The 62,778-nt window shown below is 47.6% G+C and overlaps 1 protein-coding gene, 1 long non-coding RNA gene and 1 pseudogene across 9 annotated transcripts; 1 reads left to right on the top strand and 2 right to left on the bottom strand.

Annotated features, from left to right (window-relative positions):
• Positions 1-13,964: 13,964 nt before the first annotated feature.
• Positions 13,965-22,662, bottom strand: LOC125556041 (subtilisin-like protease SBT1.7; annotated as a pseudogene).
• Positions 22,663-24,491: 1,829 nt separating this feature from the next.
• LOC125509151 (uncharacterized) lies at positions 24,492-31,968 on the top strand. Of its 7 annotated transcripts, none has more exons than XR_007283978.2 (5): positions 24,492-24,706; positions 25,021-25,064; positions 29,968-30,374; positions 30,455-30,526; positions 31,182-31,968. It is a non-coding gene; the product is annotated as an uncharacterized LOC125509151 (long non-coding RNA). The 7 variants fall into 7 exon arrangements; XR_007283979.2 differs by having other exon boundaries at positions 30,742-31,968; XR_015604705.1 differs by having other exon boundaries at positions 25,024-25,064; positions 29,968-30,526.
• Positions 25,044-38,168, bottom strand: LOC125509150 (senescence-induced receptor-like serine/threonine-protein kinase). 2 transcript variants are annotated; one of them, XM_048674054.2, is made up of 13 exons: positions 37,996-38,168; positions 31,174-31,738; positions 30,019-30,518; positions 28,661-28,796; positions 28,416-28,487; positions 28,257-28,328; positions 28,101-28,172; positions 27,719-27,864; positions 27,347-27,609; positions 26,891-27,017; positions 26,588-26,656; positions 26,312-26,501; positions 25,044-25,774 (listed from the first exon to the last, which is right to left on the bottom strand). In XM_048674054.2, exons 1-13 carry the CDS (start codon positions 38,156-38,158, stop codon positions 25,384-25,386), a joined length of 2,766 nt encoding a protein of 921 aa, XP_048530011.2. In that variant the 5' UTR covers positions 38,159-38,168; the 3' UTR covers positions 25,044-25,383. The 2 variants fall into 2 exon arrangements, with proteins under 2 accessions (XP_048530011.2, XP_048530010.2); XM_048674053.2 differs by having other exon boundaries at positions 27,347-27,615; positions 37,996-38,166.
• Positions 38,169-62,778: the final 24,610 nt, after the last annotated feature.

Raw genomic sequence — 62,778 nt, 5'->3', positions numbered from 1 at the left:
TGGCAACTTAATCAAACATCTGGGTGGACTGAGGCACCTAGAGTACCCAGTGTTGCCTGTATTTTTTGGAAATCCCGGAGTACCCGTGTGATCTTCCTATGGACCGCCACCCAGGCTCAAAGGGAACTGAGATGATTCATGCTAGAAACTTCTGTGTGCATCCACAAGCTATTATGGGCTCTAGCATAGTTGAGTAAGTTACGTGAAGCTCTTGAAGAGGCAGATCAGCAGGTAGTGGGATGTAGGTTTGGTATGGTCTGTCCGGAGTAGAGAGTTAATGTTTCTGAAAGACTGTGTCTCGGTCATCCGTATCTCAAACACCATGTAGTGCAAAAAATCCAACGGAGGTGATCAAGTCTTGTGGGGAAAAGTGTGCAAACCTCTGCATAGTGTATAATCTAATCATGGTTAGCCGTGTCCCCGGTTATGGACAATTCTTGAGTATCTAGTATTTGGGTTATCACATGTATCTCATCATTCTTAATTAATATCGTTGGGTTGTTAATCACTTTAATTGGGATTGAGTTGGAGGAACCTTCTCAATGATGTTTCAACTACCATGATAGTTAAATAAAATCTATTCCTTTGTTGTAGGAAAAAATTGGCTTTTCGCAAAACTGTAACCATAGAGCTTTCCACCAGCCAAATATGCATGTAGTGATAGCATTATTCTGTTCTTGCTCTACTGTGTTACATTGCCAGCATATTCCATGTGCTGACCCGTTTTCGGGCTGCAACGTATTATGTTGCAGACTTTTCAGACGAGGAGTAAGGTTCGTTAGGTCGTTGCCGTGCAGCTCAGCTATGCTGTTGTAGTTGATGGACTCACTTTATCTTCCAAGCCTTCCACTGTTATCGTATTAGATGGCCTTAAGCCATATTATTATAATAAGTTCTCTCTTGAGACATTCGATGTAATAAGAGTGTGATTGCTACTCTATTATAAATCCTTCGAGTACTGTGTGTGTCAGCATTACCGATCCAGGGATGACACGGAAGCACAGAGACTTGACCATCTGAGGTCGGGTCGCTACAAGATGGTATCAGAGCGCACGCTGAGTGTAGGACACGACCACTAAGATAAACCCTAGGTCACACTTCTCTTCTCATTTCTGACTTCTCTCCATTTTCTACTCTTTAGGATGGCGGAGATGAAGAACAAGTTTGCACAACCGGATGAAGACACCCCTTTTGGACGTCACTTGAAGGAAGTCACTAGGTACCTGAACATTGGAATACCAAGTTTCACCGGGACGTACAACGCCACTTTACCTGTAGAGGAGCGCTGGAGGATACAAGTACAAGTTCCAGGAAGGACGTTCTCGCCAACTTCTAAACCCATAGAGTTTTCTTTCGAAGCACCCACCTGGAGTCTAGGCAAGAGCATGGCAGCCCATATTACCATTGGACACATTGGAGAAGTTTACAACAGGGAAATTAAGGACACTATTTACCAAATATGTGGGCACCGAACGAGCAATGGGAAGTAATCAGCAGCAGGAAGGATAGATCCATTGCAGCTTTCATCCAAGAGTTAAACCAGCACATCCGACGTCAGGGAAACCAGATGTGCGCGGACATGATGGACTTAAGGAAGGCAAAGACTAGAATCATCGAACTTGAGAAAGAACTCAAGTTTACACGTGATGGATATGAGGAGGAAATCAAGACACTACTGGAGAAGAATGACGACCTAGTCAAGAAGATCGAAGTATTCATGGGAGGACCAGCACCAATAGAAGAAGAAGAAGAAGAAGAAGAACCCAAGGAGATACGCCCCGAGGACTACATCATCATCGACGACACCGATTCCGAACCTAATGATGATAACTTTGAAGACGAAGCTAGAGCAGACGTCATGGAGTCTTCCACCGATCAAAATTTCTAGATGACTACCATATATCACTAGTATTTCCCCATGTATTTAGTAGTAGTTGAGCACTTGTGCGATAGTTCTAGATCGTTTGTATGCCCTTGCTTGATTGATTGAGTGAAATGATTGTGTTTGTCTCATGTGCATATGGGTAGTGTTTTCTCATTAGACCCCCTTCTCTATTCTAATATCTTTCATCTAAACCCTCAGATGCCTCCGAGATGTGACACCAGTTTTGCCTTCCCACCGGAGCTCACCCAGTTGATCCAACAGCAGAATACCTTGATGCAATTGCTAGTTCAGAATCAGGGCAACAACAACAACAACCCGCCTCCCGTGGACAACCTAGCCCGTTTTCTAAGGTTACAGCCGCCAGTGTTTTCCAGTAGCACCGAGCCCATAGTTGCGGATGATTGGCTGCGCCGTATTGGAAGGGAGTTGACCACCGCAGGTTGCACAGATGCTGAGAGAGTGCGCTTTGCCGCACATCAATTGGATGGACCAGCAGCCTCATGGTGGGAGAATTACATAGCCACTTTTCCTATAGCTAATGTCACTTGGGACCAGTTTCAGCAAGCTTTCCGCACAGCCCATGTCTCCACTGGAGCTATGAAAATGAAGAAGCGGGAGTTCCGCAACTTACGCCAGGGGAACCGTACTGTGGCTCAGTACGTGGATGAGTTTAGCAAGTTATCTCGCTACGCCCCTGATGATGTGGCCACAGATGCAGCGAAACAGGAGAAGTTTATGGAAGGGCTGAATGATGAGATGAGTATGCAGTTGATGGTAGCAACCTTCAACAACTACCAGGAGTTGGTAGATAAGGCTCTTATGATTGAAGGGAAGCAGCAGCTGATTGAGAGCCGCAAGAGAAAGTATGGACAAGGGAAGTATAACTCTGGAGCTCAGCAGAAGCCTCGCCTAACCCCGAACTCGGGAGGACTTGTTCATAACCATGGAGGTCACAACCACACTGGAGGAGGATCGCATAACCACAATGGATCTAAGAATGGGAATGGGAACGGAACCAACAATAATCATAACCGCCCCAACCCAGCCACACCCGCCAAAAGGGACTTAAGTCCTCTTACTTGTTTCAAGTGTGGGAAGACTGGACACTATGCCACGGAGTGCCCTGAAGGAAAGAATGGAAATGGAAATGGGAGCGCTGGGAAGAAGCCAAATCCATTCAACAAAGGACTAGTGAAACAGGTTAACGTGGAGGAGGTTGAAGAGCAGTCGGACGCGGTAATAGGTAAGTTTATGGTTAAGTCATTTACCGCTCTTGTTCTTTTCGATACTGGTGCATCGCATTCATACATATCAAGGGGATTCGTGGATAAGTTTAAGCTACCAACCCAAACCCTTAGGACCCCTCTTTTAGTGAGTTCACCCGGAGCAGAGTTTATGGCTAGCCGATGGTGTGACCAGATACCCTTAACCATTGGTACACATGTTTTTCCGTCCGACCTAATTATCTTGGAGTCACAAGGATTGGATATGATATTGGGTATGGACTGGATGTCAAAGTTTGGAGGAAGCATTGACTGTGCTAGTAAGTCGATTTATCTCACCACTCCGGAAGGAAAAAGGATTAAGTATGTATCTAGGCATGTGCCTAGGAGGAGTCAGGTGAATGCCCTTACGGGAGTTGTTCAGGAGGAAGTGCCTGTAGTGAAGGATTACCCGGATGTTTTTCCAGAGGAGTTACCAAGCATGCCACCAGATAGAGACATTGAGTTTTTGAGAGAACTGTTGCCAGGTACCGGACCAATATCCAAGAGACCCTATCGGATGCCCGCTAATGATCTGGAAGAAATTAAGAAAGAGATCAAGGAGTTATTGGAGAAAGGATACATCCGAAGAAGTTCATCACCTTGGGGAGCCCCAGTACTTTTGGTTGAGAAGAAGGATAAATCCCTGAGGATGGTTGTTGATTATCGAGCATTAAATGAAGTGATGATTAAGAACAAGTACCCACTACCGATGATCAACGATCTGTTTGATCAGTTGCAGGGAGCTAAAGTGTTTTTGAAGATCGATTTGCGATCGGGGTATCATCAGTTGAAGATATGAGAGAAGGACATACCGAAGACAACATTCACAACACGATATGGATTATACGAGTACACGGTCATGTCATTTGGACTGACTAACGCCCCTGCCTATTTCATGAGAATGATGAACAAGGTGTTCATGGAGTATTTGGACAAGTTTGTTGTGATGTTTATTGATGATATTATGGTATACTCGAAGAACGAGGAGGAGCACAAGGAGCATTTGCGCTTAGTTCTCGAGAAACTCAGGGAACACCAGTTGTATGCTAAGTTCAGCAAATGCGAATTTTGGTTGAAGGAAGTTGGGTTCCTTGGACATGTTATATCGGGAGAAGGTATAGCAGTAGACCCCAGCAAAATTCAGTCAGTCACTGAATGGTTGGCACCCACTTCAGTTAACGAGATCCGCAGTTTTCTTGGACTCGCAGGATACTACCGGAGATTCATCGAGAATTTTTCCAAGATTGCAAAGCCAATGACTGAACTATTGAAGAAGGATACTAAGTTTAAATGTACAGAAGATTGCGAGGCAAGTTTCCAGGAATTGAAGAAACGCTTGACTATAGCGCCAGTGCTAACACTGCCAGATATACATAAGGAGTTCCAAGTGTACTGCGATGCCTCACGCTTAGGACTTGGATGTGTGCTTATGCAGGACGGGAGAGTTGTTTCGTATGCCTCACGACAACTGAAACCTCATGAGTTAAACTATGCCACGCATGATTTGGAGCTAGCAGCCGTAGTATATGCATTGAAGACCTGGAGACAATACCTTATTGGAAACCGTTGTGATGTGTACACGGACCATAAGAGTTTGAAGTACATTTTCACCCAGAAGGAGCTGAACCTTCGACAGAGGAGATGGTTGGAACTTATAAAGGATTATGACATGAAGCTACACTATCATCCAGGAAAGGCCAATGTCGTAGCAGACGCTTTGAGCCGGAAGAGTTATGCTAATATCCTTGAAAGCAAGGGACTGACGAAGGAATTAGCAGAGGACATCATGGAACTTCGATTGGAGATTGTTCCTAGAGGATTTATTACAACAATGGAGGTCCAGTCGACATTGCTGGACAAAATTCGGGAAGCCCAGAAGGATGACAAAGAGATTGCCGAGATAAAGGAGAAGATGGGCAAAGGAAAGGCCAAAGGTTTTCATGAGGATGAGCACGATACCCTATGGTTTGAGGACCGAGTTTATGTGCCCAATAACCAAGAGATCAGGAAGTTAATACTTCACGAGGCCCATGACTCACCCTACTCAATACACCCCGGAAACATCAAAATGTATCTGGATTTGAAGGAACGTTCCTGGTGGACCGTATGAAGAAGGATATTGCCGAGTATGTCGCCGTATGTGATGTATGTCAGCGTGTGAAGGCAGAACATCAGAAGCCAGCAGGACTGTTACAGCCTATGCCGATACCCGAATGGAAGTGGGATAAACTGGGCATGGACTTTATCACCGGATTGCCCAGGACCAAAGCAGGATATGATTCCATATGGGTAGTAGTTGATCGCTTGACCAAAGTAGCTCACTTCATCCCAGTGAAAACCACCTATACAAGTGCAAAGTTGGCCAAGATATATATGTCCAGGATAGTATGTCTGCATGGAGTTCCGAGGACCGTCGTATCAGATCGAGGAACACAGTTTAGCTCAAAGTTTTGGCACCAGTTGCACCAGACTTTGGGAACGAGATTGGAGTTTAGTACAACATTTCACCCGCAGACGGATGGACAAACAGAGAGAGTCAACCAAATTTTGGACGACATGTTGAGAGCCTATGCGCTAGATTATGGATCTAGTTGGGATGAAAATTTGCCATACGCAGAGTTTTCATACAACAATAGCTATCAAGCCAGTTTGAAGATGGCCCCATTTGAAGCCCTGTATGGACAAAGGTGCAGAACACCGTTGATGTGGGACGAGGTAGGAGACCGACAGTTGTTTGGACCATACTTGATCAAGGAGTCTGAGGAGAAGGTTAAATTGATTCGTGACAGACTGAAGATTGCTCAGTCCAGGCAGAAGAGTTATGCAGACTCAAAACGCAAGGAGGTAACCTATGAAATTGGAGATCGAGCATATCTGCGAGTATCACCCTTGCGAGGAGTGAAACGTTTTGGAGTTAATGGAAAGTTAGCCCCGAGATTTGTAGGACTGTATCGTATTTTGGAACGGATGGAAGAAGTTGCCTACAAGTTGGAGTTACCCGAGGGATTGTCAGGAGTTCATGACATGTTTCACGTTTCACAGCTGAAGAAGTGTCATGCTGAGATGGCAGATGTACCGCTAAGAGATACAGTACCCCTAGAGGCGATTTAGTTGGATAGTGATTTGACTTATGAGGAGAAACCAGTTAAGATTCTTGAGTTTTCCAGCAGAGTCACCCGCAGTAAGGTTATCAAGTTTTGTAAAGTTCAGTGGAGCAACCATACCGAGGATGAAGCCACCTGGGAACGGGAGGATGATCTTCGCAAAGACCACCCACACCTATTTTCTAGCCAACCCGAATCTTGAGGGCGAGATTCATCTTAAGGGGGTAGGTTTGTAACATCCCAAATTTTCAATTTGAAATGTTATACATAGTTATCCATGCATATCATATTTTATTCGCATTTCGTCTCGCGATCCTCGAAATCCTAAGCAACTCAAGGACCCTCGGAGAGAGTTGGGGATTTCCCGGTTTTCAAATTTGATCTTTATCAAGTCTTGAAAATGAGGATTTTTTGTTTTAATTATTTTCTCTCCAAAAATATTTCACACTAAAATATATGAGAGGAGATAATATGACTTCTCCAAGATAATTGAAATATTGGAGGAAAAATATTAAAACCAAATAATTGTTTTATTTGGATTTTATTGCAATTTTGTTTGCATTAGAAAAATTGCACGTTTTCCAAAATTGCATTTTAGGGCCAAGAAAATGTTCATCTCATTCTAAATATTTTATTTAGACGGTGAAAATTTATTTTGGGATTTTTAGACTTTTTTTTAGGATTTATTTCGGTCGGCGAAATTATTATTTTTTTTAAAAAAAAGAGGTTCCCGCGCCGACTAGGCCTAAGGCCCAACCGCGCCAGGCCGCCGCCGCCGCCTTCACCACGAGCGCCGCCTCCGCCGCTGCCTCGGACTAGGAGTCCGAGCCGGACTCCTCTCCGCCGCCGCGTCTTGCCCCCTCCTCCAAGCCGCCCCGCCCCGCCCTTATATACGCCGCCACCCCCGCCCCCAACACCCCACCACACCACCGCCGCCCACGCCGCGCCAAGCCGCCGCCGCCTGCCGCCTGGTGTCGCCGCCGCCGAGCAGCGCCGCCCCCTAAGCCGCCACCCCGCTAGACCTCTCGTCGGAGGTAGCCGCCGCGCCCCACCGCCGGTTTTTTTATAAAGACCGACCGGTTTTTTTAGAACCCTAGATCCATTTTTTTTAGATTCGCCGGTTTTTCTCGGTTCTTCTATTTGGCGGACGTTTGTCCGAACGATCGTTTTAACGAACGGTTCTTCGCCCGTTAGAAACAGTGAACGAACGCTCGTTCCTTAGTCTGTTCGTCAGTTTTGTTTTATCGGATTTATTCTGCAATTTTCTCTGATCGCGATTTCTGATCCGATCTTAGTTTCTATTTTTCTTTTTGCTCGTTAGTCGGAATCAGGCGATTCAATTGCCTGGAGTTTCGTCTCGAAACCCTCTTTCCGCTTAACCAACTCAAACAAGTTTTCTCTACTGCAAAATTTGACCTAGTTTCAGATTAGTAAACGAAGCTTCTTTCTTTCGCCGTTTGAGTTTCATTGCTCCATTTGATTTGATTCTTTTTGCGAACCGGAGTTCTTAAGTTGAAATTTCTGGTCAACCTATTTTGTTGGAGTTTTGCTTGTGCATCGTTGCTTGTTACTTATGTATGCTATTGTTTGCTTGCGATAGAACATCCGGAGTGCGAAGCGTGCTACTACGAGTCCCTTGGTTTCGCAGATCGTCAGTAAGGCAAGTAACACTTTGATCATATCCCTTTTATCACCCAGTTTTTATGCATTAGTCTCAATCCTCAAACATTGCATGATTAGGATGTTATTAACTTATGGGTTGGGAAGTAGTCGATGAGGTAGAACCTATTGCCTTGTTACATTCAAACCCTTGGGAGTTACTCTACCCGTTGCTTATATATACTATGCTATGCTATGCTCGTAGACGTGGTTTGGGTTTGAGTGAAATACATGACAGATGTGAGCTTGTTAACTGATGGTTCAACTTAAGGTGGCAACTTAATCAAACATCTGGGTGGACTGAGGCACCTAGAGTACCCAGTGTTGCCTGTACTTTTTGGAAATCCCGGAGTACCCGTGTGATCTTCCTATGGACCGCCACCCAGGCTCAAAGGGAACTGAGATGATTCATGCTAGAAACTTCCGTGTGCAGCCACAAGCTATTATGGGCTCTAGCATAGTTTAGTAAGTTACGCGAAGCTCTTGAAGAGGCAGATCAGCAGGTAGTGGGATGTAGGTTTGGTATGGTCTGTCCGGAGTAGAGAGTTAATGTTTCTGAAAGACTGTGTCTCGGTCATCCGTATCTCAAATACCATGTAGTGCGAAAAATCCAACGGAGGCGATCGAGTCTTGTGGGGAAAAGTGCGCAAACCTCTGCAGAGTGTATAATCTAATCATGGTTAGCCGTGTCCCCGGTTATGGACAATTCTTGAGTATCTAGTATTTGGGTTATCACATGTATCTCATCATTCTTAATTAATATCGTTGGGTTGTTAATCACTTTAATTGGGATTGAGTTGGAGGAACCTTCTCAATGATGTTTCAACTACCATGATAGTTAAATAAAATCTATTCCTTTGTTGTAGGGAAAAATTGGCTTTTCGCAAAACTGTAACCATAGAGCTTTCCACCAGCCAAATATGCATGTAGTGATAGCATTATTCTGTTCTTGCTCTACTGTGTTACATTGCCAGCATATTCCATGTGCTGACCCGTTTTCGGGCTGCAACGTATTATGTTGCAGACTTTTCAGACGAGGAGTAAGGTTCGTTAGGTCATTGCCGTGCAGCTCAGCTATGCCGTTGGAGTTGATGGACTCACTTTATCTTTCAAGCCTTCCGCTGTTATCGTATTAGATGGCCTTAAGCCATATTATTGTAATAAGTTCTCTCTTGAGACATTCGATGTAATAAGTGTGTGATTGCTACTTTGTTATAAATCCTTCGAGTACTGTGTGTGTCAGCATTACCGGTCGAGGGATGACACGGAAGCACAGAGACTTGACCATCTAAGGTCGGGTCGCTACAGGGGTAATCGGCGATAATGGGTACATATGTACCATCGTAGCTCATCTGATAGAATGTTCCCTCCTCAAGCTCCACGAATATGTCCGGATCTTCTTCGTATCCGGGGTCAAGATCCCGGTTGCGATTCTCCGGCTGAGGGGCAGGGTCATAGATCCCCTCAATAGCCTTTTGCCATTCCTGTTAGGAGCAGATAAGATGATGCATGTCAATGAATGATCCAGGGACAGGATAAAATAAGTGGGGCCGAACCTTACCCAGCTTGGAGGATTGTACATGGAAAGTCCGTCTCGATATTGGAGGCGGCTGAACTCCTCCTTCTCCCCTTTATACAGCTCGGCCAGAATCTTGGCTAGAGCGGCGGGGGTCTTCGGGCCATTTCGGCTGTAACGTGAGGCGTCGCCTTCTCCGTTATAATGCCACATGGGCAGTCCTCGGTATTGGAGTGGCTGGACCCCCCGCGTTATAGAAATCGCCATCACCTCGACTATTGACAATCCATACTGGGCAAGTGTTTTAATCTTGCCCAGTAGAAAGCTGATCTCCGCGCTATCCTCTTCCTCGAGGCTCTGAGGACGCCAGCTATGGCGCTTCTTCAGTGGAGCATTTGAAAACTCGGGGAGGCCTATGCGGAAGGCCACTCTTCAGGAGATTTCTTTGGCGTGCCGGACAGGTATGCGGTCCCGGCGATGCGCCACACTTCGGCTCCTCCCACTTCAAAAATTGATCCACCTTGATTGTGAGGGACGAGGCAGAACAGTCTTCTCCATAAATCAAAATGGGCCTCGCAACCCAGGAATAGTTCGCATAGGGCGACATAACCCGCAATGTGGAGGATGGAGCCTGGGTGAAATTGTGCAGCTGGAGGCCATAGTGCTCCAGCAGCCCTCGGAGGAATGGGTGAATTGGAAACCCCACTCCCCTCAGCAGATAGGGGATGAAGCACACCCATTCTCCCGCGGACGGATTGGGAAAATCCTCTGCCTGGGTTTTGCCGTTGAAGGAGGCCGACCCTGCTCGAACAGGCACCAGATCTGCTGGAGGGAGAAATCCCTGCGTTTGCAGCTTCGCCAATCGGCTATGGGACACAGAGCACCTCTCCCACTCGCCTCTCTCTAGGTTGGAACGGGAAGAGGAGCTGGGATTGTTGGCCATGTTGGAATGGTCTTGCCTGGCGGTCTCTGAGGATTTTCTCCGCTTGGTGCCGAAAGGATCTGAGATCCAATCTCTTTAAATAGATGCTCTTCCTTGCAGTACTAGGGTGTTATTTGCAAAAAATACCTTGACTGTCCGCATTCGCTCGACACGTGGAAAACGAGGACATTAAGCGCGCTGGAGCCGAGGGGAGACATTGAATCTACGACCAAATACACTACATGGAAATCATTAAAGGAGGAACCCGCCTTGCAATACCAAAGACAATCTGTGTGCTGAACACCTCGCTATTGAAGACTGGTTCGGGGGCTACTGAGGGAGTCCTGGACTAAGGGGTCCTCGGGCGTCCGGCCTGTTATCTATGGGCCGGACTGATGGGCTGTGAAGATACGAAGACCGAAGACTGTACCCGTGTCCGGATGGGACTCTCCTTGGCGTGGAAGGCAAGCTTGGCAAACAACAATGAAGATTCCGTCTTATGTAACCGACTCTATATAACCCTAGATCCCCCCGGTGTCTATATAAACCGGAGAGTGTAGTTCGGAAAGGATATATACTCAATACCGTAGTCATACAGGCTAGACTTCTAGGGTTTAGCCATTACGATCTCGTGGTAGATCAAATCTTTTAATACTCATATTCATCAATATCAATCAAGAAGGAAGTAGGGTATTATCTCCATAGAGAGGGCCCGAACCTGGGTAAACATCGTGTCCCCTGTCTCCTGTTACCATAAACCTTAGACTCACAGTTCGGGACCCCCTACCCGAGATCCGCCGGTTTTAACACCGACAGCGGATGCTTGCAATAGGGGTTAATCATAAGTGGGATGCTTGTCCAAGGAAGGGCAGTACCCAAGCACCGGTCCACCCACATATCAAATTATCAAAGTACCGAACGTGAATCATATGATCGTGATGAAAACTAGCTTGATGATAATTCTCATGTGTCCTCGGGAGCGCTTTCCTTTATATAAGAGTTTGTCCAGGCTTATCCTTTGCTAAAAAGGATTGGGCCATCTTGCTGCACCTTATTTACTTTGATTAGTTGTTACCCGTTACAAATTATCTTATCACAAAACTATCTGTTACCAACAATTTCAGTGCTTGCAGAGAATACCTTACTGAAAACTGCTTATCATTTCCTTCTGCTCCTCATTGGGTTCGACACTCTTACTTATCGAAAGGACTACGATAGATCCCCTATACTTGTGGGTCATCATGCGACGATTCCTTCTTGAAGGCGTAGCCTAGGAGTTGTGCATTATTTGTTTATGTTGTGTCTTGTATCATAGGGTTAGTGGCTATTTGGGAGAGTTACTGTCACGAGGTATACGGCCTCAGGGTTTGTTTTTCGCTTTTTTCCGGGTCGATGATGTTCGGTTGTTGGATCGCATTATTAATAATATATGGATGCAGGCATTGTCCTGATGCAGAGGCCGAGGGATATCCTCCTTTTCAAAAAAATTCATAGGATGACATAGCTACTTGCTTAGAGCATCTCTAACCGGTCTCTTAAAAGCTTTAATGGGATTGCTAAATCTCAGTCGACCGAGACTTACCAAGTCTTAGCACTGCAATAATCGTGGGATCTTACGTGAAGATTCGTGCAAGATTTCCATTCTAATTTTTTCTTTTTATATGTTTTATCACTTGACTGAGACTTGCTACATCTCAGTCGACTGAGATCTAGCCACACCCAACCTTTAACTCTTCATTTCGAGAAGTTGTCATACCTAGCGATCTTTCAAACCGTTAGAGCGTAAAAAATATATGAGTTGGCCGCAAAGGCAGCCCGACTCTCTCAAATATACTCGATCGGTGCCTCCCATAGTAAATATATCGGCCCCCGAACGGCCACCACTTCATGTCGTCGCCACCCATTCTTGCCATCGATGCCCCTGATTTTGGCAGGAATGAACTGCAAGACTTCCGCCACCTCGCCGACCACCGCTATTGGCGTGACGCCGCCGGAGTCAACCCACATGCTGCTGCCCGCACGAAGGAAGAGGCCGGGGACCAAAAACTTGCTTCAGGCCTCCCCACCGTCAACCAAGGCCGGCAGCAAGAGCGGTGGCAAGGCCGGCCCCAGCGACGGCAAGTCACCCTTCTCTTGATTTGGCTGGCGGTAAGCGGGCGAAGAAGCCGACATCAGCCATTAAGATGCTTGCCGAGGCGGAGGCGAAAAAGAAGGCAACTCCAGCGCCTCGACTTGTCCGGCTGCTCGTACCCCGTCGCTAGCCACCCCTACGCCCCTCAATATGAATATCCGATGTTTTCTCAACAATAGAGGGTGGGGAGGAGGATGATCCTGAAGTGGAGGAGGAGGAGGAGGAGGTCGATAATCCCATGAAGACACAATCAAGCATGAAGAGACCAAGAATACACAACTATTGCCAAGAAGAAGATTGCTTTTTGTCAAGCTTGGATGAACGTGACGCTTGATGCATCGGTTGACACAGATCAATCAAAAGAGAAGTATTGGGGTAGGACGGAAGAGTACCATAGCACCATCGTGGATGTCACATCAAGCCGCACTCAAGGCTCTTTTGGGCACTGCCGGGGCACCATCCAAGAGCAATGCAACCAATGGTTCGGTTGTATTGATCGAGTCAACCATTCGCCACCGAGTGTGGTGAAAATCTTTATGTGCCTCTCGTCCAAGAGCTATACAAGCAACACAACAAGAGGAATGGTGGCAAGGGCTTCATGTTGCACCATTGCTACAAAGAACTTGCCAACAATGAGAAGTGGATTAGGAGAAACTTCAAGGCCACTCCGTAGAGGTCAAGGATTAGCATATCGTTGAAGCCAGTGATGAGGAGGATGAAAATCCCAATAAGAGGCCCGATGCTAACAAGATTGCAAGAGAGAGGAAAAGGAGAGGAGCCTTCGGCGGCAACTACAAGGAAGAGCTTGTGTCTATGACTGACCAAGAAATCATTGGTGATCGAACGCAAAGAAGAGAAGGCGAAAAGGTGGAATGAGCTCAAGTCTTTGGAGGACGAGAAATGGAGGCCTAAGTTGGTGGCCGGAGAGAGGAAGTTGAAGGCGGAGGAGCGGAGGCATGCATTCAAGGAGGAAAGGTGTGAGAGAGAAGGCCGAAGAACGTGTTCTCATGTTCATGAACCCAATCAGTCGACTGATCAAATGTTTTGTTTAGACATATGACATACAGTACCATTCATTAAATATATTTTCGTATTATATTTGTTAGATATTATAGGTGTTGATACTTTCTAACATGACGCTGTTAGCTATTTTCAAATCTGCTTCTCTCCAAGTAGCATTTGTCCCGATACAATACGACGGCAGATGATGCGCGGAAGCAACACCAGTCTGTTTAGACGTATGACGTACAGTACCATCCATGATAGAAGTGCATCTCAAGTATTCTAACCTAGCTAAACACGAATGCATCACCAAGGAAATACGCATGGTCAGCCACCGAGAGAGGCATGCAAAATGCAAATGCGGGTCTACGGATTAAAACTATGTAGTAGTATGTATGATTCCATTCCATGAAGTTGGACGACGATCCATACGAAATTAGATGCAATTGTACTGAGAAAAATAACATGATGATTATCCCTTTCTCCTCATCACAAGTTCACCACAATGAAATGCTGATTCTTCTTCTTCTTCATTACAGATCAACTCTCAAGTATCACAACATTACTCTCTCAGAGTTCAGGCCTACATGCATGGCATCAGTTGTCCCATTTGAAGGCGACGGGGCTCCTGACCCGGTGCTTCCTGTTCTCCCAGGCGATGTGGCCGAACTCCCACGTGCCGGCCGTCCTCGCCTTCGCCCCCGCCTCGCTGCTGAACTGCACGCTGTAGCTCCTCTTCTCCTTCGGCCACCTGAACTCCAGCGTCGCCGGCGTCACGGTCACCTTCACCCCGTCGGGCACCGCGACCGTCACGTTGTAGCTCTCGGGGCGCGCCGACACCATGGTCACCGTCCGCGTCAGCGTGCGGACGCGGGTGCAGCCGTCGAACACCACCACGAACGACGGGTAGTTGAGGTTGGCCACGCCGCTGGGGATCGTCCTGTCGCACTTGCTCAGCTCCGGCACGAACTGCCGCATCTGCTCCACCGTGTAGTTGAGGGTGCAGAGGAAGTCGACGTAGTCCTGCGTGCCGGCGTCGTACACCAGGCCTGGGTCCATGGCGAGCCGCGGGAGCACGAACCCGGCCCCGGCCGCCAGCGGCGTCGCGCCCATGACGGCGGCGCCGATGGCACTGCCGCTGTCCACGATGTCCCTGCCGTCCTTGTCGAGCGGGCCGGCGGTCGTCACCAGCGCCGAACGGATCATGGCCGGCGTCCAGTCGCCGTGCCGCTTCTTGATCAGGGCCGCCACGCCGGCCACGTGCGGGCACGCCGTCGACGTCCCCGAGAGGATGTTGTACTCCACTCTCCGCGCGTCCATGTCGGGGCGGCACCAGACCAGGCGGCGAGGATGTTCACTCCTGGCGCGATGACGTCCGGCTTGATGATCTCGGGGACAATCGGGTTGGGGCCCCGCGAGGAGAAGCCCGCCACCATCGGCGCCCGGTTCTCGCCGGTGATCGTGCAGCATGTTATGTTAGAGTTATGTCGAATATTATTGTACAAGTTAGGTTACAGTTGAATTTAGAGTTGTACGGTGTGTGGACAGGATATGGAGTCGTGTTCAAGTAGGACATTTATATCCTAGGCCTCTCATATATACCGAGGGTAGACACACAATGTAACCTATGCCAACATAATAGCACGGGCACGCGGGGGAGCCGGTGGCGTGTGCCGGCACCCGGGCGGCCGGAGTGCGGTATTGTGACGGTGTCATGGGGAGGAGCGCCCGTAGTCATGTCCCGGGGATGTAGCCATATCGGTGAACCTCGTTAACAAATCTCGGTGTCGTGCCTTGTGTGATTGCTTGGTCCTCAATAAATCGACGGAACGCCTCAGATTTATTCTAATAAGTGATATTATGAGCAAGTGATATTATGAGCAAGGTTTGAGGAGGCCGCAGATCGTTGATCTAGAGGAAAAACTCGACTTGGATCAAGGTTGTTCGCTGATAACATGTTGCCTGCGGGGCGCCATGCGCGGACGAGAAATCGATCTGGAAGCGAGCAGCTACAAGAAGCAATTCGAAGCGGGAGACAGATCGATTAAGTTGGACGCCGGTCGGGCGGCTGGTGCGTGCAGTCAGCAGATGGGATCGAATCCGATCGGAAAGCAACTTGGTGGCGGCGGCGGCGGAACGTGCGTCAGGACTCGGAAGACGTAGCGATCGAGCCGAGGTGGCTAGTGACTACACAACAGGAGTCATAGCAGGCCGTGGCCCATGGACCGGTGCAATAGGTGGCCGATAGGCACTGGGCTGGAGCTGACAAGGCCCGTGTTGGGCTGCTGGGAGCTGCAGGTGAGACTTGTGCATGGTCAGAGGGGAACCGGGACAAAGCGCAAGTGCTGGAGAGTTGCAGGAGGATGTACGTATAGGTGCATGAGATTTGTTTATAAAAAAGAGAGAATCTGCAACGTATGGTATATACTGTGTCATGGACAGCAATGATATAGAACGAGGAGCGATGGGACTTGTGGACGCATGCATGGTGCAGCCACGGAAGATACCATGGTAATAACTCTTTTTTAGGGTTGTATTGCTAATTGCATAGATGTTTGTACCAGGAGGTTTGCATGTTGCCGTCACATGCAAACGAACGTGCTTGTTGTCCAGGAGTAGTTGGAAGATAAAATAGCTTGTCTTGGCTGCTAGGGGTACACGGACAAGTGCTAGCAATGGATAAGGAAAATAATTTTGCAAGGAATCAGGTTTGCACGGAAGGTTTTTCTGTCAAGATTGCTAACAAGGTTCAAAGAGTATGTGGCGAGGATGGCGACGTGCGTATAAGGCTTGGAGGAGTCTGGAGCGCGCCGTGATAGGATTATGCAAACACAAGGCGTCAAGGCAATGCACAGATGTGCGAGGCGGACACGACGCAGGGTGAAGCATGGTTGCAGTCGGATAATTTCGGCTGGGTCGGACTGGACTGTCTGACGGATCGACGGGGATGTCGGTCAAAGCAGAAGACGGCGGTGATTTCAGCGACGACGACATAGGAGCGTGATGCTGATGGTGGCCGACTTCTGGGGCGTGGAAACACGTGGTGCATGCTTGAGGGCTTGTGCGGCTTCGACAGACTATTGCGCAAGGTTGATTCAAGACGGTGCACATGAGAGCTTGGAGTCGACAGGGCACGGGAGGGTGGCACGTACAACCACCATGGAGTCATGTTGAAGGTGGAGTTGGAGTCTGACGGATGACTACACTCTGAGCTGATGAAGGGGCTACGGCGTAAGTTAACGGAGAGTCGAAGCCTATTCCAGCGGGTAAAGCGAGAGACACGTGGATCGGACTGGGCGCCAGTGGTCTGATGGAGGCGTGATACTCGACATCCGTAGGTGATGATCGATGGTTCTCTGTAGTGAGAGTTGAGACAGTGGGGGCTAGCTACCCGGGAGACTCGACCAGGACAGCAGAGACTCGAGGCGGTGATAGCGGCGAGGTGTGCGGTAAGCACGGGACACAGCGACATGCCAGGGCACCGGTGGTCAGATATATTGTTAAACAAAGTGTGCATGGGGTGCTGAAGCAGTGTTGACGAGTACCGAATTCAAGTTGGTGACTAGGTCTATCGGTGCCGGTTGATGGACAGGAGTTGACCATGAAGAATCTGAGAAAGTGGCCGAAAGTCTGAAATTGTCAAAGGCTGAGAGAGTACATGGTCGTATATTTTGTGGTGTTCAGTGCACATTGCAAAGTGCGGATCATAAGTATAGAAGGAGACGGAGTGCTATAGCTATGGGACATGTCAAAGACTATCCGGGAAAAAAGGATGAGACAACTGTAAATTTGACTCAGGGTGACACAGGGCAACGGTGAAATTCCTTCAAGTTTCAGACAGACGGTCAAGAAAGAGAGGTGATGTTGAGTTCAGGTAACTCTTATTTGTGGCGTCCAATACGTGAGTTGTTCATTTTCACGCAGACAGTGGTCGGTGTGTGATGGTGTTGAACGGATTCTTCGAAAGTTGGGAGCACAAAGTAGAGTATTGAGGAACTTAATTTTGCTCGAGTATTGACTGAAAAAGACGAGAAGGGACTATAGTTGCAGGTGGAGTCATATGGAGTCTGGGAGTAGCAGCGGTGCTCATGGCGTATCTCAAGTCCAATGTACATGGAGGTTCGACGCATGGACGAATTCAAGGTGGTGGAGAATATTCGTCAAGGTGGAGTTTGTTAGAGTTGTGTCGAATATTATTGTACAAGTTAGGTTACAGTTGGACTTAGAGTCGTACGGTGTGTGGACAGGATATGGAGTCGTGTCCAAGTAGGACACTTGTATCCTAGGCCTCTCATATATACCGAGGGTAGACACACGATGTAACATATGCCAACATAATAGCACGGGCACGCGGGGGAGCCGGTGGCGTGTGCCGGCGCCCGGGCGGCCGGGGTGCGGTATTGTGACGGTGTCATGGGGAGGAGCGTCCGTAGTCATGTCCTGGAGATGTAGCCATATCGATGAACCTCGTTAACAAATCTTGATGTCGTGCCTTGTGTGATTGCTTGATCCTCGATAGATCAACGGAGCGTCTTGGATTTATTCTAACATCGTAGGTGAAGTTGAAGGACGCCACCGGGTACGCTACGGACGACATGTAATCGTCCAGCTTCTTGCCGCCGGTGGAGCTGAGCAGGAGACCGGGAAGGTTGAAGGGTTGGGCCCTCACCGCGTCCCCGAACCGTATCCTACCATCGGCGGAAATCATCCCGGCTCCGTCGGCTCTCTCCACGTCAAAGCCGGCCCAAGCTCCTACACCCTGGGAGCACACCACGACCTTGCCCATGACCCTGTCGGGCGTCAGGTCGCCGTACTCGCTGCAGTCGCTGCTCACTAGCGGGATCGTGCCCGCTCCCTGGGAGAACAGGATGTTGTACAGGGACTGCCCGGTGAGCACCACCCCGTTCCCGAGCCGGAGTGTCACCGGGAACACCCGGTCCGTGGTGGCAGCGCCGACGGTCGTCATCCACAGGGCCATGTTGGTTATGCTTGACGCTTTCGGGCCGTCGTTGCCGCCCGCCATGACGACGAAGACGCCTCTGCGCTCAGCGCCGAACGTGGCGACGGCGAGGAGGTCGTCGTAGAAGGCTTCCACGAGGCCTCCGAGGGACAAGGAGATGAGGTCCACGCCGTCGCTCACCGCGGCATCGATCGCCGCGGTAATGGCCGACAAGGAGCATCCGCCCCGGATGCACGCCTTGTACATGGTGATCCTCGCCATGCGCGCCACGCCGCTCGCTCTCCCGCCCGCAAACTTGAAGAGATCGGCCGAGGGGACCTCTGTTGGACGACGAGAAGAACAAGCAGCCGGCGGAGTACTCCGGTGCAGCTAAAGTATTTGCTGCTCCGGCAAGTTCGTCGTCGTACCTATGATTTGATCGCGAGAACTTCGGGGTCTAGAAGGCTCTCATGGAGTGTGGTCTCCGCGCCAACGAGCTATGGGACGCTGTCGACCCAGGAGGCGACACGTTCAAGAAGGAGGGAGCCGAGCACCGGAAGGATCGGTAGGCGGCGTCGGCGATTTACTCGGTGATGCCGATGGATGTCCTCCAGCACCTAATTGCCAAAGCAACGGCGAAGGAGGTGTGGAATACGCTAAAGCTCATGTTCGAGGGACACACCCGTATCAAGCAAGCCAATCTCCAAACTCTCCTAAGGAACTACGAGACTTTGGTCATGGGCGATGATGAGTCCGTGGATGCGTTCGCTTCACGGGTGGCTACTCTCGTCAATCGGATTCGCGCGCTTGGGGAGAACCTCACGGAGGTCTCGGTTGTCCGGCGGTTCTTGCGTGCGGCCCCTCCCCGGTACCTGCAAATTGTCACGGCGATCGAGCAATGCGTCGATCTCGCGACTCTCTCTATCGACGATCTTGTCGGAAGATACAAGGCTCACGATGAGCGCATGAGGTACAGTCTTGGGGACGGAAGGAACAACGAGCTTGTGATGCTCACGAAGGCGCAGTGGATCGCCCTAGAAAAGCAAGGGGGATCCAGGAGCAGCAGCAAGAAGAAGGGGAAGCAGCGTTCGGTGAGAAAGAACTTCGCCGATTCGGACGCCGACTCAGACGACGACTCAGAGGATGAGGCTGCACCACCACCGAGGAGAAAGTTTGACATCAGAAAAGTGAGGTGTTATAACTATGGCCTCCTTGGCCACTTCAAGGCTGACTGCGAGAAAGCACCGAAGCAGAAGGCGCTCATAGCCTAGCAAGGAGATGATAGTGACATGATGTTGATGTGTGAACTCGTGGACAAGCAGGATCTAGTTCTTCAAGCGCCGGCTAAAGAAATTGTCGTGCTCGTGAAAGAAAAAGTCCACCTTCATAATCATGGTTCGAAAACTCGTGTCGATGCTACTGATGCGGGAGATGACTCCGAAACTTATGTCGATACTACAGACGTAAGTGCTAACTTTGCTAAATCGGATGCAGCGAAAGCAGCGTGTGGTCAATCATGGAGAAGCAGTCTTTATGTTGGTCAACCGGAGGAAAGGCCCGTAGGCGGCCGCAAAAGCAACACAAAAAACAATGACATAATGGCGTACGTGGTGCCAAATGTCCACGAAAACAACTCGGCAAAGAGCGTTGCAGGCGGTCGCCAAGTAGCGAGTCGAGGCGAGCGAGGCACACGCGTTCTGTTGCAAAGCCCAGCCATGTGGGTCGGAGGGCGCAGCCTAGCAAAGGACGGGTACCCAGAAGAAGCCGGTCACTCCTGCGAGTTGGGCGGTGGTGGCCACTGCAAGCTAGCAGCTCAAGCATCACCACGTGGAGGCATGGTGCATGGGCCAGAACGTGGGCAACATCCAGAGGAAGGAAAAGACCCACTTAAGGAAGTGTCTCATGGTTCGTACGTGGTGGCACCTGGAACATTACTACGTGTAAATGATGCAGCACCAATCTCATGCGCAGGGGGTGCAGTAGCATCACTTGGTGGTGGCCAGTCAGCAAGTATGTCTAGTACTCTATTTGTCAGCCTAGAAGCGAGCATCAGTGGTGGCTCGCAGTTGCTAGCAGAATTGTACGCACAAGATGATGTCACTTCGGCACCTATGTCGCCTCCGAAAGTACCGGAGAAAACGACACGTCCATCTACATCCGGAGTTACACCCATATTCGGAGAAATTTCTTCAGACGATTAACTCGGTAATGGTGAACGGGAGTGGGCGACGATGTCTAGCAAGCGCCGAGGAACCGGCGAAATTTGTGGACGCAAATACGAAGGAGTGTTGGCGTCATGCTATGAAAAAAGAGTTGGGGTCGATCCATGACAATAATACATGGGAGCTTGTGGATCTTTCCAACAATGAAAAGGCGATAGAGCTCAAGTGGCAATTTAAGGTCAGGAAAGATGTTGAAGGGTGCATGAAGCACAAAGTGAGGTTTGTGGCCAAAGAGTATGTGCAAGAGGAAAGTATGGACTTCGAAGAAGTGTTCGTTCTCATTGCAAAGATGGAGTCGGTGAGATTACTCATCGCTCTCGCGGCTCAGAAATCATGGAAAGTACATCACATGGATGTAAAATCCGTGTTTTTGAACGGTCAGATAGAAGAAGATGTGTATGTGAATCAACCACCGAGTTTCATCAAAGAAGGAGAAGAGCACAAGGTACTGAAGTTACACAAAATCTTGTATGGGCGATGGCAAGGACCTCGGGAGTGAAACATCAAACTTGATCGGACATTGATTTCTCTTGGATTTGAGAAAGCCCCACTAGAGCATGCAATGTACAAGAGAGGTGAAGGAAATGATCGTCTACTAGTTGGCATCTACATCGACGACCTATTGATTACTGGAGCAGATGAAGAGGTGATTGCAAAGTTCAAGCTACAGATGAAAGAGTTTTTCAAGATGGATGATCTAGGTCTTTTGACCTATTACCTCGCGATAGAGATACATCAAAAGACGAAAGGGATCACACTATGTCAGGAGGCATACACAAGGAAGGTACTTGAAAGCCGTGGCATGAAATATTGCAATCCAATTAACGCTCCAACGAAACCTTGTCTTGAGCTGAACAAGAAGAGTAAAGCACTCGCAGTTAATGCAATAGAGTATATTGCAGCTGTCACTGCGGCGTGTGAAGGTGTGTGGCTAGGGTGGCTACAATGATCTCATGAATCGAGATCCGAAACAAGTGATGCTTAATGTTGATAACAAGTCTGAAAGTTTTCTATACGAAGATCCAATGCGGCATGATAAAAGTAAGCACGTTGATACCGTGTGAAAGTTTGCCGTGCGTGAGTACTGCTAGTACTGGATCGATCCGTTAATCGATTAGCTAGCTATTAGTTGTTCTGCCTGTACGTGGTTCCGTCTCAGACGTGTTTCGCTTCGACCAAGTGCACCGGTCAACAGCGAATTGTTCAAGAGTCAGTCAGCTTTGCTTTGTCGTCGTTCTTCGTCGGTCATATCATCGTCGTCGGAAAGTACTCGGCGTTGGGTCTGGGCCAACAACCTCGGAGCCTGCAGCCGTTGACGACACATGCGTTCCGTGCCCATCGATGTCCCTCGGACTCGAATCGGCGAGGCCACCGGCATCTAGCTCGTCGACTGTGATGAAGGACTTGGCGCCGACGAGCTTGTTGCTGCACAGGCTGGCGTTGAATCCTGGGGCGTCCACGCACTGGCCCCTCCAGGTGGACCTGACGGGGCTGACCCCGGCGTCGCTGAAGCTGGCGCGCTCCGGCCAGATGCCGCTGTCGACGAAGCCGATGATGACGCCGTCGCCGAAGTCGGCGTCCGGCCACGCGCCGAAGTCGTCGTGGAGGCCCATGAACCACGGCGACCTCGTGGTCTGGGTGTGGTACAGCCTGTCCTTGTACACGCGGGACACGCCTGGGACGGTCGCCATGCGCTGGGCCTCGCCGTCCGTGAGACGAGCCGCAAAACCGTGCATGACGGTGCCGTAGGTGTAGCGGATGCGGTTGGAGTTCTTGCCCAGAATGGACGCGTACCAGCGCTCGAGGGTGTCGAACTTGGACGGCTTGGCGAGGTGGTTGGTGAGGACGATGTAGGTGCTCGAGCTGGAAGGATGAGGGTGCTTGTGCCCCTCGGCAATGGCGTTCTTGGCCTTCGAGGTGACGGAGGAGTGTGTAGACTGGACAAGGAGGAGAACTAGGAGTGAGCAGCGCAAGAGGATGGAGACCATGGAAGCCATTGTTGGATTGTGTGTGGAGTGAGCAGCGCAAGAGGATGGGGACCATGGAAGCCATTGTTGGGTTTTATAGAGCTTGAGCAGCCCAGCGTGACGCTACCGGACAAGGCATGCATGCGTGTTCAGATCAACAAGACTGCAAGAAAATGCATCGCCAAGAGAAAATATTTGCATCATCAAATTTTTATCTTAAATTTTGAAGTTTGCATTACCATGTTTACCCTAAATATATCATCATGCACGCATGGTGGCTCAGCTACAGCTATTGGATGGTCCTAGATGTGGATTTCTTCCAGACTAAACCTTAGCTAGTGGAAGCTAAATGCAGCCTCGAAACAAGAATTATTGACCTTTGTTTTATACTCTCTCAGTCTCATAATATAAGAACGTTTTTGACAAGGAAGTACCAAGTAGTCGTGATGAACAGCCTTCCAAACCAAACAAGGAAGGATTGAAACGGCCTCCACTTGCCTTGTCTCGCATGCAAGAGCACATGGCTTTCAGTTTACATTCTAGCTTTGTACACCGAGGGATGAAACAAACTGCCTAATCTGTCACACAATCGCATATGCGGGCAGGCAAGGCTATTTTCAGTCCCTGTACAGCCCTGGTGAAGTTTAGGATGAAATGAGACCACAGCGATCGCTGCTTGATGAAATCTCGTATATGCTTGTAACTTAGGCCGCCGACCGCCCCCATCTCTAATCCTTTCCATCTGGTCTGCAGATCCAGTTTGTAAGTGACAGAAAAATTGATTTATTCATCTTATTAATCCGAAGGAGTGAGATTTAACATCTTAAATTCCTATTCTCCTATTATTTTAGGGTTTGTTTGACATGTGGTTTTTTCTTAAAATTACTTGACGGTCTAGATGGTTAATCACATGGATTACACAATCTAGATTAGTGCCTCAAGTTACACCCCAATCACAACGTCAAGTAAGCTAGCAAAATAAAAAGATACCTATTTTTGTAATCAGAGTTTTTTTTGTTATCATACATTGGCCACTATGGTTTCTTATTTATGTGAGGTTACTAAAAACATTGTAGACATGTTAGTTTTGAGAGGATATATTAGTTTTACTTGTTCGTATTGACCCCGACGACTTGTTTTCCTGGCTTCGCCCCTGACCCGGGCCCTCTGGACTATTCGCAACAAACTTTCTATTGAAGGATTGTTCCCTTCTTGCCCTGCTAATTACATTTTTAAATGGTGCCTTTTTTCAGCAATGGTGTCCTCTCTTTTTTTGCGGGATAGCAATGGTTGGTGTTCTCTGACGAAGAGGAAGGACAATGACGTGGCGAGAATGTCTTGCTCAAGAAAGCAGTTTCATGCTTACCATAGGACAGCTCATTCATAATTGCGGCGCTTACGACTCATGGCCTCTTTTAAATCTTGATGTACTCTATAAGTAGTCTGTAGCTCATTTGTAATTTCGTCGCTTACCATATGAGTATGTTATAACTATGTTACGTTGGCTGTGTTGACTTTTACTATTAATTTAAAGTTGAACGCTTCTTATGCCTGTTTTCTAAAATATGAAGCAATTTCATGTTACGATCAATTCTGATATATCGCTGTAATAAAAAATTTAATCTTTGAAATTTTGAATAGGAACTCCTTAAATCTTCAAATCCTGGGCCCTTACATGATTTTTTCGCTGCTCATGTCAAAACATATTTCATCATTAAATTTTAGAAACATTCAATATACATCCCTATGTACATGTGTATTCTTTTCAATTTTTGAAATTTAAAGAGTTAAATTCTGATTATTATTTTTGTAAATGGAGCCATTTCCGAGGAAACACCGGATATGTATCCGATATTTTCTCCGTAACATTCCTGCGCAGTCCGCGCCAGCAACAGAAAAAAACGCTTCTCTCGCTCCCCTTGGGCGTTGACTTGCGAGTCGCCAGCGTGAGTGGCCCACGCCCTACACAGCCTCCGGTGGCCATCGAGATTAGCCAGCTCCCCTCCGATTCCCCGCGGCCATGCTCCCCCATCTGGTGCTGGTGGCGAGGCTTCGAGTTCTTGCCACAGTTTGCAGTAGCGTATCCTTGTCGAGGTAACTAGGTTACACCGCAACCTGATTCATCGAATGCTTCAAATTTTGATCCATATCCATGTGTTGAAGTTGTATGTTCCAGCATGATTTCGCTATGCATTGCTACGCACCAGGTGCCCTAACTCGGGCTCAATCGAATTCCTAGCGTTTTTAGCTGTGAAATAGTGAATTGCAGGTTCCAATAGTTTGTGCTTGTTCGTATTAGCAACTGAGAATTCATCATGCTTCGTCGTGTTTTTTGTGATTTAACATTGGAAGAGATGTCTTCCATTTGCTTTTAGATGCTCCTGAACAGAACTTTGGTATGTATGTAGCAGGATATTCTGCCGGAGAGAAGTGACAGAAAATACAGATCCGGGTAATCTTTTTAGCTTTACATATTGCTCCGGTTTGCAGAAGAACATCCACATTTGGAAGTGGCAATTCCGATATCCTGTTATAGCTTTTTTCAGGCAGTCTTTCTGATTGATCTTTGAAATACTCTTAAGACATCACCTACGAAGCTAAAGTTTCAGACATTGCATAGTTCTATAGGATACAGAATGCATGATATGCTATATGTCACAGATACATCTCTCAAGTTGTAGCATACGTGTCTAGGACTCCATTAGACATGCACACATGTCCATGAATACACCAATATTTAAAGAGTAATTTCAGAATGGATCACTTAGGCTTCATCTTCCTGATGCTACCCAGCTAATTGACAGGTCCACATTAGAACCGACTTGGCTAATGGTGCTTGAACTTACACGTGATTCTTCCAGTGCTAGAGCGTCCTTTAGCTGAGCCACCACCATACTCATTGTTGGCCTCTCACTGGACACCTCTCTTGTGCAAAGCAGGGCCATGTCCACAACCTTCCAAATAGAACTGAAGTCATATTGACAGTGAAGTCTTCGATCAACAATTGCCTCAATATCGCCCATGATAACCTTCTCCTTTACACGCTGCACAATATGCACAGGGGTCGGCAAGATTGGAGGTTCACCTGTGACAATCTCTAGTAAAACCACTCCAAAGCTGAAGACATCACTGCTTGTGGTGAGCCTGCCGCTAACACAGTACCTAGAAAAGAGCAGTTGGGCCAATGTGCCTGGTTAGTTCGTTCTGTGAAAACTATTTGAATTTTATGAAGTTAAGTAGAAAATGAAGCAATGCACACATAGGCCAACAATGCCTGGTTAGCAGGATTCATATGCAATCACCCTTTGCTGTGCAGCTGCAATCTACTTCTAGTTTAGGCACCAAATATGCACAATAGTATGTATGTTTTTCTTTTTCATTTAATGTACCATTTATCGGATTTTCCACATTTTTGTTACTCATAACATTCAATGAGTCTGAACTTAGATATTTCATACACAGCTATAGTAAATCGCGAGGCACAACTAATTCTGCTGGGAACTTCTAATATTAATTTGGTGTTTAAATCGAAGACGCTTACATATGCATGGGTTCATTACAAAGGCCTGATTGCCTAATATGAGGCCTTTATTTTAATAAAAAATAATATAATTCAATGCACCTTTTTTTATAGTGAAGTGTTTTTTACTTCCTAATAACTTTATACATGATTCTAAGAGAATAGGTATGAAAACAAACTCTGGATCGATGTAGCCTAGAGTTCCTGCAGCTGTCACAGATATGTGACTTTGTGCCACATTGATGTATGACTTGGACAATCCAAAATCTGAGATCTTAGCAACCATGTCATGTCCTAGAAGAATGTTGTGCGCCTTCAAGTCTCTATGAATTATTGGTAATACGCATCCCGTGTGCAAGTAGTCCAAACCTATGTAAGATAATACATGTTATCATATATTGCTTGTGCATTTAACTGGCAAAATCAAGAAATGCAGTGTTTCCTCCAAAGTACACCTTGGGCAGCTTCAAGTGCAATCCGTGCTCGATCACGCCATCCCAGTGTCTGAACAATTGCATTTCTGCCTGAAGTATCACAATTGAAGTTGTAAAAGCTAACAATTTATCCGGATGCGGTCGCAAAGTGAGTAACACAAGATGCATTTAATGAAGGCTTAAAATCATGTAAATAGTTTTGTACATTGCATGATCTCTAAAGAACAATGATACATAGTACTACTAATCATAGTTTTCTTCTTTAGGAAAGGGATTTCGCAAGGAAGTCCGGGATTATAATTTTGGAATTTGCAAATTACGAACCTCGTATGTTATCATAAAGACTTCCATTAGGCATGTACTCATAAATTAGAGCTAAATGGTCCTTGTCAGTGCAGTAGCCAACCAGCACAACGAGATACCTATGGTGCACGGTTGTTAAGCTCCCAACCTACAAAATAAAATAAAATAAATTTAGAGTCTGAGACCCTGCAGAAGTGTTTTTAGTTCTGAAAGTCAGTTTCAAAATGATATTATGGAAGTGATGGAATCGTTATCCCTTTCGCCTGGCAAGTTACAATATTGGATATGCATTTATTAGTTCCACCTGTTATTTATCTTACCTAATGATCTACAAACTTCATATACCCATAATTTCACAAATCTTTTCAGTATACTACGAATAACATGAGAAATCCTTGGACAATTGAATCTATATTCTGCTTGGAATGCATACTTATAAAAATTGCCTGTCATACTCTATAGATTCAAATTAAATACCTCAGCTAAAAACTCTTCCATCCCTTTTCCTGTTGCTGATGTTGGAGAATGCATCTTGACAGCAACCTGGGTACCATCTTTTAATTGGCCATGGAAGACAGGTCCATAACCTCCTTCACCAATGCATGCGGAAAAATTGTTTGTTATTGCAACCAACTCCGCATATGTGAATTCACGGCTGTCGGATGTGTGTATATGACCTTTACAGTTTTCTTGACTTTTGGGACCTGGCAGATCAACACATCCCAGTAGCACACTTGGAACTGAATCTTGATAAATCATTTGTTGCAGCAAAGGAAAAAAGTCGAAATCATTAGAACTCGTATCTTGAAATAAACCAAATTTGTAAGAATTAACAGGACATATATCTACCTTGCTTTCTGCAGAAACAAAACACTGTCAATGTACATGCCAGCAATGCCATTATCACCACAGGTACTGCTACGACAGTTATGAGGAGGGTGTTTTCCTTATGTGGTGATTTTCCATTGCATGGATCTCCATTTATGGTGTCATACCTAAAATTACATTAAAAAATCACTCTAATGAATTGGATGAAGGCATATATGGATGTTCCAGAGGTTGATATACTAGACATCAGAGTAAAAATAAACACTTAATATGTTGCTTTTTATTTCACCCTAAATCTGTAGATGTTGCATTCCAATTCTTACAAGTCGGCCTCAAGGAGGTCTGCTTTAAAATTGTATCAGCATCTATGGAGCAAAATCAAAGAGAAGAAAGAGATCCAAACCTTAAAGTAAGTGAGCGTGCCATGCATAAAGCTTCAGGAATTGGACCATCAAGATGATTCCCTGATAGATCGCTGCAGAAAAAAAAGACAACAAATCGTCCCCAATCAATCTATATGACTGTCTTGTTTCATAAACTGCCAAAGCATAGGACTTACAGGACACGAAGGGACAATAAGTTTGTCAAAGAATCGGGCACTGGTCCATTTAAATTATTGAACGACAGATTCCTGAAATAGATTTTGAAAACATACCACTTACTGACAGAATTTCGAGCTATTAACTAAGAAAACAAACTTTTATAAAATTATACTCACAAGTATTGGAGTGATTTCAAAAAAGAAAATTGTTCAGATATTGCACCTTGCAAATCACTGTTGGACATGTCCCTGAAAAAATGATGTACTATGTTAGTGCTACTATGTTGGAAAAACAATAATTAATCCGCTGGATGATTTAGAGTTAGGGTTTAAATCTGGATAATCTCACACACTTGGAACCAAAATTCAGTGCCAGCTTTATTAATTCGAAAGTAGTATGAAAAAATTAACCAAAGACTTACAAAGTTTTTACTCTTGATGTCACTCCATCACTTCTACATGTCAATCCAATCCATGTATATTTTTCGGGTAAACATGGGTCACCCATCCAGTTCTTCTCGACTTGGTATTCACTTTTGATATTCATCATTGCTTCAACTAAGAGAATAAAAATGATAGAACAAAGCATGAAATTAGCATACTACAATAGTATAATTAGGGACAACCCTATTAACCTTATGAACTGAAAAAAAGTTATTAATTTGCAATGCATACTACAATCTGGTATTCCTATGTGAGTTATCTGTGATGTTTCTCCTTTTTTTCTTCAGTTTAAGGATTTCTTCACCTATTCAGATTTCAGAATTAAAACCAGTCTGAAATTACAATGAATACACATGATGCGTGAAGTATTAGCAGTATATATGATTTTTGTATGAAGTACACATGAAATGCCATAGGCATTTGCATATTTGGAGATGGTGCTGGTTGTAACCCCTTGAAAGAAGGGCTACAGGGTCCTGATTAAAGTAATTGATAAACTTGGAAACTGGTAGGGGCAAATGCAATTACTATTCCCGAGTAGAGATACATGTCCCCATCCTTTACCAAATAGCATCAGAAAAGTTGTGAATGAACGCATGAAGTACATATAGTTATGTGCAGCTAGTTAGGATGGAAAATCATTTGCAATGAAGAGAAACAAGTGAGAAGTTCAAGAAGCTGAATGTTGCAGAGGTATCTTATACAAAAGTGCAAAGATTTAGTGTAAGTACCAAATCAGCATGAAAATTCAGAAAATTACTAGCCTTATACATTTAGTGTTTCAAGTTTACGTTTATTCAACATAATCTACATAAAGAGTAGAAAAGGTAAGAAAATTCTGACAAGTTATAAATAAAAAGGATAGGAAAATTAAATAAAAGTTAGATGTGTTCTGAGCAAACTTGTCTTGTCTTCTAACGCACTGTTAATTTGAAGTTTAATTTTAAAGAATGGCACCACAACCATGAACTACATCTAGAACTTATTTGCAAGAAAGTAAGTGTTGATCCGATACCTAGCCAAAAGTTGCTTTGTGCCCAAAATTGGCTTTTGTACTGGATACCTGCCATGTTCGTGTTTGCACAAATGATTTCACGTCTCAATATTTGGAATGGTGTGAAGTGTATTATTTGTAGGACCCTATGGTGAACCAGACATTATCCTAAATTTGTTGCCTTTTTTTATTCAGCGTAAGGGTCTTAGTTGTTTCTCTTTGCATCTTTGTATTTATCATTTTCTCTTAACACATGTGAAAATGGCAAACCATGACTTCACAATTATGCAGAGAACTCTTCTCCGTTGGCTGGAACCAAGGGAGATCGGAATGTGGACGTACCATCTTGTGTATCGGTTGCAGTATCATCATGCTGGATGAGGTAGTATATCTCGTATGCACTTAGTATGGGAGGGAGCACAGAGGTGTTGGTAGCGATGATGCAGACATTGTAGAAACCGCTGGCATCAGTGACTATAGCGGTGGCAGTTGTATAGTCTGCAAAGAGATAGGCTGGGCTGACTGGCCGATTATTTGCCTCCCACAGGAAGCCATTGTAGTATATATCAAATTCCCGTTTGTGTTGATTCTGGAAATCAGTATAATACAAATTGAGGTAGTACCCAGGCGGTGCCATGGCCAGCCAGGCAGAAGGAACTGTCCACGACAAGTTGAGAGGGATGGAGGTGGTAGGCGAGGTGACGGCAGTTTGGAGCACTCTAATTGGTACCTCAACTTCATCAGTTAAATAATGTTTAATTTCACTTGTTGTCGATAGATTCAGCCACCGTGAGGTACCGTTTGATGGCCACCACAAACGATCGTAGGGATCATCCGGATACCTGCAAAGGTAACAACTGAGTTAATATGCTTGTGTATATCTTTATGTGTTTATGTAAATTGTTATGTTTTCACTAGTTATGAAGTAGCAACTTTGTACTTATTTTCTTGTTGTACACTATTTCTGCAATTGATGCGAACCACACTTCCTAAAAGTTTGTACGTAAACTGTGTTTAGTGGTTTTGTATATGCTAATGTTTCATCACCGAGTAAACTGCATGCAGGTTAGTAAACTTTATCAAATTCTTTGCCTGGATTGTAAGCTCAAGATACACATTTTTGATAATATGATCCCCAGAGTTATACAAATGAGCTAACAGGTGTGTTAATCTTATTCAGCATGCCCATATATTGAATTTTTGCTCAATCTAAGTCTCCTCTAACCACTTGATTGTCACGTAAAAGAAATCAGCGGAGAATTATTGTTGTTAGTAGATATGAATGAAAGACCCAAGTAATACAATGTTTAGAAAGATATAGTGCAGTTCACTGTTCTTCGTCTTATTTACAGGTATTTGTTACTTTTATATTGCCTCTGTACCAAAATGTAAGACATTTTTTTGGTTTTGCATAGGGCATTGAAAAACATCTTATATTTTGTTACAGAGGGAGTAGTTAATAGAAAATACACTACATTACTCTCTGAACTTAATTACCTGACTAGGCTGCTTGCACCAAGGCTACGCCGTTCCTGGAGCGCGATGGACTGATTTTGCAAGGCTACTGGGTACAATGAGCTCTTCATCTGCCTCATCTCCAGTGACGACACAAAGGCAGTCCCACTGCCAATGTCTATCAAGCAAACGGATATTGAGCTTACCTCAGCCACAAAGATTGCCTCCGCGACGTACATCGTCGTAGTGCTGCTGACGCTGATCCGGTCCCAGAAATGGAGCCCCATGTAGAGATCAAACACCAGTGGCAACCTGACGAGGTCACGCTCCTTACCATCATAATTCCCGTGCAAGAACGTTGCTCTCACGAGGTACTTGAAGCCTGTCGTGGCAGGAGACAAGGTGTAGCAGTTCCGGCCTCCATTGGGAAAGCTTCTGAGGTTCAAACTTGACCTGAGCAGTTCAAGAGCATTGTATTCTACAGAGATGTTGTGGTTCTCTCCGGTGTTTATGTACCCATCGTCTGAAGTGTAGTTGAAACCTGTTTTCTCGTCCAGGTAGCTGGATCCACCTGGAAGCCCGCAGTCTATGCTGATGAATCCTTCGTCTGCACGGATGGGGAAACATGTTAGGTAAAAATCAATGGAACGCGGGTGGAGCAAGAAATGGATCAAATCTCGGGCTGTAGTGAGCTGAGCCCTGTTTCCTTGTGATTATTTTTGTACTTTCTCAGGAGGCTTTGGTGAACTTTTCATTTTTCTAACTTCTGTAAAAAATCTTTCGAGTACATACATTGTGAATTGCTAGAAGTCGATAAATGAATTAGATGTTAGAATACATATTGGGTTTAAAGATAGAGATAAGGAGATAGAGATCGAATAGATTTAAACAATGTATATTTTGTCTTGTACTCCAAGCCTCTACCCCTTGTGTATTATATATATACCCCATATAAGGGTCGGATCACAACAACATAGAACACCATAATATTCAGTCATCTCATATTTTATAATTATATTTAAGTTAGAGAATAGGAGTTAGAGATAGGATTGGTTTAAACCATGTACGACTTGTCCCCTACTTCAAGTCTCTCTCGCATATTATACTCTATATATATCCCACACCTGGGTTAGATCAATACAACAACAACACAATATTCTTCCATCCAATACTTTCACATGGTATCAGAGCGGTTTGTCCAACGACGCCGATCCTAGGACCTTCCACCATTTCCGCAGCTCGCCGCCCCCGGGGAGATAAATCTCCTCTCTCCGGGGGCGCGGCACCCGATCAATCAAAGATTAGATCGGTCACGTAGTTTTGGATCCATTTTTTCGAGTTCACAATCAATAGATCAATTCCTTAGTTAGATTCGATCAATTCCTTTTAGCCACAAAATAAAATCCCTAAATCTACCCTCAAAATTCCGGTGAAAATCAAGCTTTGGTTGGTCTACACAACGGCGGGGCATGTTGCGGACCGTGGGGGACGCAGTCACCGATAGACTGCGGCTTCTCAGGCGGAGACGGCGCACCGGCGAGCAGCAGCGAATGACACGCACGTTCACAGGTGGGTGTAGCTCCCGTAGAGATTTCCATCGTGTACGAGACTATGAGTATGCGGATCTCACAACAGTGATCAAGATCACGCCCGTTTGGATCACGGGAGGGCGGACTCTCGCACGCGGATCTCCGGGCCGACACCTCCAGTACGCGGCTCGACATGTCTGTAGCTCCATCAACCCGCATGACCTCTAGGGGCAGCCTCGCACGCACACGCGCCGTAAGCAGCAGCAATTCCAGCCTTCCAGGTACAGGACGAGTCACTCCCAGTAATTCATCATGCAGATGCGCCATCAAGCTTCACATACATGCACGGCACGACCAAGTGCGTGCTGATGGATATGAGCATGCTACGATCGAGCTCCAACCAGATAGCATCGGCATCGAGCTTCTTCCGGACCCGGCTCCACGCGTCTTCAGCTTCATCGACCTGTCCAGCATCAGCATCTCACGCACGCGGCGTCAATCTGCAGCAGTTCCTGCGGCACATCTACTCCAACACGGAGGGGTGCAGCCAGCCGAACACATCTACACCGAGCCGACCTGCTGCAACTGCATCGACATCACCAATCTGACACATCGATCTACACCGAGCGTTCTGCATCAATATTCGACGACCCGAGCCGAAGTACATCAACCAGTACGACTACGCCAGGCTATGAGCCAACATACTTCTTCATCACGGCGCGACATCGACAGTTCGTCGCCGCGGAGGGACGCCTTCTAGCAACGCATCATCGTCGACATGCCGCTGCGACGTCATCGCCGACACTTCATCACCAAGGTTTTCATCAACGTCGTCTTCACCAACATCTTCATCAACACACCGCCGCCGCCTCGTCCACAAGATGGGCACCTAGCGTCCTTTGATAGACTTTTCTGCAAGATGCGACCTCGACGAAGGCAATGACCGCGTCACGATGGCGGCATCGACCGCGTCATCCACGACGGCACGACTGCATCGACATGGCGTCAATATAGTGACGACCCCAACACGGCCACACGGTTCTGACAAAACCGATGTGTGCTCGATGGGTTTCCTCCGGTCTTGGCAAAACCGGTGGACTCATCGCCGACGGCACCCTCTGATATCCGCAAGGTGCATCGTCCACGACTGCAGCTCCGTCATCTATAACATCGCGCAATTTTTTGCGCCTCCGGCTTTGTGCGGCTTCATCATCCACGACTATCTCGACCACGGCTACATCACATGATCGGCTACCTCGACATTGACATTAATGGCTACGTCTACAGCAACTCATCGGCAACAACTCCAGTCAACAGCGTCCGTGTCGTCACTAGCGTTCACGCCACTCCCGCTGTGACTGCGGGAGGGAATAGAGGAGAAGGCAGGAAGGAACCAGAAGGGGACGCAGTCACCGCCCTAGGTGCCGACCCATCAGAGACGCAATTGATGATGGCGCGGCGGAGAAGACGACGAAAGCACAAGAGTTCAAATTCAGTCGTCATCGTCTGCTTCACTCATGCTACGACTGAGGGGGAATGTTAGAAGTATAATTATGTTTAAGTTAGAGAATAGGAGTTAGAGATAGGATTGGTTTAAACCATGTACGACTTGTCCCCTACTCCAAATCTCTCTCATATATTGTACTCTATATATATCCCACACCTGGGTCAGATCAATACAACAACAACACAATATTCTTCCATCCAATACTTTTCACATTAGACTCTGATTTATTGAGCTGAATATATCTCACAAGTCCCGACAAAAAGGCCTGACATGAGATTGTAATGGTTATCAATTTAGTGTTGAATTAAAGTATGCCAGAGGGAGATAGTGTGCTTCAGGGTGGAGTCCATGGCAATGCAGTTATAGGGAGGTCTTGTCGGACCAAGTGGTTCTGTCCCAGGCGCCGACTAGATTGTTTTCATTCAAGAGAAGATTCAGACCCAATTGTGATCTTTCATCTCTGTTAGGGGTCCTCTCATGGACTTAAGTGTAATTTTCCATTATATTGGGTCAAGTTTGTAATTTGTACTGCCCATCGCTTTGATCTAAACCTGATCATACCTTGGGGCGGGTCGGGCTTAACAAAGCAGCGGACGGTACAAGTGTGGGCACCGAGTCCCTTGCGTGTTTTTATTTTTGGCTTTTGATTTTCAAACTTTTATATCTTTTAAACGTAAAGTCCAAATTAAGTTCTATTTGCATATTCGTATTTATTGTGATGAGTGCTTTCAAATAAAATCCATTTTGAATATGTTTTGATGAATTTTGAAAATAAATATTAAGTTTCAACTCTTAAAACTTAGTATGCGCGACTGATAAAATCATGATTTTCGTGGCTACGGCCGACAAAAAAGTACCTTAAAATTTTATCTATGAAACTTAGTAAAAATGAGCGAGAAAATTACAAGTTTCAGTTGAAACTCATAAGTTTCAATGATTGAAACTTGAAACTTATTACGCTCTTGTGAGGGGTCCAACTACTTCATAAATTGCGAGGCAACTGGGCGCCCCAACATGTTGATGAGACCGCTGCCTCCCGAGTTGCTCGTGGCGACTCCAGAGGCCCCACGCCGCCACCACCAAACCAACCGCCCACCACCGCTGCCTTCCCTAGCCGTCGCCGGAGGATGTCGCCGGGCTAAGCCCTGTGTGATGGACGGTGGCGGCGGGGCCTTGCTTGGCCTGCTCTCACGCCTGCAGGCTTCCTCCCTCTCCCCAAGATCCAAAAGTTTCATCACAGTGCGCCGCCTCGATCTGCTCGGCTCCTGCCGACGCTCATCGCCGCTTGTCGCGATGGGCTTCGCCGGTCTCCCTCGTCCTTCCTCGACCTCCATCCGACTGGGCCGGGAGCGCAGCTTCGACCTGCTCTGCCGCGGCCGGTCCTCGCCACCGCTCGCCGTGCTGGCATCCAACGGGCTCCCTCGACCGCCCTCGACCTCGCCTGCTGCGCTCCGCCTTCACCGCAGCTCTCCAGCGCCTCGACTCCATGCCTCTACTCCACGCCCTCGAGCGCTGAGCTATGCGCCTCAGCTCTGGATCCACATCCGCTGCTCCGGGATACAACCTTCCCCTCTCACGCATGGCCTGCACCAGCGCGGCTTGGCTCCATGCCGGGTCTTGCTCCTCCATGCCCCGACCAGCTCCTGCCTCGCTCCATCTCGTACCGTCGCGCGGCATCCACTTCCATCGTGCCCGTCGGCGTCCTCCACCATTCAGATCCGGCCGGTGCTCGCCGCTCTCAACCTGCACCACCATCCTCCACGTCGACCCTCCTCTGCTACAGGCCAGTGTCCCACGGCTGCGGGATCCATCGCCCCGCCTTGTTCGGGTCTTGGTCCGCCTGCTCGTCCAGCCTGGGTGGTGCGGGGTGGCCGCCCGACCTCCTTTGCTCTGCTTCATCCCCAGTGCTAGCGTTGATTCTGATGCTTGGGCGAGGCTGGAGTATCTACGCCGGCTGGCAGTGCCTTTGAGGTCAGGTGCTTACTCCCGGAGAAATCCCGCTCTGTATGAGTGACCACGGCGGCCGCCCTTTCCGTCGTAATCCTCCCCGGAGGCGTGGTTTGGGAGATGCATCTCCTCTCGGGGGGGGGGGGGGGGGTCCGGGCGAAAGCTCCGACGACGATGTACACCTTGTTGAAGGCGTCGCTTGGGAACCCCTGCCATTGTCATTGACATGCCTTGTGCTAGGTTGCTGGCGACTTTGGGTCTGCCAATGACTCCGTGACACCCCCCCTCCAACCCATCACCCGCTGCCTCTCATTCGACCCCTGCCCTTCGGTGGTGTGTCGTCCTATTGTTGTGCCTGCTCAAGACCCTCCCATGGTTGTCGTTGCGTTGCTTCCTCGTCGAGCCCTTTGCCACCATTCTTCCGCCTTTGCTCATCATTTGTGTGCCATCCATGTTGGTGTGTTCTTCTTCATGTGTTTCTCTTCATCTGTCCTTCGCGTGGTCTCCACCCTGTTGTTGTCATGCTCAAGACCCTCCCATGGTTGCTGTTGTGCTGCGGCGAGCTTCGGGCTCTTGGTGTTGTCTCGGTTCACTTTTGCTCAATGACGACGCAATGATGCCTCCCCAACCTGCTAATCGTCTCGACCGCCCGTGGAGGATCTCCCAGTCAAGGTTCGTGTTAAGGTTTGGCACTCGTTGATTATAGATAATCCTTTGGTGTGCCGTGGGGCTCGGTATGCACGCCGGTGTGGTGCGTTAGGTTGTTTGCTGAGTCTTGGTATTGTGATCCCTCGACAGCACCCTACATCTACTTGTGTCTCTCGTGGTGTTGGCCTTTCTGCCTGCTAGATAGGCCGTGCCTTCTCTTGGGCGTCAATTTTTTTCTCTTCTTCTGTAACCTTGTTACATGTACGGTTTTTGGCCCGGTTTCTCTCATAAACGGGATCAACTTGTTTAGATTTTTGATCTGGTTTTCCTTATAAACTGGATCAACCAAAGCTTAAGGGGTGACTCTTGGCTTTGACAGCTTTTTGAGCAATATATTCAGGTGGGGATCTTGTCACCTGATTTTGACCAGATCAATAGTTTTTTAAGGAGCTCTCACATTTAATTATTTTAATTCACCATATTCTCTAATTTTGAAGCTCTTTTGTTTGATTGAGATATTCGATTTTGAATTTGGTTTACGATTTTGATCGGTCCAACGATTTTTTAAATCAATCAACACCAGCCTGCTAAAAAACATATCAACCCCGTGCACCCTCTTACCACCTAGAAAAAAGAATCGCCACCATGTGATAATACTATAGCACCAATATAGTACATGTAGCCACCGATGGAGAAATTTATCCACAGAAGTGTGAGTTGATTAACGCATAACATAGAATCACGCCATGAAAGGCCCACAAATAACCGCATTATAAATAAAAATAAAACACACGCACCATCGTCTTCCCCATCCGTCAAACTAAATATTCCGCCAGTTCCAAAATACAAGGGGTATTAGCTCTTTGAAAAATCAAATTTCTTTAACTTTAACCAACTTTAGAGCCAAAAATATCGACATCCACAATATTAAGTCAAAAAATTATGAAAATTCATTTCATGATGAATTCAATAACACCAATTTGATATTACGAATTTTGATATATTTCTTCATAAATTTGATCAAACTTAAAGAGATTGGACTTTTCACAAAAGTAAAACATCTTATATTTTAAAACAAAATGAGATTATTTTTTTAAGAATCTCAACAATACCAAGGACACAGCAAAGCACGCCCAACCCTTCTAATACTATAGTAACCATGAAAATTTAATTAATCTTGGACTGGGCAAGGAAAAAAGACCTTCATTACTGAGAGCAAAGCCGTGGACGTACCTAAGGAATCAGCATCGGAGTGCACATGTACATGTAGTAGACTCGCAGCAAGAAAGATCAAGAAGCAAGGTATCGTGCAACCCATCGATCTATTCAAACCCATCCTCTGCCCTCGGAGCCAGCCAGAGGGATGCAATGCAGCTAGCAATGGGGTATCGACCATAGTTATATAAGCAAGACGCCTTCAGATAGGACGGCCGAGAGAGCCTAACTGGGTAGCTGTATGCACAGGGTTGTCAAAGTCCGCGGTCGCGATCGACAGTGATAGTAGCCTGATCACTTCCAGATTATAACATGACGGTTGATCCCGTCCAAGTCTATACCCAGTACTACAGGGGCGTCTAAGCGTGCAATCCGGGCGAGATGTTCAGTCCACCCATCCACCGCTGAACCGTGTCTTGCACAGTTGCACCGGAAGGACGCAAAATACCCAAGACTTTGACTTGCAGGTATACCCTGGATTTCCTAGGGCTCAGGGCATCTCCAATCGCAAGCTCTTAAAATGGACTGACGTAAATGTCCACACGTGGCGGGTCACAACGTAGTTGCTTTTGGTTGGACATGCAGATCTCTACACGTCCGCAAAACATCCTCAAATTTGCAACCAGGTCCGTGAATATTTAGGGGATCCCGTTGAATGGTAAAAACGATCTAGACACTGCGGTCCAGACATACAGGAGCTTCGAGAGTCTTTTTTAGAGATTTGCTCACCAGCTTGCAGAAAATGAAGGCGCAATATGCATTGATTTTCCCCCTTCCGTCCGATATATGTATGGCTGATTATGGAATTCGGCAACCACCGTGTTGCCGCAATCGCTGCAGAAAACACTAGTAGTATATCAAAGTTACTAGAGGAGCGAAATAAGTGAGTTGGCTGATGGAGCACATGTCAATTTTTCTTAACATATCGTGCGTTATACACCTATCAATGCATTGTGAAGCATTGCCAAAATTCTCGTTTCCAACATGATATCATACCTATGATCCTAACCCTAACCATTGCCGCCGCCGCCGCGATCTAATCGCCGCCACCACCCGCCGCCGCTGCCGCCACGTCCTTACGCCGCCGCGCCGCCGCCCACGTGTGCAGCCGCCCTCCCCCTCTCCACGCTTCCGCCCGCCTCACGCCGCGCCGCCCCAAGCCGCGCCGCCCTTCCCGCGTGCCGCCGCACCCCCCTTCCCTCTCGGGCTCATGGCCTCCTCCGGTTCCTCCGACACCACCCGCAGCCGCCGCACCAATCCGTTCGATGATCCCGACCCCGTCGTCATCCGCGATCTCAACATCCTCGCTCGAGTTCCCGTCGTTCTCGATCATATCTCCTCCACCTACTATGCCTGGAAGACGTACTTCTCCCTTGTGTTCAGTGAGTACAACCTCCGAGATCACATCGATAGCTCTGTGGATTCCCGCTTCATGGAGGACGATGAGGAGTGGACGTCCATCGACGCCACTCTCATCCGTTGGTTCTACACCACCATCTCGAAGGACCTCTTCCACACGGTGGTCTCCGCCGACGATGATGCTCACACCGTTTGGACCAAGCTCAACGGCCTCTTCACCGACAACGCGCTCCAACGCAAGGTTTTCTTGCACGGCGAGTTTTTTGGGTGCCAGCAGCTTGACTCGTCTGTTGACGATTATTGCATGCGCCTCAAGAAGCTCGTTGACGAGCTCCGCGACCTCGATGAGAAGGTCTCCGACGAGCTTCTTCTTAGCACCCTCATTGCCGGCCTGAACGATGACTTCTGGAACGCCGCCTCCAACATCCCTCTCATCACCAACCCGACCTTCCCCAAGATCGTCGCGTACCTGAAGCTGAAGGAGAGGAGGATGCGGATGTCGCGCACCTGGGCCACCGACATGGCCCTCACCACCGGTACCCGCGGCGGCGCGCCGCCCACCGCCCCGGCTCCCCCGTCGCGGCCTGCCCCGGGCCCTTTCTAGGCGCCGCCGCCGCCCGGGTTCCCCTACCCGCAGCCGCCGCAGGCTCCCCCCGCCGCCCCCCGCCGAGCAGCAGCAGCGCCACGGTAGCCGCCGTGACCGCGGCGGCCGCAAACAGCAGCAGCAGCAGCAGTCGGCTGCCCACGGCGGCGCGCCGCGCCACCCGCAGCAGCAGCTCCCGTCGGCACCCTGGCAGGCTGGCCAGAACCCCTGGATGGGGGTCGTTCACGCGTACTCCATGCTTGTACCGCGCGCCCCTGTCCCCGACTTCTTCGGCGCCCGCCCGACCTCTCATCAGGCGCTTCACACAGCTCCTCAGTCATACGCGCCCGCGCTGCCCTACGGCCCCTCTGCGGCCTATGGGCTACCTTCGGCCGGTGGGTTCGCGGCGCCGCCGCCACAGCCATTGCCGTTGGCCCCAGCCCTTCTGCCGGCGCCTTGGTGTAGGATCGAAAGTATGTCTAGAGGGGGGGGTGATTAGACTACTTGACCAAATAAAAATCTAGCATTTTCCCAATTTTAATTCTTGGCAGATTTTAGCAACTTAGCACAAGTCAAGCAAACAACCTACACATGCAATTCTAAGAGTATAGCAGCGGAATGTAAAACAATTGCATATGAAGGTAAAGGGAGGAGTTTGGAGGGAACAAATGCAATGTAGACACGGAGATTTTTGGCGTGGTTCCGATAGGTGGTGCTATCGTACATCCACGTTGATGGAGACTTCAACCCACGAAGGGTAACGGTTGCGCGAGTCCACGGAGGGCTCCACCCACAAAGGGTCCACGAAGAAGCAACCTTGTCTATCCCACCATGGCCATCGCCCACGAAGGACTTGCCTCACTAGGGCAGATCTTCATGAAGTAGGTGATCTCCTTGCCCGTACAAACTCCTTGGTTCAACTCCACAATCTTGACGGAGACTCCCAAGTGACACCTAACCAATCTAGAAGACACCACTCTCCAAGAGGTAACAAATGGTGTGTTGATGATGAACTCCTTGCTCTTGTGCTTCAAATGATAGTCTCCCCAACACTCAACTCTCTCTCATAGGATATGATTTGGTGGAAAGATGATTTGAGTGGAAAACAACTTAGGGAAGGCTAGAGATCAAGATTTATGTGGTTGGAATGAAGTATCTTGACCTCAACACAAGTGTAGGGGGTTCTCTCTCAGAAAATGTATGTTGAAAGTGTAGGCATGTTCTGATGGCTCTCTTCACGAATGAAGAGTGGGTGGAGGGGTATATATAGCCTCCACACAAAATCTAACCGTTACACACAAATCACCAAACTCAGTGGGACCGAATCATACAACTTGGTCAGACCGATTTAGTTCATAATGTGACAGTTAGCGTTTTCGGTGGGACCGACATCTCAACTCGGTGGGACCGATATCATTAGGGTTAGGGCATAACGTAATCTCGGTGAGACCGATTACACAAACTCGATGAGACCGATTTTGGTAATAGACTAACCAGAGAGTTGGTCAGGCAATCTCGGTGGGACCGATTCTCTCTCTCGGTAGGACCAAAACGTTACGAAAGGGAAACAAAGAGTTTGCATTGCAATCTTGGTGGGACCGATCGCTCATCTCGGTTGGACTGAAACGTTGCGAAGGGAAACAGAGAGATTACAATCCCATCTCGGTGAGACCGAGATCCCTATCGGTGGGACCGAAAAGACTGTGGCAGTGGCTATGTCAAGTGAACTCGGTGGCGCCGAATAGATCAAATCGGTGGGGCCGAGTTTGACTTTTGGTTTGGGATATATATTTGGATATGAGAAAGTGGTTGAGGGTTGTGGAGCATATCACTAAGCACTTTGAGCAAGAACCTCATTAAGCAACACCTCATCCCCTCTTAATAGTATTGGCTTTTCCTATGGACTCAATGTGATCTTGGTTCACTAAAAATAAAATGTAGAGTCTTGTGCTTTGAGCTTGAGCCAATCCTTTTGTCCTTACCATTTTGAGGAGTCCACTTTCTAATCCATGCCATGCCAATCATTGAGCTTTTCCTAAAATATTTATCTTCAAGTAGTATTAGCTCAATGAGCTATATGTTGTTAGGAATTACCAAAACCACCCAGGGATAGTTGCACTTTCAATCTCCCCCTTTTTGGTAATTGATGACAACATATAGATCAAAGCTTCGTCAAATGATTATAAGATTGAAAAACATCGTCACTTTGAGAAGTATGTGATAAGCAAGAGCTCCCCCTAAATTTGTGCATTATTTAAAATTGGCTTTTGAATGCAAATGCACAATCGATTAGGATCGTGGGTTACTCTTCCATGTCACATACATCTTGGTGGAACGCTCAAAATGATAGAAATTAAAAGCATGCACTCATCACCAAGCAAGTGAATGATCATATATGGAATATAAAGGATATCATCATTCAACCAAACATTAAGGTAGCATATGATCAACCACATGATCATATAAGCATCTCACAAGGACATAAAGTATCTCACACAAGCACACAATAAAGTAGTTCAACCAAAATAGCAAGAGAGATATAAAGCAAGACACTCTCTCTTGAAGCCTATGATATACATATTTCTCCCCCTTTGGCAACAAGTTACCAAAAAGTTTGAAAACGCATAGTGCTATACGTCACTCAGGCTTGGTCTTCGGGAGGTGGTGTAGATAGAACTCCAAGGACGAAGGCTTCCGATGAAATAGTCAGAGTTGATGGAGTGGGTGCTGGAGGTGGCACTGGAGCTGTAGCTGCTGGTGCTGACACTGAAGCTCTAGCATATGAGACTGGCACTGCAGCAGACCTTGGACCTTGTGGCACACGCTTGAAAGCATCAGTGGTTGCTTTTCCTCTCCTCTCCTCTGCTTCCTCCTGAAGCTGCTCAACTGCAGTCTGAATCGCAGTCACCTTCAGATCAAGATCATAGAATTTTGTTTCCACAATCCTCTCCAGGCTCTCCTGATTCTGAGTCAGGGTGGCCAAGCCCTTCTCAATCCTCAGTGTAGCTTGAATCAGATAGCCTAACTGATCTTGCTTGCTCTTCAGGAAGACTCGAGATGCCTCTTCAACACTTGGCATCTGGCAGCTTTCTCAACCTTTTCCTTGGCTATCTTCTCCTGGACTTGAGCTAATGATGGTTCTTCCTCATTCATCACAACAGTGTTGTCTTCAAACTCAGGATATAGAGGTAGATGCTCCTTGTCCAGTAAGTAAGTCCATGTGCCCATTTTAGAGCTGATGAGCTCCTGAATGTGTGGGGCATACCCACAACTCCTCTTTTGATCAGCAACAGTCCTTTTGATCGTTTCTACAATCAAGCTCATAACTTTGAACTTCTGGGACATCTAAAATTTGTAGCATGTTGATGGAGTGTCCTCTGATCATCTTGTGATCTCCTGACTTGGGTAGCAATGTGTGCCTTAAGATCCAGTTGATGGTAGGCAGACCAGACAACAAGAAATGCACAGATCCAAGCTTGTGAGTTTCTAAAGCCTTATCAGGGATCTCCTTGTACATGTTTGCCATTGAGTTGTGATCTTTTTTCTTGGTGGCATACACATCCAAGTCATCTTCATGTTCCTTTGGGGCATTGATTAGCTTGGCCCATTCATCAACTGTGGACTGGTACCTGGCACTGATACGTCTCCAACGTATCTATAATTTTTGATTGTTCCATGCTATTATATTATCAACCTTGGATGTTTTATATGCGTTTATATGCTATTTTATATGATTTTTGGGACTAACCTATTAACCCAGAGCCCAGTGCCAGTTTCTGTTTTTACCTTGTTTTAGGGTTTCGAAGAAAAGGAAAACCAAACGGAGTCCAATTGACCTGAAACTTCACGGAACCCATTTTTGGAAGGAAAGAAGCCCAGAAGACTTGAAGTGCACGTAAGGGAAGTTTCGAGGAGGCCACGAGGTAGGGGGCGCACCCACCCCCCTGGGCGCGCCCTCCACCCTCGTGGCCCCCCTGACGTACTTCTTCCGCCTATATATCTCCATATACCCTAAAAACATCCGGGAGCACAATAGATCGGGAGTTCCGCCGCCAGAAGCCTCTGTAGCCATCGAAAACCAATCTAGACCCGTTCCGGCACCCTGCCGGAGGGGGCAATCCCTCTCCGGTGGCCATCTTCATAATCCCGGTGCTCTCCATTTCAAGGAGAGAGTAGTTCTCCCTTGGGGCTGAGGGTATGTACCAGTAGCTATGTGTTTGATCTCTCTCTCTCTCTCTCTCGTGTTCTTGAGATGGTACGATCTTGATGTATCGTGAGTTTTGCTATTATATTTGGATCCTATGATGTTTCTTCCCCCCTCTACTCTCTTGTAATGGATTGAGTTTCCCCTTTGAAGTTATCTTATCGGATTGAGTCTTTAAAGATTTGAGAACACTTGAGGTATGTCTTGCCGTGCGTATATGTGGTGACAATGGGATACCACATGATTCACTTGATGTATGTTTTGGTGATCAACTTGCGGGTTCCGCCCATGAACCTATGCATAGGGGTTGGCACACGTTTTCGTCGTGATTCTCCGGTAGAAACTTTGGGGCACTCTTTGAGGTTCTATGTGTTGGTTGAATAGATGAATCTGAGATTGTGTGATGCATATCGTATAATCATACCCACGGATACTTGAGGTGACATTGGAGTATCTAGGTGACATTAGGGTTTTGGTTGATTTGTGTCTTAAGGTGTTATTCTAGTACGAACTCTAGGGCTGTTTTTGACACTTATAGGAATAGCCCAATGGATTGATTGGAAAGAATAACTTTGAGGTGGTTTCGTACCCTACCATAATCTCTTCGTTCGTTCTCCTCTATTAGTGACTTTGGAGTGACTCTTCGTTGCATGTTGAGGGATAGTTATGTGATCCAATTATGTTATTATTGTTGAGGAAACTTGCACTAGTGAAAGTATGAACCCTAGGCCTTGTTTCAACACATTGCAATACCGTTTACGCCCACTTTTACCATTAGTTACCTTGCTGTTTTTATATTTTCAGATTACAAAAACCATTATCTACTATCCATATTGCGCTTGTATCACCATCTCTTCTCCGAACTAGTGCACCTATACAATTTACCATTGTATTGGGTGTGTTGGGGACACAAGAGACTCTTTGTTATTTGGTTGCAGGGTTGCTTGAGAGAGACCACCTTCATCCTATGCCTCCTACGGATTGATAAACCTTAGGTCATCCACTTGGGGGAAATTTGCTACTGTCCTACAAACGTCTGCACTTGGAGGCCCAACAACGTCTACAAGAAGAAGGTTGTGTAGTAAACATCAAGCTCTTTTCTGGCGCCGTTGCCAGGGAGGTTAGTTCTTGAAGGTATATCTTTAGATCTTGCAATCGAGTCTTTTAGTTTCTTGTTTTACCACTAGTTTAGTTTATAAAAGAAAACTATAAAAAAATGGAATTGAGTTTGTCTCATATGCTTCACCTTTTTAATATCTTTCGTAAGTATGATGGAAAGGTGTGACGCCCCCGATTCAATCGTACACTAATCATACACGCAAATGTGTATGATCAAGATCAGGGACTCACGGGAAGATATCACAACACAACTCTACATATAAAATAAGTCATACAAGCATCATATTATAAGCCAGGGGCCTCGAGGGCTCGAATACAAGAGCTCGATCATAGACGAGTCAGTGAAGCAACAATATCTGAGTACAGACATAAGTTAAACAAGTTTTCCTTAAGAAGGCTAGCACAAACTGAGATACAGATCGAAAGAGGCGCAGGCCTCCTGCCTGGGATCCTCCTAAACTACTCCTGGTCGCCGTCAGCGGGCTGCACGTAGTAGTAGGCACCTCCTGAGTAGTAGTAATCGTCGTCGACGGTGGCGTCTGGCTCCTGGGCTCCAACGCCTGGTCGCAGCAATCGAGTATAGAAAGGGGGAAAAGAGGGAGCAAAGCAACCGTGAGTACTCATCCAAAGTACTCGCAAGCATGGAGCTACACTACATATGTATGCATTGGTATCAAATGGAATAAGGGGATTGAGGGTGTCCTGGATTAGGGGGTGTTCGGGTAGCTGGACTATACCTTCAGCCGGACTCCTGGACTATGAAGATACAAGATTGAAGACTTCGTCCCGTGTCCGGATGGGACTTTCCTTGGCGTGGAAGGCAAACTTGGCGATGCGGATATTCAAGATCTCCTACCATTGTAACCGACTTTATGTAACCCTAACCCTATCCGGTGTCTATATAAACCGGAGGGTTGTAGTCCGTAGGCAATCAACTCCATACACAACAATCATACCATAGGCTAGCTTCTAGGGTTTAGCCTCCTTGATCTCGTGGTAGATCTACTCTTGTACTACCCATATCATCAATATTAATCAAGCAGGAGTAGGGTATTACCTCCATCGAGAGGGCCCGAACCTGGGTAAAAACATTGTGTCCCTTGTCTCCTGTTACCATCCGGCCTTGACGCACAGTTCGGGACCCCCTACCCGAGATCCGCCGGTTTTGACACCGACATTGGTGCTTTCATTGAGAGTTCCTCTGTGTCGTCACCTTTAGGCCCGATGGCTCCTTTGATCATCAACAACGATACGGTCCAGGGTGAGACTTTTCTCCCCGGACAGATCTTCGTCTTCGGCGGCTTCGCTCTGCGGGCCAATTCGCTCGGCCACCTGGAGCAGATAGAAAGCTACGCCCCTGGCCATCAGGTCAGGTTTGGAAGCCTAAACTACACGGCTGACATCCACGGGGACTTGATCTTCGACGGATTCGAGCCACAGCCAAGCACGCCGCACTGTCTCGATGGGCATGATATAGCTCTGTCGCCGAACAGCGCCTTGGAGGCCGCATACGCATCGGTTTCGACCATTGATTCGGAGCCTACTGCGCCGATCGAGGATCAGCGGTTGGACATTGCCTCAGGGGCTGCGATCTCAGAGGCGATCGAGCCGAACTCCAGCCCCGCACTCTACACGACCCGTGACTCCGAGGATCCGGACTCCTCCCCGGACTCCGAACCCCCCGCGTCCCTGCCAATCAAATCCGATTGGGCGCCGATAATGGAGTTCACCGCCGCAGACATCTTTCAGCATTCGCCTTTTGGCAACATCCTGAATTCTCTTAAGTCTCTCTCTTTATCAGGAGAGCCCTGGCCGGACTACGGTCAGCGAGGGTGGGATATGGATGATAAGGAAATTCAAATCCCACCCACCACCCACTTTGTAGCCACTGTCGACGATTTAACCGACATGCTTGACTTCAGCTCCGAAGACATCGACGGCATGGACGACGATGTAGGAGACGAACAGGAACCAGCACCTATAGGGCGCTGGAAGGCCACCTCGTCATATGACATATATATGGTGGATACTCCAAAAGATGGAGATGGCGATGGAACAGTGGGGGATGACGCCCCCAAGAAACAGCCAAAGCGCCGGCGTCAGCGGCGCCGCTCTAAATCCCGCCAAAGCAAAAACGGTGATTCCGGCACGGGAGATAATACTACCCCAAATAGCACCGAAGAACACCCACCTCAGCAAGATTCGGCACAGGAAGATGGAGAAGCTAGCCCTCATGAGAGAGCGGCAGACCGAGAGGTCGAGGATGATAACTATACGCCTCCCTCCGAAGACGAGGCAAGCCTCGAGGACGACGAATTCATTATACCATCAGACCACGCCGAACAAGAGCGTTTTAAACGCAGACTTTTAGCCATGGCAAGCAGCCTCAAGAAAAAGCAGCAACAGCTTAGAGCTGCCCAAGATTTGCTAGCTGACAGATGGACTGAAGTCCTTACGGCCGAAGAGTATGAACTCGAACGCTCCTCCAAGAGTTACCCGAAGCGCAGGCCGCTACCCCGATCAGAGGAGGAAGCACCTACATCACCGGCGCATGACATGGTAGACCGGCCACCTCGCGGCCGCGACAGAGAGGCCTCTCGGCCCTCCACCCAAGCCATGCCCCGACGCCGCTCAACTAAGGCACGGGAAAATGCGCCCGACCTGCGAGACATACTGGAGGATAAGGCAAGACAAACAAGATCGATCTACAGATCGCGCAGGCGCCCTACGACATGTGACAATGATCTTCACTCCGGATACAACAAATCCGGCCGGGCCAAACACAACAGACATAGCTCTTCCGAGCTGCGTCGTGATATAGCCCAGTACAGAGGCGCCGCACACCCGCTATGCTTCACAAATAAAGTAATGGATCATAAAATCCCGGAGGGTTTCAAACCCGCAAACATCGAATCATACGATGGCACAACAGATCCGGCGGTATGGATTCCGAGCTGCGTCATGATATAGCCCAGTACAGAGGCGCCGCACACCCGCTATGCTTCATAAATGAAGTAATGGATCATAAAATCCCGGAGGGTTTCAAACCCGTAAACATCGAATCATACGATGGCACAACAGATCCGGCGGTATGGATCGAGGATTATCTCCTTCACATCCACATGGCACGCGGCGATGATCTACACGCCATCAAATACCTCCCGCTCAAACTTAAAGGACCGGCCCGGCATTGGCTTAACAGCTTGCCAGCAGACTCAATCGGTTCTTGGGAGGACCTGGAAGCCGCATTCCTCGACAACTTCCAGGGCACTTACGTGCGACCGCCGGATGCCGACGACTTAAGCCACATAATTCAGCAGCCAGAAGAATCGGCCAGACAATTCTGGACATGGTTCCTAACAAAGAAAAACCAGGTAGTCGACGGTCTGGACGCAGAGGCCCTAGCAGCCTTCAAGCATAACATCCGCGATGAGTGGCTTGCCCGGCACCTGGGACAGGAAAAGACGAAATCCATGGCAGCCCTCACGACACTCATGACCCACTTTTGCGCGGGAGAAGATAGCTGGCTAGCTCGCAGTAACAACTTACCAAAGAACCCTGGTAATTCGGATACCAAGGACAAAAGTGGCAGGACACGTCGGAATAAGCAAAAACGCCGCGTTAACAGCGACAGCAATGAAGACACGGCAGTCAATGCCGGATTCAAAGGCTATTCAAAAAGCCATTCAAAAAGAATACTCAAGGCCCGTCCAGTTTGGACCGAATACTCGATCGCTTGTGCCAGATACATGGCACCCCCAAAAGGCCAGCCAATCACACTAACAGGGATTGTTGGGTGTTCAAGCAGGCAGGCAAGTTAAGGGCCGAAAACAGAGACAAGGGGCTGCACAGCGACGACGAGGAGCCCAAGCCCCCGAACAACAATGGACAGAAGGGCTTTCCCCCACAAGTGCGGATGGTGAACATGATATACGCAACCCACATTCCCAAGCGGGAGCAGAAGTGATAGAGCCAGTCGCCCCAAAGTTCAACCCATGGTCCTCCTGCCCGATCACTTTTGATTGAAGGGACCATCCCACTAGCATCCGTCATGGCGGCTTCGCCGCATTGGTTCTCGACCCAATCATCGACGGATTTCATCTCACAAGAGTCCTCATGGACGGCGGCAGTAGCCTGAACCTGCTTTATCAGGATACAGTGCGGAAAATGGGCATAGACCCCTCAAGGATTAAGCCCACAAGAACGACCTTTAAAGGCGTTATACCAGGTGTAGAAGCCAACTGTACAGGCTCAGTGACACTTGACATGGTCTTCGGATCCCCGGACAATTTCCGAAGCGAAGAGTTAATCTTCGATATAGTCCCGTTTCACAGTGGCTATCACGCCCTGCTCGGACGAACCACATTCGCAAAATTCAATGCGGTGCCGCACTATGCATACCTCAAGCTCAAGATGCTAGGCCCTCGGGGAGTAATTACGGTCAACGGAAACACCGAACGCTCCCTCCGTACGGAGGAGCATACGGCGGCTCTCACAGCGGAGGTACAAAGTAGCCTTCTCAGGCAATTCTCCAGTCCGGCTATTAAAAAGCCAGACACTGCCAAGCGCGCCTGGAGTAACCCATAGCAGGACCGCCTGGCACACTCTGAGCAAGCGTAGCAATGCGGCCCCAACCCCAGCTTTCGCGACATAGCGAAACCAGTACCTCGCGTACATAACTACGCCCTTGAAATACCATGGGCACAGTGGAAGGGGCACAATAACGGCACGCCCAAAATACGGCTTAAAACGTACTAGGGGCTGCCGGATTCTTTTTTTATTTTTTTCTTACTTTCAGGACTCCATACTTCGGACGACCTGTTCGGCAATTCGACTGCCGCACAAACAATGCAAGATCCAGGGAGGCAGACAAGCCATGCCGCATTATGGAACTCCCAGGTGGTCTCTGTTACGAGCGCTATACCTGTTTTAAATACAATTCCGCGGCCTGCCCCTGGTTAGGACATACTGAATAGTCCAATATCTTTTGCTTACCGCACTATTTGTATCATTCGGCTTTGATAAATAGCCTTTCTATAAACAATGCTTAGCTTTTTGTCTATTTTTTTGAATTACTCTCTTTTATATATGTTCATTAATGACATGTTGCACCCGTACACTGTGGTACGGCAAGTACGCCAGGGGCTTCAGTACCCTTTAATATGGTGTGAGAAGTCCGTACACTTTCACAAGTGCGGCACCCCGAACTTATAGCACTATATGCATCGGCTCCGAATCATGATTTGGGTCAATAGTTGGGTTTGCCCGGCTCCTATGTTTTGGTGCCTTACGTTCCGCTATATCGACTAAGGTAGCACTAGGAGAAGCACTGCGATTGTGCCCCGGTTGAGCTGGGTTAAGCACCTCAGTGGAGGAAGCTAAAACTGACTGTCATGATGAGGCAAGAGACCGGTCGCTGTTCGAGAGGTTTTTCGAGTCCCTAAAGACTTATGCCGCTTCGAGCGAGGAGCCAGATTTGTCCGGCCAAGGCGTGGATAGCGCCCCGAACTCGGTCTTCTGAACTAGGGGCTTCGCCGAAATTTAAAATTATAAAGTTCTATGGCTAAGTGAGAGTGTTCAAGCATTATAGTCTGATTGCCTGGTTCGTTGTGCCAAGCGCCTCCCTCGAAGGACCCAACTATGGGAAAAAGAGCGCTCAGGTTTATCCCGAACACCCCAGCACTAGTGGCATGGGGGCAGAAGTCGACGAATGGCCATCTCTCAATTTTTTGATAAACGGCCGCACAGAAAATAATATTTTAAATTCAAAAAGCATTGCTTAAGCGCCTATGAACAATTTTTCAGCGCACAGGATAAAAACGAGCGAGTTTATTCAAAAATTACATCCTTGGTACATTCATCCGCCACAAGGCGGGCACCCGCAAGAACATCCTTGTAATAGTTCTCGGGCTTGCGATGCTCCTTCCCCGGCGGCGGCCCGTCCTTCACAAGCTTCCCATCGTCCAGCTTACCCCAGTGCACCTTTGCACGGGCAAGGGCCCGACGGGCACCTTCGATGCAGACGGAGCGCTTGATGACCTCGAGCCTTGGACAGGCCTCCACCAGCCGCCGCACTAGCCCGAAGTAGCTCCCAAGCAGGGCCTCTCCGGGCCACAGCCGAACTATGAAGCCCTTCATGGCCTGTTCGGCCGCCTTGTGGAGCTCGACCAGCTGTTTCAGCTGGTCGCTCAAGGGCACAGGGTGTCCGGCCTCAGCATACTGAGACCAGAACACCTTCTTCGTCGAGCTGCCCTCTTCAGCTTGGTAGAATGCGGCGGCGTCGGATACGCTGCGGGGAAGATCTGCGAATGCCCTTGGAGAACTCCGGATTCGGGTAAGTAACAAGTAGTTTACTTTTATATTTCTGCTTTGCATAAAGAATGCCTTACCCGCTGCTATCTTCTTCATCTCCTCCAACTCTTGGAGGGCCTTTTGGGCTTCGGCCTTGGCAGACTTGGCAGTCTCAAGGGCCGCCGCGAGCTCGGACGCTTGGGTCTTTGACTCAAGCTCCAAACTCTCATGTTTTTTCATGAGAGCCTGAAGCTCTTGCTGCACCTCACCGACCTGAGCCCCAAGTTTCTCTCGCTCGGTGCGCTCCGCGGCCGTTTTCTTTTCGGCCTCGGACAGCGCCTGCTTGAGGGTCGCCACCTCAGTCGTGGCCCCTATAATAAGCAGTGCAATCCTGTTATTTTTTGCAATCACGCCTCTCTATAGGCACTTTTTCTGTAAGGTATTTCCTACCTTCTTTTTCCTCGAGCTGCCGCTTGGCAAGGTCGAGCTCTTGCTCGGTCCGCTTGAGGTCCTGTTTCAGGACACCCACCTCCGTAGTCAGTGCGGCGGTGGATAGCAGCGAAGCCTGCACACGCATATTGACCCTTTATTGTTAGACTCCTGCAAAATTTACTAGATCCTCTATTCGGCTTTTCTTTCCGAACGCCAAACAGAGCATCAGGGGCTACTATCTATGCGGTACTATTTTTATATATTTTTACTTACCTCGAAGCCTGTTAGAAGGCTAGCGCAAGCTTCAGTCAGTCCGCTCTTGGCGGACTGAACCTTCTGGATCATCGTACTCATAATAGTATGGTGCTCCTCGTCGATGGAGGCGCCGTCAAGCACATCAAGAAGATTGTCCAGCACCTCCGGTTGGACGGAGGCCGCCGGCTCAGAAGGCTTGCTCCTCTTGGAAGGAGTTCGCCTACCGCGGTCCGGAACTGTTGAAGATTCTGGCGCGGTGTCCGGCACAAAGCCAGACTTGGAGCCCTGGGGGGTCTTGTCCCCTTTACTCCTGGGGTCCGGGAGGTCGCCTTGCGGCTCCTCCAGGACCACCTCCTCCTGCCCCGGAGCTCGTTGCGACGCCACTTCGTCGTCGTCCGCAGTGCGGGGGGAGACAGCGGGCGGAACTGAGTTCACGTCCGATGAATCCAGGGAGCCGCTCGACGACTCGTTGAGTTCGGCCCGGGGCGGACTGCATAATTACATTCGACATTAGGGAAAGCTATGCAACAAAGGAACATCATGAGTTATTCTGATATCCGAACTTACGATTTCGCCGGACGCTTGGCCCTGTTTGGCCACTCCTCTTTGCCCTCTTCGGCGTTGGGGGCGTAGTCCGGCGGAGGGATCTTCCTTTTCCTAGATCCCTCGGCCTCCCCCGTTGGGGCGGCCTTCCTCTTCTCTGCTCCCTCCGCTGGGGGGGGGAGAGTTTTCTCCTTCATCCTCCTCGTTTTTGTGGGAGGAGGGTGTCTCGGACTCGTCAGATGACGAGTCCGACACCACCACATTACGGGCACTCTTTCAAGTCCCTGTGGCCTTCTTCTTCTTGGCCTTCTTCTCCGGCACCACATAAGGCGCCGGAACCAGCAGCTTCACTAGGAGAGCAGGGGCTGGATCTTCGGGCAAGGGAGCCGGACAGTTAATCAATTCGGACTTCGCCCGCCAAGCCTGTCAAAGGTAAGGGAGTTTAGATCCCGCATAGAGTCAAACTATGAAAAAACTTAACATCCTGTAAAAGGTGAAAATAGCTTACCTCGCTAGCGTGACGCTGCGATTTGTATCTGCGGTCCTCGGAAGCGGATGTAGGAGCCTCGGCGCCTTTGGTTAGCACCTTCCAGACGTCTTCATACGTCGTGTCGAAGAGCTTGTTAAGGGTTTGGTGTTGCACCGGGTCGAACTCCCACAGATTAAAGTCCCGTTGTTGACACGGGAGGATCCGGCGGATGAGCATAACCTGGACTACATTGACAAGCTTGATCGGCTTGCTCACCAGGGACTGGATGCATGTTTGCAGTCTGGTCACCTCTTTTTCGTCGCCCCACGACAGGCCCGTCTCTTTCCAGGACATAAGCCGCGTGGGGGGTCCGGATCGGAACTCGGGGGTTGCGATCCATTTCAGATCGCTCGGCTCGGTGATGTAAAACCACCACGATTGCCACCCCTTCAGGGTCTCCACGAAGGAGCCCTCGGGCCATAGGACGTTGGCCATCTTGCCCGCCATGGCGCCTCCGCACTCCGCCTGGCTGCCACGCACCACCTTGGGCTTGACGTTGAAGGTCTTGAGCCAGAGGCCGAAATGGGGGCGGATGCGGAGGAAAGCCTCGCACACGACGATAAACGCCGAGATGTTGAGGACGAAGTTCGGGGCCAGATCATGGAAATCCAGGCCATAGTAAAACATGAGCCCCCGGACAAATGGGTGGAGTGGAAAACCCAGTCCGCGGAGGAAGTGGGGAAGGAATACTACCCTCTCATGGGGCCTTGGGGTGGGGAGAAGCTGCCCCTCCTCGGGAAGCCGGTGCGCGATGTCTTTGGACAAGTATCCGGCCTTCCTTAGCTTTTTGACATGGCCCTCCGTGATGGAGGAGACCATCCACTTGCCTCCCGCTCCGGACATTGCTGGAGAAGGTTGAGGTGGGAAGTGCGGGCTTGGGCGCTGGAGCTCGAGTGCGCAGAAGATGGATAGGCAAAGGAGGAAGAAGGCATAGGTAAAATGGTGGATCCTTATCCCCTTATATGGGCGGATGCGGTTGTGCGTCCCCACCTTCCTAGTAAAACTCGCTTGCCTCCCAAGCACCGTGATAAATGGCGCAGTGGGGTTATCCACGTCCGTATTGATGAGAATCCAGTAAAGGGGGTACACGATCTCTGCTTTGACAAGACGTGCCAAGGAAACCGCCTCGCAAAACATGCTGAGGTGGAAAAGTAAAAACGATTCGAGTAAAGGACTTGGCCGTAGTGTGATGACGCACTGCGGAATACGTCGGCAGATTTGATTTGTGTCAATATTATTCTCTCTATGGCAATATGTGGAAACTTATTTTGCAGAACCGGACACTACTCTTGGTGTTTACAATCTTCTATGAAGGACTTGGAGGAGGAACCCGCCTTGCAATGCCGAAGACAATTTGCGCGCCGGACTCATCGTCATTGAAGCCTGGTTCAGGGGCTACTGAGGGAGTCCTGGATTAGGGGGTGTTCGGGTAGACGGACTATACCTTCAGCCGGACTCCTGGACTATGAAGATACAAGATTGAAGACTTCGTCCCGTGTCCGGATGGGACTTTCCTTGGCGTGGAAGGCAAGCTTGGCGATGCGGATATTCAAGATCTCCTACCATTGTAACCGACTTTATGTAACCCTAACCCTATCCGGTGTCTATATAAACCGGAGGGTTGTAGTCCGTAGGCAATCAACTCCATACACAACAATCATACCATAGGCTAGCTTCTAGGGTTTAGCCTCCTTGATCTCGTGGTAGATCTACTCTTGTACTACCCATATCATCAATATTAATCAAGCAGGAGTAGGGTATTACCTCCATCGAGAGGGCCCGAACCTGGGTAAAAAACATTTTGTCCCTTGTCTCCTGTTACCATCCGGCCTTGACGCACAGTTCGGGACCCCCTACCCGAGATCCGCCGGTTTTGACACCGACAGGGATCATATGTGGACTGAACTGCAGAAAGCCGGAATAAGAGGGGGATAGCTAGTCCTATCGAAGACTATGCTTCTGGTAACCTCCATCTTGCAGCAGGAGAAGAGAGTAGATGGTAAGTTCACCAAGTAGCATCGCATAGCATAATCCTAACCGATGATCCTCCCCTCGTCGCCCTGTGAGAGAGCGATCACCGGTTGTATCTGGCACTTGGAAGGGTGTGTTTTATTAAGTATCCAGTTCTAGTTGTCATAAGGTCAAGGTACAACTCCAAGTCGTCATGTTACCGAAGATCATGGCTATTCAAATAGATTAACTTCCCTGCAGGGGTGCACCACACAACCCAACACGCTCGATCCCATTTGGCCGGACACACTTTCCTTGGTCATGCCCGGCCTCGGAAGATCAACACGTCGCAGCCCTACCTAGGCACAACAGAGAGGTCAGCACGCCGGTCTAAATCCTATGGCGCAGGGGTCTGGGCCCATCGCCCATTGCACACCTGCACGTTGTGTACGCGGCTGGTGAGCAGACCAAGCAACCTCCATTACAAAGGAAGTTGTGTTACACGGTCCAACCCGGCGCGCGCCGCTCAGTCGCTGACGTCACGAAGGCTTCGGCTGATACCACGACGTCGAGTGCCCATAACTGTCCCCGCGTAGATTGTTAGTGCGTATAGGCCAGTAGCCAGACTCAGATCAAATACCAAGATCTCGTTAAGCGTGTTATTCTGAAATAACCACGGACGCCGACCAGGGCCAGGCCCACCTCTCTCCTAGGTGGTCTCAACCTACCCTGTCGCTCCGTCACAAAGTAACCGTCGGGGGCCTTCGGGAACTCAGGCCCACCTCTACCGGGATGGAGCCACCTGCCCCTTTAGCCCCCAACATCGGAATCACTCGCGGGTACTCCTACGAGCCGACCCGACTTTAATCACCACCGGTATAACATGTATATATGTATAAGTATATACCCGTGATCACCTCCCGAGTGATCACAACCCGATAGTATAGCATGGCAGACGGACAAGAATGTAGGGCCACTGATGATAAACTAGCATCCTATACTAAGCATTAGGATTGCAGGTAAAGGTAACAATAGTAGTAGCAAGGACAGGCTATGCATCAGGATAGGATTAACGGAAAGCAGTAATAGGCTACACTACTCTAATGCAAGCAGTATAGAGGAGAGTAGGCGATATCTGGTGATCAAGGGGGGGGGGCTTGCCTGGTTGCTCTGGCAAGAGAGAGGGGTCGTCAACACCGTAGTCGTACTGGGTAGCAGCGGCGTCGGTCTCGATGCCTAGCGAGAGAAGAGGGGGAAGAAACAATAAATATAATGCAAACAAATGCATGACGATGCATGACATGACAAAGCGTGATGCTAGGTGTGCCCTAACGCGGTACGAGGTGGTACCTGTGAAGGGGGAAAACATCCGGGAAAGTATTCCCGGTGTTTCGCATTTTCAGACAGATGAACCGGAGGGGGAAAGTTGCGTGTTCGGTATGCTAGGGATGCGTGGCGGGCGAATGGGTTGCGTATCTGGGTTCGTCTCGTCGTTCTGAGCAACTTTCATGTACAAAGTTTTTTCATCCGAGTTACGGATTAAAAGATATGATTTTCTAAAGATTTAAATCATTTTCTGATTTTAATTAGTTATTTAATTCTAACATTATCCAAAACAGTGAATGATGACGCATGCATGACATCAGAGTGATGTCAGCAGGTCAACTGGTCGGTTGACCAGTCAAACTAGACAAGTGGGTCCAGTGGGACCCACATGTCATTGTCTGGGCCACTAACAGGGGGTTTAGTCTAACTAATCTGAGTTAATTAGCAGGTGGGGGCCCAGTAGTCAGTGAGAGATTAGGTTTTAATTAATTAATTTAATTAATTAGCAGTTTATCTATTTCTTTTTATTCGTTTTATTGCATGGGGCCCGCATGTCAGTGCCACTGGGCTGCCCAGTCAGCAGTTGACTGGGTCAACCCAGTCAACTGGGCCGCCAGGGCCCACTGGCCAGCGACACAGAGGTGGGGCCTGCCTAGCCACGTCGGCGGACAGCGCCGGAACGACGCCGGTGAGGCAAAACGCGGCGGCGCGGCTCGGGAGGTGGCCGGAAATCCGCGGTGGTGGTCCGTTTCGAGCGCGGGAGGTAGCGTTCGAACGAGTGCGGTGAGCCACATCTAGTGGTGGCGGTGGTGTGGCCGGAGACGCACTGGAGCGGCGACGGAGAACAGAGAGGCGGACGCCGGAGTTCGGCCGTGAGAGGGATGGGCGATGCGCCGTGCTATTTGGCAAACAGAAGGGCGGTGCGAGGTCTACGTGCGCACGCGAGCACAACTGCACAAGCCCGGGACCAAAAGGGTCACCGGACGGCTGCCGACGACGAGCGTGTGCGACGACGCATTCGGGTTCTCGACGAGCACGGCGCTAGGGGGCACGGGAAGGCTCGCGCGCGCGCGTTGGGCTCCTGGGAACCTCACGAGCTCGACTACGAGCTCGGACGCGAGCTGTGGCAACGGTGGCAACGGCGACGAGCTTCACCATGGCGGCGGGGCAGCACCAATGGCGACGGCAACTAGGGGGGCGAGATCGACGGCGCTAGCATAGGGGAAAGGTCGGGGAGCTTACGTAGGAGCACACGGTGGCTCGTTGGAAGGTTAGGAGCAGCAGGGCGCCGGAATCGCAGAGGAACGCCGGTGGCTGCTGAGGAAGAAGAAGCTGGCGTTGGAGTCGATGCAGGGGCGCCGAGCTCGAGGGGCTGGTCGTGGGCGAAGGAGAGGTTGGCGACGGAGCCCTTGGCGCGGTCCTAGGTGAAGGGGACGGCGGAGAGCGCGTTGACGGTGTCGGCCATGGCGACTGCGGTGGTGGCCGTGGTGGATCCGGGCGAGGAGGATCTGGTGGGAGGGCGCAGGAACCGAGGGAGAGAGCGGGGCGAGTGGGAGGAGGGATCGAGGAGGCGAGGGCGTGGCGGCCTTATCTTCGCCTCGTTGCCGACGAGAGGGTGCGGCGGGGACGCGCCCCTGTTCCGTCCCTGGTCGGGGGAACAGGGAAGGGGAGGGAGCGACCGAGCGAGGTGGGTCAGGCCAGCCGGATGGCCTGGTGGGCCAAAGCCCAAGGGGCCGGGGGTTCTTTTATTTTATTTTTACTTTCTGTTTTGTTTCTTTTCCTTTTCCTTTTAGTTATTTGCTTTTACTGTTTTAATTAGTTTAAAGCACTTAGGCACTTTATAAAAATATGTTAATTACTCCATAATTAAATATGCAAATTATGGCACTGCCCAAACATTTTTGTTTTAACTTTTGAAAACTTTTATAATTTAACTTTATTTTAAATTCGAATTTGACTTGGTTTTGAACTAACGGTAGATTAGCAACAGTAATCGTGGTGACATGGCACCATTAGCGTGGAATTACTGTAGCTTGATTACCCGGGCGTTACAAAAGGAAAATTGTGCCCAAGTGCTAGAAGAAGAAATCTATAAAATGTTTGGCACTAAATCTTTGAATGATGAGCATGATTGCAATGTTTTTAGTACAAATTCTTTGAATATCCATGATACTAATGATGATTGCACTAGTGATGATGTCTCCTATAAACATGTCAATTTTTGTGGAGTACATTGGGTTTGTACGAACACACCAAATACGGAAGATAGATATTGCAAGAGGCATAAGTACTTAGAAACTAAATTGTTGCAAGAAAGGCTAGATGAATGTGCTAAAAATTTAAATTATATTGGCCATACCTGTGAGCTTTGTAATCAACATGATCATTTCAAAACCCAATGCAAATAGTTTCATGATCGTATCGTGTCCAAAAATTGTGATGACTTGATTTCCCTTGCACATCATAATGAACTTAGTTTACCTATGAGTTACGAAGAAATGAAACGTATAACTAATTATCTTCCAGAATTTGCCCGTTATAAACTACTTGGATTTGATCTAGAGGAAATTTATATGTATTGTGTGGTAAATTGCATTGAAAATCCTTATATTGCCAATTACATAAAGAAAAGAAAACAAGTAGAAGATGAAGAGAACACTAATGGAAGGGAAGAGACTTCCCAATATCCTCCTATTATTTCTGATGATGAATCAGGTAACGAGGAGGAGCCTCCTATTCAACCAATCTCATTAATAAGGAGCTCCAAAAAGAGGATTGAACCCACACATGATGTGGTGAAGAAGAAGAAAAGAAAAAGGAAGATAGGTAAAAAGATATCTCTCCCAAATAATGTTGCTCCTATTACTGTTGTGCCTCATGAAAATATAATTGTGGAAGATAATGATACTTCTTATGATCTTGAAAATCTTTTTGGCACTTGCTTGGAAGAATATGATAATTGCTATACTATTGGTGCTATCTATACTATTAATGATGGAAGTGATTATGCTTATGACATGAAAAGGCCCAAGCTTGGGGATGCTATGTTTGATGAAGATGATGTTTTTGAGAATATATTTGCTGCAATTAATGTTTATCCCAAGCTTGGGGATGCTACGTTTAATGAAGATGATACTTTTAGTCTCCCAAGTTTTGATATGCAAATTTATAATGATGATAGCATGCCTCCTACCTATGATGATTATTGTGATAATACTTATGCTATAAAAAGTAGTGATTATATTTATAAAACTTGTCATGATTATGAATACCCCTTATCTGAACATTACTCTTTTAATGTGGAAACAATTTATAGTATTCAAGTCTCTTATGATACTCCCACTATCCTGAATGAGAAGAATTTTCCTTATGTGGAGAGTAATAAAATTTCTATGCTTGTAGATCATGAAAAGAATGCTTTAGGTGCTGGTTATATTGTTGAATTCATTCATGATGCTACTGAAAATTATTATGAGGGAGGAATATACGCTTGTAGGAATTGCAATAATATCAAGTTTCCTCTCTATGTGCTTAAAGTTTTGAAGTTATGCTTGTTTTACCTTCCTATGCAAGTTGATTCTTGTTCCCACAGGTTGTTTGCTCACAAAATCCCTATTCATAGGAAGTGGGTTAGACTTAAATGTGCTAGTCATATTCGTCATGATGCTCTCTTTATGTTACGATTCTTATCCTTTATGTGAGCATCATTGAAATCATCATGCCTAGCTAGGGGCGTTAAACGATAGCGCTTGTTGGGAGGCAACCCAACTTTATTTTTATTCCTTTCTTTTTGTTCTTGTTTAGTAATAAATAATTCATCTAGACTCTGTTTAGATGTGGTTTTATGCTTTTAATTAGTGTTTGTGCCAAGTAGAACCTTTGGGAAGACTTGGGGAGAGTCTTGTTGATCATGCTGTAAAAAACAGAAACTTTAGTGCTCACGAGAATTGCTGCCATGTTTATTTGGAGAGCGCTATTTAGTTAATTCTTTTTGAAGATGATTAATAGAGAAATTCCTCAGGTCCAGCAATTTATTTGAGAATTTTATGAGTTTCAGAAGTATACGTTTGATCCAGATTACTACAGACTGTTCTGTTTTTGACAGATTCTGTTTTTCATGTGTTGTTTACTTATTTTGATGAATCTATGGCTAGTAAAATAGTTTATAAACCATAGAGAATTTGGAATACAGTAGGTTTAACACAAATATAAATAAAGAATGAGTTCGTTACAGTACCTTGAAGTGGTGATTTATTTTCTTATACTAACGGAGCTTACGAGTTTTCTGTTAAGTTTTGTGTTGTGAAGTTTTCAAGTTTTGGGTAAGGATTCGATGGACTATGGAATAAGGAGTGGCAAGAGCTTATGCTTGGGGATTCCCAAGTCACCCCAAGGTAATATTCAAGGATACTCTTTCGTCTTCGTTCATCGGTAACTTTACTTGGAGCTATATTTTTATTTACCACATGATATGTGTTTTGCTTAGAGCGTCATTTTATTTTATTTAGTTTTGCTTGATGTTTGAATAAAATACCAAGATCTGAAATTCTTAAATGTTAGAGAGTCTTCACATAGTTGCATAATTATTCTACTACTCATTGATCTTCACTTATATCTTTCGGAGTAGTTTGTCGTTGCTCTAGTGCTTCACTTATATCTTTTTAGAGCACGGTGGTGGTTTTATTTTATATAAATAGATGAAATCTCATGCTTCACTTATATTATTTTGAGAGTCCTAAACAACATGGTAATTTGCTTTGGTTATGAATTTAGTCCTAATATGATGGGCATCCAAGAGGGATATAATAAAAACTTTCATATAAAGTGCATTGAATACTATGAGAAGTTTGATACTTGATGATTGTTTTGAGATATGAGGATGGTAATATTTGAGTCATGCTAGTTGAGTAGTTGTGAATTTGAGAAATACTTGTGTTGAAGTTTGTGATTCCCGTAGGATGCACGTATGGTGAACCGTTATGTGATGAAGTTGGAGCATGATTTATTTATTGACTGTCTTCCTTATGAGTGGCGGTCAGGGACGAGCGATGGTCTTTTCCTACCAATCTATCCCCTAGGAGAATGCGCGTAGTACTTTGCTTCGATAACTAATAGATTTTTGCAATAAGTATGTGAGTTCTTTATGACTAATGTTGAGTCCATGGATTATACACACTCTCACCCTTCCACCATTGCTAGCCTCTCTAGTACCGCGTAACTTTCGCCGGTACCATAAACCCACCATATACCTTCCTCAAAAAAGCCACCATACCTACCTATTATGGCATTTCCATAGCCATTCCGAGATATATTGCCATGCAACTTTCCACCGTTCCGTTATTACGACACGCTCCATCATTGTCATATTGCTATGCATGATCATGTAGTTGACATTGTATTTGTGGCAAAGCCACCGTTCATAATTCTTTCATACATGTCACTCATGCATTGCACATCCCGGTACACCGCCAGAGGCATTCATATAGAGTCATATCTTGTCCTAAGTATCGAGTTGTAATTCTTGAGTTGTAAGAAAATAAAAGTGTGATGATCATCATTACTAGAGCATTGTCCCAGTGAGGAAAGGATGATGGAGACTATGATTCCCCCACAAGTCGGGATGAGACTTTGGACGAAAATAAATAAAAAAAGAGAGGCCATAGAAGCCCAAAAAAGGCCATAAAAAAGAGAAAAGGCCCAAATAAAAAATATGAGAGAAAAAGAGAGAAGGGACAATGCTACTATCCTTTTACCACACTTGTGCTTCAAAGTAGCACCATGATCTTCATGATAGAGAGTCTCATATGTTGTCACTTTCATATACTAGTGGGAATCTTTCATTATAGAACTTGGCTTGTATATTCCAATGATGGGCTTCCTCAAAATGCCCTAGGTCTTCGTGAGCAAGCGAGTTGGATGCACACCCACTAGTTTCTTTTGTTGAGCTTTCATATACTTATAGCTCTAGTGCATTCGTTGCATGGAAATCCCTACTCACTCACATTGATATCTATTGATGGGCATCTCCATAGCCCGTTGATACGCCTAGTCGATGTGAGACTATCTTCTCCTTTTTGTCTTTTCCACAACCACCATTCTATTCCACCTATAGTGCTATGTCCATGGCTCACGCTCATGTATTGCGTGAAGATTGAAAAAGTTTGAGAACATCAAAAGTATGAAACAATCGCTTGGCTTATCATCGGGGTT

This window comes from Triticum urartu, chromosome 5A (genome assembly GCF_056163025.1).
Source record: "Triticum urartu cultivar PI428250 chromosome 5A, HENAU_Tu73, whole genome shotgun sequence".
Classification (NCBI taxonomy): Eukaryota; Viridiplantae; Streptophyta; class Magnoliopsida; order Poales; family Poaceae; genus Triticum; species Triticum urartu.
Note: the sequence above shows the minus strand (reverse complement) of the source record. Positions and strands in the feature narration are given on the sequence as shown.

Excerpts from the sequence above, each read along its gene's own strand:
- LOC125509150 (XM_048674053.2), bottom strand. The coding sequence starts at position 38,158 with ATGGTCGATACCCCATTGCTAGCTGCATTGCATCCCTCTGGCTGGCTC. Across the intron at positions 30,519-31,173 it reads GGTGCAAGCAGCCTAGTCAG|GTATCCGGATGATCCCTACG; the intron begins GTAATTAAGTTC and ends TTACCTTTGCAG. Across the intron at positions 27,616-27,718 it reads TTGTTTCTGCAGAAAGCAAG|ATTCAGTTCCAAGTGTGCTA; the intron begins GTAGATATATGT and ends TGATTTATCAAG.